Source organism: Odontesthes bonariensis, chromosome 15 (genome assembly GCF_027942865.1).
Source record: "Odontesthes bonariensis isolate fOdoBon6 chromosome 15, fOdoBon6.hap1, whole genome shotgun sequence".
NCBI classification, from domain to species: domain Eukaryota; kingdom Metazoa; phylum Chordata; class Actinopteri; order Atheriniformes; family Atherinopsidae; genus Odontesthes; species Odontesthes bonariensis.
In genome coordinates, this window is record NC_134520.1 from 5,427,591 (window position 1) to 5,497,980 (window position 70,390).

At 41.2% G+C, this 70,390-nt stretch overlaps 5 protein-coding genes and 1 pseudogene across 7 annotated transcripts; 2 read left to right on the plus strand and 4 right to left on the minus strand.

Moving 5' to 3' along the window:
* Positions 1-2,731: 2,731 nt before the first annotated feature.
* LOC142400152 (inosine-uridine preferring nucleoside hydrolase) lies at positions 2,732-6,932 on the minus strand. 2 transcript variants are annotated; one of them, XM_075484822.1, is made up of 6 exons: positions 6,133-6,932; positions 4,200-4,392; positions 3,923-4,105; positions 3,748-3,859; positions 3,537-3,673; positions 2,732-3,461 (listed from the first exon to the last, which is right to left on the minus strand). In XM_075484822.1, the coding sequence occupies exons 2-6, from the start codon at positions 4,380-4,382 to the stop codon at positions 3,096-3,098; spliced, it is 981 nt and encodes a 326-aa protein (XP_075340937.1). In that variant the 5' UTR covers positions 4,383-4,392; positions 6,133-6,932; the 3' UTR covers positions 2,732-3,095. The 2 variants fall into 2 exon arrangements, with proteins under 2 accessions (XP_075340937.1, XP_075340938.1); XM_075484823.1 differs by lacking the exon at positions 6,133-6,932 and adding an exon at positions 5,349-5,389.
* LOC142400151 (basic immunoglobulin-like variable motif-containing protein) lies at positions 5,599-13,163 on the plus strand. The gene is made up of 10 exons (XM_075484821.1): positions 5,599-5,738; positions 6,092-6,731; positions 6,854-6,983; positions 7,621-7,716; positions 9,422-9,526; positions 9,617-9,711; positions 9,788-9,920; positions 10,146-10,229; positions 10,308-10,404; positions 11,231-13,163. The coding sequence occupies exons 2-10, from the start codon at positions 6,257-6,259 to the stop codon at positions 11,531-11,533; spliced, it is 1,518 nt and encodes a 505-aa protein (XP_075340936.1). The 5' UTR covers positions 5,599-5,738; positions 6,092-6,256; the 3' UTR covers positions 11,534-13,163.
* LOC142400153 (betaine-homocysteine S-methyltransferase) lies at positions 12,272-18,509 on the minus strand. The gene is made up of 8 exons (XM_075484824.1): positions 18,241-18,509; positions 17,260-17,327; positions 15,914-16,071; positions 15,715-15,818; positions 15,379-15,540; positions 15,091-15,296; positions 14,317-14,396; positions 12,272-14,231 (listed from the first exon to the last, which is right to left on the minus strand). Exons 1-8 carry the CDS (start codon positions 18,343-18,345, stop codon positions 14,137-14,139), a joined length of 978 nt encoding a protein of 325 aa, XP_075340939.1. The 5' UTR covers positions 18,346-18,509; the 3' UTR covers positions 12,272-14,136.
* An 813-nt stretch (positions 18,510-19,322) lies between these two features.
* On the plus strand, positions 19,323-37,987 carry nme7 (NME/NM23 family member 7). Of its 2 annotated transcripts, none has more exons than XM_075484826.1 (12): positions 19,323-19,477; positions 21,416-21,517; positions 21,703-21,869; positions 23,658-23,768; positions 25,741-25,791; positions 25,961-26,168; positions 26,277-26,382; positions 29,521-29,585; positions 30,117-30,185; positions 30,405-30,506; positions 37,188-37,295; positions 37,851-37,987. In XM_075484826.1, the coding sequence occupies exons 2-12, from the start codon at positions 21,515-21,517 to the stop codon at positions 37,881-37,883; spliced, it is 1,023 nt and encodes a 340-aa protein (XP_075340941.1). In that variant the 5' UTR covers positions 19,323-19,477; positions 21,416-21,514; the 3' UTR covers positions 37,884-37,987. The 2 variants fall into 2 exon arrangements, with proteins under 2 accessions (XP_075340941.1, XP_075340940.1); XM_075484825.1 differs by lacking the exon at positions 19,323-19,477 and adding an exon at positions 19,639-19,758.
* atp1b1a (ATPase Na+/K+ transporting subunit beta 1a) lies at positions 37,925-46,377 on the minus strand. The gene is made up of 6 exons (XM_075484827.1): positions 46,096-46,377; positions 42,284-42,412; positions 40,790-40,945; positions 40,489-40,673; positions 39,411-39,494; positions 37,925-39,318 (listed from the first exon to the last, which is right to left on the minus strand). Exons 1-6 carry the CDS (start codon positions 46,187-46,189, stop codon positions 39,055-39,057), a joined length of 912 nt encoding a protein of 303 aa, XP_075340942.1. The 5' UTR covers positions 46,190-46,377; the 3' UTR covers positions 37,925-39,054.
* Positions 46,378-68,771: 22,394 nt separating this feature from the next.
* Positions 68,772-69,670, minus strand: LOC142400913 (uncharacterized; annotated as a pseudogene).
* Between the last annotated feature and the right edge of the window lie 720 nt (positions 69,671-70,390).

Sequence of the window (70,390 nt, forward strand, 5' to 3'; positions counted from 1 at the left end):
ATTGGCTGAGAAATTCTATTTTGTGATTTGCCGATGGGTTGCTAAATCAAGACAGCTGTACCAGAGCTATAGTTCTGAGCTGTACGAGCGCACAGTAACCTGCCATTGACTCGTTTATAGTATCGGCCATTAGAATATCTGTGCGACGAAGTTGATCATTTCTCAGCGTGAGAAATGGCATGTGTGGCGTGTGAGCGTGTGAACTTGTTGAAATGCGTGTGTCTCACGCTCATTGCGTGAGACTTGAGAGCCCTGTTTTTGATAGTGGCAACATATGATGTATTGCCAACTCCCCAGAACCTAAAACTCTGTGTAAATGGAGACCCGTTATGTTTGTTATGTTCAGGTACTGCAACTCTAAGGCATATTTTTTCAGGTTGTAAGGTTAGTCTGTCACAAGGCCGGTATACATGGTGACATGACCAAGTATTAAGAAGCTTAGCTGCAGGTATTGAAAATAAACGAAGGCAGGGAAACTTAGGAGGGTCTAAGGTGAAGAGAGTGGCAATTTAGTTTGTTCATGAGGGGGAGAAAGTTAAAAAGTCGATAAGGAAGCAAGACAGCTTGGAGGATGCTTGGGATTGGGAGATGCAGGTAGATTTAGGAAATAAGCTTGTTGTTCCCCACAAAATAGCCTCTACAAATCTAAGGCCTGATATAGTCTTGTGGTCTAGGAGTAGAATGAGAGTCTATTTCATAGAGCTGACTTCCTTGGGAGGAATTAGTAGCAGAGAAATATAAAAGGAAAAAGCTTAGGTATGTGGAGTTGGGGGCAGAAGCAGAGCAACGAGGATGGAAGGTTAGGATCTGTCCAGTGGAAGTAGGATGTAGAAGATTTGTTGCAAAGTCTGTTGTCTCATTGTTGAGGGAGCTGGGTGTAAGTGGACAGAGTGTGAGGAAAATAGTGAAGGAAGTGTCAGATGAGGCGGTAAAGTCCAGTCAGTGGATTTGGATAAGAAGAAGCAATAGTAGCTGGGGGGCCAGCAGGGGGAGCACTTAGGGAAAACAGACTTTTTGAAGAAGCAAAGAAGAAATTTCAGGATATTTAAGTGCAGGGTGTGGCCCATGTGAGCCTTTAGGAGTCTTAGGGAGTATAGGGAATTATTCACTGAGTCTGGTCCATTTTTTCTTTAGCAAAAGTTTCTCGTGTTTACCTTAAATAAATTTCATTAACGATGTTCTTCTGTTTGTCACAAAGTCTTGATGGAAAGTGATAACATGTCATCAACAGCATGAGAAGCACCAAATGCAGATGAAGGTGTTGGCCCTGATTAAGCAGGCTAGAATTTTCTTTCTGATTGTTCTGCTGCAGCTTAGAGGAACAAGTAAATGCAGAATGAGATCAGCCGCCTTTAAGCGTCATTGATCCGGTTTTTTTTCTTGGGAATATAGATTTTTTTACTGGTAAATTTCATATTATATTCTTGAGGTTTCAGGCCTTTGCTGTGTTAATATTGTTCCTTTTTTTTGTTTTTGTCTTTTCTAAAGGAGGATGAGCGTATTGCACATGCAGATAGTTTAGAATGGGTTTACAGAATTCCCTCCCCAAAAAACACCAAAAGAGGGATGTGAGAGCAGTTAGCTGAACGACACGCTGAAATACAATGTACGGGTCATTAAAGCTGCAGATTTGGTTTACAAATCTCTGTTGGATCTTCATCTTGAATATATATATATATAAGTAGTTCTATGCTTTTGGGCGGTGTCCTGGGTGTCTTTTTACACACACTCTTCTGTAACTGCCACAAATCTCTGACGAACTGTAATTTTATTTTATTTTAACTTTTTAACTTTTTTAAATTTGAACTGTTTTTACTTTATGTTTTCTTCTGAAAACCCAAATGTCTGCTCTTGTTTCTCCTCCAGACGATGTCATGCCATCTATTGACAGGACATCTATTGTTTGGAGTCTTGAGCTTTTCCATTGATCAAACTGTCTCTGTCTCTGAGTTGCTCCTCTCTTTGAACAAAGCCTGATGTTCTGGTTGCCCCACTTCGCTTTTGAAGTGCATGCACTCTGGAACAGATCCACTGCAGAGATGCAAAGCATCTGGAATGGAGGTGGGCGTCCATTCTTTGATCTCTTATTTAACCTCTGCTTTTTTTTTTTTTTTGTACCTGCTACACTGGTAAGATTCACACAAATTTAGGGTTTTTAGCTTTGGTTTATTCACATGGGATTATACAAAATACCCAGATTTCTGTGCTCCACCAGTGTTGTCAGGACAAAATTCCAGACACGGCTGATTGGCTGATACAAAGATCTTCTTCTTCCATCTTGTCTGAAGGTTTGCTCGTAGAGTCTGTCAGCTCATGATGAACTCTGACTGTGCTGCCTTCATGCTGTAGTTGGTCAGTTGTTTGTACTTTCTAACAGGTGGTATTTGTGTTTCTGGAAAGAAAAAGCCCACTTTACCTCTGCACAAAACTACTGACAATGCTTTGCTCATCGTATCATCAGGACTATGCTGCTCTCTGCTGGACAACATTGAAACACAGAACACTTCTGTCTCTTGACCCGTTTTCTTTCTCATGACTTTACAACTTTGAAGCAAAAATACTATGTTGTATCCATCAGATTGTTTTATCTTTGGTGTTTTTGTAGATGCAACTAAAATAATGGGAACAAATGTCTCTTTGTGACAGGCTTCTAGTAAGACTTTTGCACAGTATTGTAAATCAAAACAGAATGCAGTGATTTGCAAATCCCTTTAACCCTTTGTTTAATTAAAATAGTACACAGACAACATATCAAATGATGACGCTGAGAAATATCACTTTTTGTAAATGATTTACTTGAAAAAATGTTATTTTTCCATTCTTGCTTCATAGGGAACTTCAGATAATCAAAAACATGGGGCCTCCATTGTCTAACTTCTCTATGTCTCTGGTTTCTTTTTTGTGGGCAACAGTTGTGGACTGCAAACCAGAGTCAGGTGATGGTCTTGCTTTAATAAGCAACGCCATCCCTTAAAGAAAAAAGACGTTGCCTGGCAGTAAATGTTGCTCCAAAACCTGTGCATATCATGTCCGCTACTGCACTCAGATCTGCACACTTGCATAACACTGAAGTATATCCATCAAGGCACCAAAATTTACGTATTACAAGGTTGTCTGAGGGACTCCAGTAGAAGCCGACTAAACTTGGCTGCATCACATTTAGTCAGAACAAACACGCTGTGGCTCTTCTTCAGGCGGTTTGTGCGATCCAGCACCATCATGCCACGAGCGATGGAGCCCTCTAGTTCCACACGGACCGGACACTCGATGCTCTCCGTCACCACGCTACCGTCGATGCAAGCCGCCATTGCATAGGCATCGTAAGAGACAAAGCCAGGTCCAAAGTACACGTCTTTCTTACTCATCATGGCCTCTCTGGAGTAGGCCCAGCATTTAGATGTTATCATCTTCATGAAGCGTGCCAGTGGAGCATCCTGATTTATCAGCTCCTCAAAGAACTCCTGCGTGAGCGAAATCAGCGTGACCAATACACATCAAAGCAGGGTTGTGTAGTTCTTCACAGGTGCTTACCTTACCCATGTCAGAGCATTTCTGCACGAGTACTCCCATGATGCGATGTAAGTAGGGCAGAGGAATCCTTCCAGAACAACATAAGCAGACTCTGGATCCATTGCAAAGTTAAACTCTGCACAAAGTGTCACATTCCCTTTTCCTGCAAAAACAAAAGCAAAAGGTTCAAACCTGCTCATCTCAAAGAAAAACAGATGAAATCCCGGGCTGGGTTACCTTCCATGTTGCCACCCATTATGTACAAGTCTCTGAGCTTTTGGGGAAAAGATGGATCCAGTCTGACAGCCAGCGCCAGATTAGTGAGCGGGCCGAGGGCCACCAGGGAGACCTGTTGAGAACACTGTTAGAACACAGGAGAGCAGCCACACGCTGCCACTGGCAAGCGTCTCACCTGCTTCTGGTTTTCAGACGCCATTCTAATCATTGCGTTGACCGCATGCTCTCTCCGGATCTTTTCCTCCCAATGAGGGTCTTTGTCCTCTATCACATCCCCGAGTCCATCACCTCCAAAGTGGTCACTCACTGGATTACTGACTCCAACCAGAGGACCAGCGGAGCCGCGAAACACTGGAATCTGCAGGAAAAAGTGCAGCGTAGTGCAGTTTTTTTAGAATAGATGGTGCTAAATTATTCAACTGCTCATTCGAACACAGCTTCCATAAACGCACCCCCTCACGCTCACAGATGGAGAGCACCCTCAAAACATTCTGACAGACGTCCTCCACTGCTGCGTTCCCAAACACGCAAGTCACGCCCAGGATCTCCACGTCAGGCGCTGCCAAGGCCATCATTATAGCCTGAGCATCGTCTATGCCGCAGTCTGTGTCGATGATCACCAGCTTCTTTGTCATGGTCCTTCCTCTGGAAAATTATAAGATAATAATACACAAATTACAAGTATTCAAAGAATGATCTTTTATAAACTCCATACTAGTTGCGTGTTATCCTCTTTTTCATGCAATAGACGGTCATACTAAAGTATACAGTAAGGTGTTTTTGTCATCACTTCCTGCGCCATATCCAACACTTCCTGCTCTGAATGTCAAATATAACCTGATGGAGGATCGATTCATACTCAGTCCACATCACTGCACTGCTCACTGATCTATATTATAGGGAGTATAGGGAATTATTCATTGAGTCTGGTCCTTTTATTTATTTTTCTTTAGCACAAGTTTCTTGTGTCTACATTGAATGAAGTCCACATCAAGCTTCATTTCCTTCATTTCCATTTGGACATTGGTACCAAATATTTCAGTCAAAGATTGAACTGTTATTTAATGCTTAAACTGACCATTGTAGCCTGTCATTTTTTAATAGGTTACCCGGATGCTTTGGAATGGGGCATCTTCTCTGGCTGAGCGTTTTTTTTTTTTCATCCCATGGAGGTTAGATCCAGACTGAGGTCCAGCTTTTGGGAAAACTAAATATTAACTTTTATTCTGAAGCTCAAACTTTTTCTCTTTACTTTTCCCTTATAAAACCCTGACTAGAGTAAACCAGCTGCCTTTTACTAATAGAAACGCAAACAAATGATACACACTGCCTTAAATTAAGGATGAAATAACTCGGATTAATTATGCGTTGAATTAATTTTTCTCTTAAGATTTTAATGTAAATCTGAAAGAAGAAGTTACACAATATTCCGTTTACTGCGACTAAACACCATTTTCCTATCTTAAGTAATGACCATTTCTTTGTTAAACAGAACACGTAAACAGTCCCTTGCTATTTTAAAGTTGTTCTAAAGAAGTTTAGAAGTTGCTTTGCTTTAAAATGGTAAAAATGGGACAGCCAGTGTATGTGGACTGACTTACCTTCCGTCTGAGAAGTTTAAAGTGCCACAGCAGTCACTCTTGTGATTGGTTTAAAATGGAGGACTGTTTCAGGCTAAAGTCACGAGGGGCAAGCACCAACCAGGTGATATGTAAAATAACACTAAAATTCATATAACGTAAAACACATGTTCACTAAAGTAACTGAATATGAAATGAGCTTATTGTCTACATTTGCTGTTTTATTATCGTATGGTATTAATTATTTTCACGTTTTTGCTTGTGGTCTCCCCCGCTTGTCACTTATAATGGTACAGTCCGGTGAAGCAGCACAGGAAGAAGATACGGGTCAGGAGGACGACGGACCTGGGATTTTATCATCAATATTTGTCTAATGCGGGGTTACTAATTGCCAAGCATTACTTATAAGTAGTAAGTCTGACGTTTTGTCACTCTACGGACCACTCTAGTTCTTGGGCATCGATTGAAAGAGTTGTGAAAAAATAACATGACAGCAGGGCGTGTTTACATCTGCTAACTACAGGGCAGCGCGGGTCTAACGGTTTTCACCTCGCCAGCTGCTGCTTCACAGCTGATATGTAATGTTTAGTTAATGTTCAATAAGCGTTCCAGCTAACTATCGATTAACCAGAGTCAAAGTATGCTGTTTTCGTATTAGGCGACTTATCAAAGGTCGATGGTGATGTTGTATGACGCTGGTTTAATGTACAACAGTGAAACTCAAAGTAATCATTGGAAAAACCGTTGTGCATATATTGTTTCAGATCGGCAGAGTTTTCTCTGTGTGAGGTGTTTGTTGCCTCACCTCCATCTTCCCTCTATCTCCGCGGAGACCGTCCTTTCATCCCAAAAGACAAGAGACAATCACCTCTTCATCGTCACACTCGTCCTCAGCCAGGTCTGTCATCCATCATATAAGCGGCGGTCCGATGCCTAATACTTCGGAAGGGCAAGCAGCAAACCTCCCGGGGCCGACGGAGGCGTCAGGGCAGCAGAGGCCCGCCGACGGAGACGAGGAGCACGGTCTCATCAGCTCCCTCGTCCGGGACGCGGCGAAAGTGAGACGCGCTTCGAGTGCGGAGCTCCACCTGCAGTGGAACTGCCCGGTCACACACTCCCGAGAGAAGTTCTACACGGTCTGCTCAGATTATGCCCTTCTCAACCAGGCTGCTTCCGTGTACTGCCCCTCAAACGCAGCCAGGATCAAGCAGGACGATGGTTCCCCGCTTGTAAAGGCCAAACCCTCGGCTGACTTCAGCTCTGGTCAGAGTGGAGGCGCCCATGTGGGGTCAGACGGGGACTGTGACATGGAGGAAGTGTCCTCTGGCCACTCCAAGCCTATTTTGGCCTGGGAGATTGATACAACGGACTTCAACGCTGTCCTCACCAGAAAAACAAGACCCAGTAAGCCTGTGATTAGAATTAGGACTGAGCGGTTTGCTTCTATTTTCCATCAATCTTTGCTATTATCCGCTCTATTCTTGTTGAACAGTTCTGTCAAAGCTGACTAACACTGTTTATTTCAGGCAATGGTAAGAAATGCAGCACCAAGAAGATGAGGTCATCAGACAGACCTAGCCGGAATCTGCAAGATGTCCCCCCTCATGCCTCTCTGGAGGAGATCAAACAGAGAAAAGTGCTAGACCTCAGAAGATGGTAATGTTATACTGTGTTTGGTAGCTGTTGTCATAGTTAGAAATGTAGTGAAGAGAGCTTCACATCAGACTGTGTTTAACCAGATTGGGATGCAGAGCTGTAGGATTTTCTGACCTGATAAACAACGAGGAAAGCTACCGCCTGAACTACAGCTGGTAGTGGTCATCTTTCAATCGGAATATTGCTAGTTTGACCCACAACTCCCTCAGTTCAAATGTTGAGGTATCCCCTGGCTTGACACTCACTTGTAAGTTGCTACAAATAAAAGCAGTTGCTGAATAAATGTCCTTCCTTGCATCTCTGCGATTGGGATGGAGGTGAAAAGGTTTGCATGGGCCATACACCCACAGTAGAGACATTTATTGGAAATACTTGAATTGGACTTGTGCAGAGTGACCCTTTAAGTCTGCACAGACACAGTATACAAAAACAAAAAGAAGGAACAATCTTAGCTCAGCAATTGACAGCCTGGAATTTCTGAGTTTCTCTTTAATTTCAAATGGGTAGCGACGTCCATTGTGGATCAAAACGTCTCAAGATGCATTTGGAGAAAGGAAGTGAACGACAGAGTACTGAGAGAAGTGACTTAACTACGCTTTACTTGATCTGGGTTTCACTTTGGTGATATCTCCTCTAGGTACTGCATCAGTCGGCCACAGTACAAGACTTCTTGTGGAATCTCCTCTTTGGTGTCTTGCTGGAACTTCTTATACAGCACTCTGGGAGCAGGGAGGTGAGCAGCACGTCTCGTCTTTGTGAAAACGCAACTCATGAGACCCTTGGAGCTGTTTTCCACACATGCACTGCCTGGAAAACAGCCTGGTGGAGCTGAATGTGAGAAACGCAAATATCTCAGTAGAATTGGGCATCAAAGAGACAATATTATGTGCATTCACAAGTTTATCATTTTATTATCTACTACTACTACTTCTTGATTTATAAAGCACTATAAACAACAGTAGCTGCGACAAAGTGCTGTACAGACAAAAATCAATAAACATGCAAAATATGGAAAAGACAACAGAAACAATAAAACACGATAACAGAAAGTAAGAGCAAAAGTCTCAACATGTGTTAAAAGCCAAAGAATAAAAATGTGTCTTAAGATGAGTTTTAAAAGTGGACAATAAAGGGGCACTTCTAATATGTAACGGCAAATCGTTCCATAATTTGGGAGCGGCAACACTAAAAGCTCTGTCTCCTCTAAGCTTTAGTTTAGACCTCGGTACCTCCAGGAGCAGCTGATCAGCTGACCTGAGGCAACGAGCGGGAGAATATGGGTGAAGCAGCTCAGAGAGGTAAGATGGGGCAAGACCATGTAAACTTTTAAAAACAAATTAAAGAATCTTAAAATGAACCCTAAAATGCGGGCAGCCAGTGGAGTGAAGCCAGGATAGGGGTGATGTGCTCCCTCTTCCTGACTCTGGTTAAAAGATGCAGCACCCTCTGTCACCTACTGTGTCTTTAAGGCCGAGTCTGGACCAGCTGGTTTGCCAACCAAGTGAAAATGGAGAAATGTTGGATATGCACAGTAACCCTTATTATGAAAATAGGAGTTCAACCTTGTACATCTGAGACAGAATGAGTAAAATATCTGGAGAGAATCTGGCAGATGTCACCGTTTTGTTCAGCGTACAAAGTATTCATACAGTGGATTTGCTATTTCTGAAATTACTCGCACCCACAACCATTTATTTTTCGTGTCTACCATCTGGAAATGCTAAGAAAACAGCCAGCTTGTATGAATCGGTCTCCAAGTTTCCAGAATTTCTGATTTGATCTGTCTCTCAGCCTTTTATTTTAGCCCCTGGCTGTTGGAATACAGTCAACGCAAACGGTAACGTTAGCCCCGCTGGACACCAAGGATGTTCCTATTTTTGTGGGGCACGTTGCTATTAAAAGATCCGTAATCCACTGCATCTTCGGTTTCTCAGATGGGAACACATGCAGACTCTTGGGTTTCCTTTTTCATCCAACTACAAAACATGTGCTGTGCTTTGCTCATTGGTTAAACATTTCAGAGCTTTGTTCGAGGGCATGCCAAACCGGCCTCTAGGGGAGGTTTAATCTGGCTTTAATGCTGATGAGATGACATCCCTTTGCTCCGCACCTTAAGCTTTGTGACTTTACAAACCTTTTACATGCACAGAAAAACAGTATAAAACACTAAAGGAAAAAAAAGAAAACCAAAAGCCTAATTTGCACTATTTTAACAGACTTTATCCTGCCTGTTTTCCAGTGCATGGTTTGTAACGCCCAGGAGGGTCCATATGTGAATAAAGCAGAATAAAAGGTAGTGGATTTACAGCAAATGAGTGTACTCCCAGACAACAAAGTGTGTTTCCTTTTAGTCAACAGCATCTGATAAAAGCTGTCTCCTGTAAGTGTTACATGCTGCAATGGTTTCCTAACAAGTGAATGTGTACTTGCAATGCCAGTCTTGCACCGATCTCTCAGGAGGAGGCGCTGACTATTCTGGGGTTTCAGCCGCCGTTCGAAGAAATCAAGTTCGGTCCCTTCACGGGCAATGCTACACTGATGCGGTACACAGCCTCCTTCAGTTCTTTAAACAAATCTAATAAAAGGAAATTACTGCAGTGTTGAATCATTATTTTTTATCTTTTTTCTTACAGATGGTTCAGACAAATCAACGACAATTTCCGAGTGCGAGGTTGCTCCTATATTCTGTACAAACCACATGGAAAACACAAGACGGCAGGAGAAACAGGCGAGTTCCTCATCAGTCAGACTCACTTGTTTGTCTCCTTGGAGCGTACGAATAATGACCTTTCCCCGCTCTGCAGCTGAAGGAGCGCTGTTGAAGCTGACACAAGGGCTGAAGGATGAGTCGATGGCCTACATTTACCACTGTCAGAACCACTACTTCTGCCCGGTGGGCTTTGAAGGCACGCCACTCAAAGCAGCAAAGGCTTACAGGTTAGACACATCGCTGCATCTAAGGGGGATCTGCTCCATTCCACTTTGACAGTTCTTTTGTCAATAAGTAGAAGGGGGATAAGAGTCGAGTCATTACAGCTTCGGAAAAGGAGAAAATTCTTTTGCTTTGAAAATAATCTTAGTTTGAGTTTTTTTTCTTTATGGACTGATCCTTTAATGAAGTAACTTTTGATTATTAAGAGCATTTTTCTCTTTTATGTGAAGGGGCCCTCTACCCACAAATGAAATGGAGCATTGGATCCTAATAGGTGAACCTAGTAGAAAACATCCAGCTATCCACTGTAAAAAGTAAGTCACTCTTTGGTTCTTGCTGCATTAGATCATCTGCTGTCGTGGAGCCGTTTAACAGGAACTTCTCTGTTCCAGATGGCTGGATATCGTGACCGACCTCAACACGCAAAATCCAGAATACCTGGACATTCGCCACACAGAGAGGGGGATTCAACGCCGCAAGACCAAAAAGGTTCCCCTTTTCGTGCTTGTTATTTTGAAGGTTGCATGCTTTATGTACTCTATTTACATACTTAAGGTTTCCTCTCCCAAAAAGACCAGGAGAAACTCATCCATGCATTCATCTCCAGTAGACTCGATTACTGTAACGCTCTTTTAACTGGACTTCCCAAAAAGAGCATTAAACATCTGCAGCTCATCCAGAACGCTGCTGCTAGAGTTTTAACCTGGACTAAGAGATCTGAACACATCACACCAGTTTTAAAGTCTTTACACTGGCTTCCAGTCAGTCACAGAATATATTTTAAAAGCCTACTGATGGTTTACAAATCCCAGAACGGTTTAGGCCCAAAATACATCTGTGATATGTTCAGAGAATATAAACCCAGCAGAGCTCTTAGATCCAAGGACTCAGGTCAGCTGGTCCAGTCCAGAGTCCAGACTAAACACGGAGAAGCAGCATTTAGCTGTTATGCTGCAAACAAGTGGAACAAACTGCCAGTGGAGATTAAACTTTCACCAAATGGAGACATTTTTAAATCCAGGTTAAAAACATTTCTTTTCTCATGTGTCTATACATGAAATCTGCACGATATCTTTTAATTTATCTGGACTGTTGCTTGTTTTTTAATTAATTTAAATTATTTAATTTGTTTCTCTTTATATTCTTTTATGTATTTTTAATGCTTCTTACACTCCCTGCTGCAATGCTTTTATTTTATGTAAAGCACTTTGAATTGTTTTGTACATGAAATGTGCTATACAAATAAATTTGATTTGATTTATGTAAATGCTATCCGGTACAGCGCTTTACTAAAAGACTGCCCTGCTGCTCGTAGGTGGGCGGTAACCTGCACTGCATCATGGCGTTCCAGAGGGTGAACTGGCAGAAGCTCGGCCCTTGGGCAATGAATTTAGAGAACCTGCGGCACGACTTTCACCACTCTGGCCCAGAGCGGGCGCACGGAAGCAACGCAGAGGACACAGAGGAGAGGACGTCATCCAAGCGGCTGGCCCACCTTGGACGCTCGTACAGTATGGGAAGTCAGAAAGAGAGCAGCTGGAAGCGCCTGTCCAACAGCACAGAGTACAGACAGAGGAGTTCCCCTGATAGCGACCTCCAGGAAGACATCACAGACTGAAAAGGTTCCCGGGGACATGCAGGGGGAGGACATAACAACAGACGCTACAACACACTGCAGAGGTGGTGCATTTTAAAGGAGAAGTCTGGTGTTTTTGCGTAGGTTATCTGTAGCAAATCCCGCGTAAGCACTAAAACCAACACTTTGTTAGTGAGCAAGCTCTTTTAGAGAATTATCCTCAAATTGGAATAAATAAAGCATTCACTTAGGACTATTTTCAACTATGAATTAATATCTATTCTGTGGTCAAGAGGGTTTTCTCTGGTTGGTTGTTTTATAGGATTTACTGACATTAAGAAGATGACTGAACATCACCAGACTTCTTCCTGAATATTTTGTTTTTAAGAGACTGTCACACGTTGATTCAGCTCATTATTTAGACCATTTTAGTGCTTTTAAACAAATATTTGAATGCTCCGTTAGTTTCAGTAAGTCTCTCTACTGCTCCTTGGCCTCGTCATAGACTGAGTTAGTTTGTCCTCCCACTTTTCCGTCTGTGAATAATTCACCAACGACTTCTTTAAATATTTAACCACGGCAGCTTCATAGGTTCCGTGCCGTCGTGTCAGCACCGTAACAGAACTTTTACCAGCTTGAATGACTCTCATCGCCTTGTTTTTGGTAGTATCCATCCACTGCAGCTCAGTGGAGCGCTTTGTACTCACATGACTGAAGTTTTAAGAGTCATCCTTGAGTTGAGTTGTCAAACTTGGCTGTCTCAAGTTAGCTTTGATCAAACTGTTTTATATGGAGTTTCAGGTTATGTTTTGCACATGCATTTAAGGGACCAGTGTGAAGAGGAGGAAATAACACATCAAGCAAAGCAATCAGCACATGAGCACCGGACAATTTTATTCTTTGTTTATGGGCCGAATTGATTCAGCAGAGGTTAGCAAATCAATGTGGAAACATAGAAACACATAGTCGGATAATGCAACAGTTGGGGGAGGAAAGAAAAACAAGGCGGAGAGAAAGAGCAGGTCGTCAAGCCACAGCCTCAAACACGAGTTGAATCAACACCTATCAGTTTTAAAGACTGACCTGGAACATCAGATTAATTAGAAATGTTTCTGCTGTGTGTAAACACAAAGGAGATGAGCCGACACGATTTTCATTTCCTTCATCTACTAATCACAAACACACGTCTCTGAGTTTCATTACTTCCATCACTTCACCTTAAACTCACTGCAGTGAAACTGAGCACATTATATCCAGCTCGCTCCACATTGACTTTCCCCTCAGTTTGAAGCTGGCGCGCCTCCATAGCGCGTTGTACAGCTACAGTAAGTGGACTTGTTTCGCGTCTGGCGTACAGTGGGTAGTTTAGTGGAAAATGCCGTCCGGGTGAAGTGTTGTGAAAGTTTTGTCGTGCTTCGTGAATCCTCCAGTGACAGTTGTGTAGTTGATCTCGGTTTTTGAAAAGTCTGGAGCTGTACAGACATGACACGTCTCAAACTTTCAAATGCGAACTACAGAAGAGTACACGTCCAGACATAAGCTCCTCTTAACACTTTTACTTGCACCTTTTGTGTCACACACACAGGTGTGGTTGTGCATACCTACTCATGTGGATTAGTTGTAGTTGTTTATTTATTTGTTTTGCAATAAAATCCAATTCTTTTTAAATAAACTTTTCTTTGTAGTGGAGGTTTGTGGTTGCTTTGGTTTTATGGCAATAATTCTCACTGCAGATAACAGCTGGATTGGAACCAAAACAGCTACTTTACACGACATAATCTGGGTGTGCAGAATTGTATTGAATGTAAATGAGCACTTTAAAATAAAATGATGGTTTGCCCATCCTCTTGATCTCGTGAAGGACATCAAAATACTTTTTTTGCTCCTCAAAAACACTTGAGGTGACACAAAGACGAGCCAGATCTAAACTTTCATTTTTGATCGAACTTGAATATTGAGCAGTGCGTGTTAAAGAGGCTGCGACAGGTCGAACATAAAATGGAATTTGATTCATTCACAGGAGAAAATACCTCAAACTACCAACGGCACATTCAACGAAGTGAACAAATGTGCTGCTCCGAACTCATTTGTTCCACCTGCTGTCCGCTCCTCTGCATGTGACTCGTCAAGCGATTAAAAATCCCAGCTGATGCAATTTGCAGCGCATCATGTCACAAATTCATCAGTTCAGCAGATGTACAAGCATGAGACAAAAAGCATGTGGATTCCTGTTAACACGCCCAATCAAAGGGTGGACAGGCCTTTTCTTCCAGAGTGGGAGCAAAAAATCTAATATGCAACAACAAATTTAATGGAACTGTATGTATGGAACTAAATGTTATTGATATCTTATTAGCTGCTGTTTGCAAAGCACCTTTATTAATGAACACATTTTTACCATTACAACCAGAAATAACTCCTTTTTTTTCACTGTTTTATTACTGTTTATAATTTATTGTTCAAACTCTGTTTTTATATTCAGATAATTAGTTACGGGATCGATTTCATGTATTCATGGAAGACATTAAATGTACTCGTCCATTTGTGGGCACTTACAATATGATTTATAAGATATATAACACACACGCGTGCACCTTTATTCATCCAGCAATGGGTCTGGTAAAGAGCTGTGCAATAATCTGGTACTAAGACTGTCCTGCAGGGGATGGAGATGTGGAGGTTCCTTTTAACTGCTGCCTTAACTCTGCAATGTGAGCAGGAGCAACACGGCAGCATCCACCTGGTGGGTAAAAAGACACTGCTCAGAGAAGATACTTTAAAACAGGAGATAAAAGATAAATGGAGGAGAGGGCAGTTGACCATACCTATCAGAGCAGCTCCCTGCTTCAACCATGTGTGACTTAGGTTCGGCATCCATCCTGAGGTTTTCCCTGATGTTAGCCACCTTTGTTTGGAAAAAGAAAACACGAAACGTACACGTACGATGATCTCACACAGAAAAAGTTAGAAGTTACTGAACGGCTTGAGCATTTTCTCACACAGACCAGTGTGTGTGGCCAGTTAATCAATTTTGCTCCTGGGTGTGTATACTAGGACAAGGACGGTGGTCCAATTAAATGGCCCCTGAAGTCCACCTATAACCTTCGCTCGACTCAACTCTAAGCTTCCCTCAAAAGCTCCCAAGTCAAAAAATAGAAATAGTGGCTAAGCTACACTGGTAAACTAGCTAATATTAATAGGAGTTCTGTAGGTCGTTTTCTTTACCCTCCACAGTTAAATTCCGCCACAGCTTCACTTAATTATTTGTAAGAATTAAGTAATTTGTTTATGAATATCCTATTTCTGTTTTTACAGAGAACAGCTGGATTGAAATCAGTCCTAAAATATTAGCTGTAACTAATATTATTCAAAGCTACATCACCAGCTAGCTTTGATTTGATGTCGTCATATTTAGTTGTGTGGTTTTCTGAAATGTAATTTATGTTTTGGTACAGTATGTTTGCGCATATTCATTTTAAATTACACGGTGTTGCGATTCAACAACACTTTTGCACAGTCATGTGTTCAAAGAGCAGCTGACGTGCAGTATTCTCACGAGGAAAAGAAAGCCCAGTTTGCCACCCCGGCTGCAGACTCACCCCTGCTCCGTGTCCCACTCCTCTCCGCTGTTAGGGTACACCACCCAGCTCGTGTCTGGGCCAAGCAGCGACCGAGCAGAGTCCAGCAGCGGCTCCACCATTGATGGAGGACAGCAGTTGACTCCCACAGCGAGCAGCTGCCCACATCTGCTCGCAACCTGCACTGCGTCGCTGAACGGGCTGCCGTCTGAAATATGCTTCCCGTCCTGATGGTGTTTTTGGCAGAAAACATGAGGGACTCATTTGTGACTGCAGGGAAATGAAAAATGAACTGACAGTTGTTTTTACCTTACAGGAGAAGGACAGCCAGGCGTTTGAGTTTGGGAACTCTCTCAGCAGCTCCGCCAAGGCCTCGGCTTCTTTGATACTTGGGATTGTCTCAAAAGCAATGAGATCAGCTCCGGCTGCTGTTAAACAGTCAACCTGTGGCCGATGCCAGGCTTTAAGCTCCTTAAAAAGATTAAAGATACCCGAGATCTGAGTCTCTCAGCATGGAAATATATCATCTGCTCTGCTTACACCCTTACTAACACTGGAGATAATAAACAAGTCAGTTACCATTCTTTGAGAGCTTCTCATAGCATGTATGGCTTCTTAAGCAGTACACAACAAGGAACCACTCACTTCAACGCTCATCTCCTCTGCATAAGCCCCAGAGTACTCTGAGCCGTCATGCAGAAAAGCTCCATACGGTCCAACTGAGCCTGCCACCAAGGGACACATCTGTCCTTTGAGAAAGAAACAGACAGAGTGTCACAGTTCACAGATACAATGTCAGCTGAGCTTGGGTTAAAGAAATATCAAAGAACTTATACTTTGTTACCAGAGTCAAATCTCTTAACCATCTCTTTGGCCAGATGAACTCCAGACATCAGCAGCTCTCTGGCGCGTTCAGAGCTAACATCCAGGTGGCTGATGAATCCCGGGATACTCGCCTGATATGTGGCTGTTGTGATAATATCAGCACCATTGAGGAGAAACCTGTTGATGTACGGTAGCACTCAATTCAATTCAATTCAATTCAATTCAAAATTTATTTATATAGCACATTAAAAACAGCCTCTGCTGACCAAAGTGCTTCACAACAGCAACTGCATCACAAGAGAGTCATCAATAAAAGCAATAAGAATGACTTCATCACAGATAAAAATAAAATTTGAGATAAAATTAGCAATAAAATAACAATAACAATAACAATAAAAGTAGCAAGCCAAGGTGAACTCCATTTCAGCTAGTGGAAGGCCAGGGAAAAGAGATGTGTTTTCAGTCCGGATTTGAACTGGCCTAAAGACTGAGAGGACCTGACAGACAACGGATGCTGTTCCACAGTCTGGGTGCTGCCACAGAGAAGGCTCTATCACCTCTGGTCTTTAGCCTGGATTTGGGAACAGCCAACAGGAGCTGGTCAGCTGACCTTAATGCTCTGAGTGGAGTGTAGGGCTGCAGCAGCTCAATTAAATAAGACGGGCCCATGGAGTTTAAACACTTAAAAACAATCAATAAAACCTTAAATTTCACCCGAAAGCCGACAGGGAGCCAATGAAGGGTGCACAAGACTGGGGTTATGGATTTGCGCCTCTTTGTTCTGGTCAGCAGGCGGGCTGCAGCGTTTTGGACGCCCTGTAGACGCTGCAGAGAACCCTGGTCCAGCCCTATATATAAAGAATTACAGTAATCCAAACGCGTGGATTGCCCTTTCAAAATCAGCCCGAGGAAGATAAGATTTAATCTTTGCAAGAGTCCTCAGCTGGAAGAAGCTGGCCTTGATGACAGCGCTGATGTGCTTATCAAATCTAAACAGAGGGTCAACCATCACACCCAGATTCCTAACAAAAGGACGGCAGTAGGAGGACAGAGGGCCAATCACACTGTCATGTCCATGCAGGGGATTACTTTGTCCGAACTCCAGAATCTCAGTTTTATTTTTATTTAGGTTCAGAAAGTTCAATTTCAACCATGCCTGTACCTCCACAAGACTCATTATGAAGTGTGATCACACCAGAATTCCTTTGCACTGAGGACTAAGTAGTCAACTCAATCGGTTATCCATCAAGACAAAAAAAGAGGCTAAAACTGTTACTTAAGAAACTAAAATCTGAACTTTTATTAAAAAAAATTAAATAAAATTTCAGACTAATCTCCGTAGGCGTATCGTTTTCACAAACTGACCTGTAATGACAGTCTTTTATGGCCTGGGGATCTGTGTGCAAAAGCCTGGCACTCCACAAAGGATCTCCCTGTGTAGACACACACACACACACGCACACACACACACACACACACACACACACACACACACACACACACAAAGAAACACATTTTTACTCTGATAGTGAAATACTGATACTAATTAACATCTCATAAAATCTCAACCTATATGAAATATCCTCTGACATAGATTTTATATGCAAGTTGTGCAACAATACGGTACCACGCAGTTGGGAAACGCCTCAAGCAAGGTGAACATTTATCAACCATTATTTACCAGCTAGTAAACTAATGACTTGGGTGAAACAGCTGAACTGAGGAAGGTAACAGTCTGTCAGCACAGCTCCATCTAGTGGATTCACTTTTAAATCATACAGCAACAACATCAACTACAGAAACATGAATCTTTCCTTTTCCAGTGAGGGAGAGTGGATGGGAGACATCTCGAAAGAGACACTGGCTTAAGGGCTTCAGAGGGATGCAGATGTTTGAGTGACAAAAAAAGATACAAAACAATGAAAAAAAAAACATCACCTAACAAAAACAATATTTTCTCGTCAATACTGCTTTTTTGCATCTGTAGGTATTGATTGTATGTAATAGGGTTGGGAGACCCTGTGCCACAGGCCCACTGTCTCAAAATCTACTGAAAGCATTTAAAGTAAGTACATATACATCTCATTTAATTGTGCTTTGATTGTTTTTATTGTTAGAGGCAGATTATGTTTTACTCCACGCATTGAAATGAACGCAGGGCACAAAACCACCCCAACATAGACTGCGTAACTTCTGCTGTAGCCTTATACATTGTCACATACATACAGTCTATGAGCCGGACCTAACAGTTCTCCACATTAAGCTTCATTTGTGTTATAAAAGAGCATTCAACTGATAAACCAATGGCGTCCGCTAGAGTTTAGAACCAAGTTGAAGTATGTGCACCTGCAGTTTGGCTCCATGCACTTCCAGTTCAGTTGCCAGACCTCCATCCAAGATCAAAGGCCCATTATCACGTATGAGATGTCTCAGAGGAGCAGAAGAACCCATGGAGACCCGCTGTATTTACGAGGTGCTGAGGTCAAGTCTAAATACTTTTGCTCAATTTATGCATAATTTCGTGAGGGTGATGAAACGTATACTACTTTTAGGTAGAATACGCTTTACTTTATTGTTTTTCCGGGTGAGAGAGAGAGGGGTGGGGTGGGGTCAATGGTTGCCTTTAAGACTATCCGATTTTTTAAAACAACAGGCTGATTCCGACCTCCTCAATACGACCAGCCCGCCACTAGATGACGTGTGGCTCTAGCATGGTTGCCGCGTCTGCTCGCGCGAGCGGTGTTGATGACGTCACGAGTTCGTGCCCGCCATAGGACCCTATATAGTGGCGCAAGTCGTTGCGCGCCAGTAGTTGCAATTTTCTCCGTCACAGAGGTGGCGCTGCTACATGAAGGTTACCTCTACTCTACAACCAGGAAAGTGGAGAAGAAAACAATGCCGCTGTCAAGAGCAAGAATACTGTAATTAATGATACTGCTGCAGTTTTCAGATCATTTTAATTTTTTAATTCAGTTAAAAGAGGTGAAGGTTTGAAGCCCCCGGCATCAACAGAGTCTCTGCCCTCTTCTTTGCCTTCACGTATCTGTCCCGTAGCTTCTTCCACACATTCTTACAGAACTCTCCCTCTTTCCCCAAAGTTCTGCCAATCTCTGTGCACCAGTTTGGGGAGTTTACGTGGTCCCTGTGCTGTTTCACTGCAGTTTCGTACAGCTGCCTGTACAAACGCACCTCCTCACTGAGCCTGGTCTCACATCGGTCCATCCGGTTCGTTGTGCTCGGCGCCGCCAAGTTACAAAAATCGACTGGTGCACGACAACGCGCTGCGCCGTCTTTTCAAGGGAAGCGCCAGGCCTGAAACGTCATTTTGACGTCACGGTGCGACACCGCCGTGACAGACGCGGCAACCATGCTACCGCCTTAAAGGCGGTAGCAATGAGTGCGCCGCTTCGCCAGAGCCAGAAGAAATGCAGTGTTATTAAACATTTGCTTTGCTCGTATGTTGAAACCTCGCCTGAATAAGGCTAACAGCATACAATTGTTTAACCCTCTCTGAGATGTAACTATTCTCGTAACAGGCGGCAGCATTCACCTATAAATGTATGTAAAACGGCACATCTGACATGTAAGACTACTATGTATCATGTGATACATTTTCTCTTACCGTTTAAGTTCTAAGTAACATACATTAACCGTAAAACTACTGTGATCATTCAAAGTCTTGCACGTTATTGGTTTACGGTAGAAGTACTGAGCAAAATGTATTCCTGTTACTTCCAATATCAGTGAACGCACCTTAGTTTGCAACGGCAGTTACTATGGAAACGGAGCACAGCCGGGGATTGCTAACGTCTAAAAACAATCTACAACACTCGGTCATGTATAGTTAGTTCATTTGTTTAAATGGTAAGTTGAGGTTCCCCTTTGTAACAGAAATGGTGTGAGAACACTTTATGGTGCAGAACTTTGGTTAGGGCTCGAACAAACCAAACAGGCAATTGTTTGCTAGCCTTAGCTTAGCAACCTCAATATAGCACACTTTTATACCCAGATGCTAATCGAGGCTGAACTACATAGTACGACTTATGTTCATATTGCCAGTTTAGGTGTAGAAATAAAGTCACATTTAGCATTAATCTGATAGCTAATTGTCCTAACCAGCTAATATGCTGAGTTGAACCGCTTGCTAAAGCTAACAGCTCAGTGCTCGCTAAATTAATGTGTCACGTGTTAGTAAAACTGGCATTAAGGGGAATATTTCATTGTTTTATACTAATCCGATCGGGACAGTTGTATCCATGTCTTGTATCTGTGTTTAAGCATTCTGGGTATTGATTCTAGGTATTCAGGGTTTTGTTGAGTTGAGTTTGAGTTTCTGCTTAGCTGGGCAACATTTTATGTTAAGTAGAAATGTGAAAAGAAATCCTGGTCATATGAACAGTATTGTCTAATAATAATACAAAAAAATAAAGGGCTAAAGTTAGACATTGTGTAAATTGATAGTTCAATCAACTTTACTAGTTTTAGCATTTAGCCTTCTTCCCCAAATTGCTAGTTTTGACTGTTTTTTATTCATTTAATTGTATTTATTTGGTCAAATAAGGATCATCTAGTCTTACTTGTATGTATTTATACTGAGAATGAAAGGTAAACATTTTTAGAAAGTGCCGTCTTTCGCAAAGGTTTTTCTTTCACACTGCATCATTAGCATCCCACATGATGAACACAAACACTCCACCTGTATGTGTGTTTATGTAATCCACTGGAAAACGATACTATTCACAAAAATGTCCACGTGATTTCAAGTAGAGCTCCCATGGTGACCATTGACAGATATTTGCCAAACAGCCCATGTTTCTATGTGGCAACCGTGCAGAGCAGAATCTGCTGCTGTTACTTGCTTTTGGTTGACAGGGTAAACCGGATATGGTATGTTATTGTTCAAGTGTTGATTTAAGATATTTTAACTCACTCCTAATCAGTAGTTATAATCACAGCAAACATGCCAAGGTCACTTTGTTTCTTGCTTACTACAACAATACCATAATATGCTTGCTAATTTATATTTACTGTTCTCTTTTACTGTCTTATTTTACTATTGGAGTATTGGGTATATGTTGCTGTAGTGCTGCTGGAGCCTTAATTTCCCAGTGGGAACCTCCCGAGGGATCAATTAATTTCTTGTCTATCTATCTATCTATCTTCTATCAAGCTTCAGTAGGAGTTATGTCCCATAAACCTGTAACTTTCAGTTTGTACGAGGAAACCAGACTAAATAAATATTGAAATCTCCTTTCCATCTTCTGCCATGGGATTAAATTCTACACTGGTGTTTCTGAATGAATGTTATCACTTAAAAACTTGCTTGAGTTATTTGATCGAACACAGGTTTATTTTACGTTTCTACATCTTTACCTGAAAATATTAGTCTGAAAGGAGTCAGGTCTTAATGTAACAAGTGACTTGTGAGCAACATTATGATACCCTGATGTCATTTTTAAAGCTCAGTATTATTTTATTTAATTGCATTTATGTGACTTCATCTTTTCCTTGACTTTCTCAGGAGGATCGCTACGCTTTTCTTGCTGAGTGGTACGACCCCACTGCAGCTCTCCTTCGGCGCTACCAGCTATTCTTCTACCCTAAGGATGGCTCGGTGGAGATGGTACCCATTTCCTTCTGCACTTACATTTCATGTTTACATCAGCTTATTTGGGCACTGCTGCTTCATTTGAATTGATCAAACAGTTTTGACCTAGAATCAGAATATTTAAGATTTTTAGGGGATTGTTAAACATCTGATGTTTTTGATAAACCGCCAACATGTTTTTAAATATTTTTTATTTTCAGTTTGACGTGAAGAATCAGCGGATATTTTTGAGAAGGACCAAATATGATGACATCCATCAAGAGGACTTGTTTGTGGGGAATCGGGTGAATGTGTTCTCACGGCAGCTAAATCTGATAGATTATGGAGATCAGTTCACGGCAAACAAATTGGGCAGTAAAAAAGAAAGGTATGAATGGTTGGGCTGTGCAGTAAGTCGTTCTTATCCTCTCTACTTCACATACCTCACAGCTTTGAGCATTATATGCAAGATTAATGACCTTGTAAACAATCCACTTAACTGGAACTTGCTCACAGTCATACACTTCTTCATATTATACTTGGTCTTCGGTATTGTAAAGATTGTTAGAAAAGTGTTACTTGATTTTGATATGTTGGTCATTGTGACTGTGTAATCATTTAAAGAGGATTTATAAATATTGTAGGTTATTGTTTTTAAGCAGCACGATTTGTCAACAGCGGTCGACTTTGATACATTATATTTTTTGCCTTCTATCAATATGGCTGTTTTTCAGAATTGCCATCATTTTTTACTTTTGAAACTCCATCCATCCATTTTCTATACCCACTTAATCCATTGGTCGGGTCTGGAGCCTATCCCACCAGTCATCGAGCGAGAGGTTGGGTACACCCTGGACAGGTCGCCAGTCCATCAGAAGGCCACACAGAGACAAACAAGACGAACAACCACACACACGCTCCTAGGGATAATTTTAGAGACACCAGTTAAAGCTGCGGTCGGCAACTTTTTTTAGTCATATTAGCTTGAACTGTCATGGGATTCTGGAAGTAGAATATTAAATAGGCTGTTTAGGAAAAATAACGAAATCTGTAGCTCCCTCTGAAGCCTGTAATCATGCTTGCAAAAACCGAGCGCTCCCGGCTGTTTTTAACCAATCAAGTTAGGGTAGAGGAATCCTACCTGTCAATCACAGCTTGTGCACACACTGCTGAGCGTGAGTCTGCCCCAGCTTGTGTGCGCTCACACTGGTGTGAACTCACGTGCACAACCTCGTCCACAGAGGGGGAGGGGTTTGGGGGGCGATTCGGAGCTTGTTAGAGGTTGGGGGAGGGACCTGAAAGTTGTATCAGTTCGAATTTTCCGACTTTAGACTCGTAATTTTGAAAACCTGCCGACTTCAGCTTTAACCTAACATGCATGTTTTTGGACCTTCGGAGGAAGCCGGAGTACCCGGAGAGAAGCCACGCATACACGGGGAGAATTTGCTATTTATTATTTTAAAAAATTGGCCAAGTCTCCAGCTTCATTACTCTAAATAAAGTATTCAAACCCTTTCCAATTTTAAACACTTACAAAAGCTGTTGATGTGAATATGAAGCAGTGAAGTGGGATTTCCCCAATCAATCTAACCAAGATGCTAGACTATGAGCATCTCAGCAGTGCGCTGTCAAGCAGGCGCTCACAGTGCAGCAGCTGGAAAGAAGCCAGGCCTTCAAAAAGGCTTGGCAGCCAATGAGGAGTTTATAAAATGGCTTTTAAAGGACTCTGATTGTATATAAAAAAAAAGACTGGGGGGGTGACCTTTTTTTATGAAGAACACCAGATGTTACTCATCAGTGGCCCGTACCATCCGTATGATGAAAGTTGGTGGTGGCAGCGTCATTGTAGGGCAGAATGGCCATTTAGCAGTAAGAACAGGGAGAGTGGTCAGAGTTCAGGGAAGACAGGAAAACAGAGGTCTTTAAGGAAAAAGCAGCTCTCGAACAGAGTGAGCTGAGACTGGGGTGACAGTTCTTTCAGCACCATGGCGCTCTGAAGATAACAGCAAACACAATCCTGGAATGGCCTCAGTAGAAGTCTTAGATCGAGTGGCCCAGCCAAGACTTGCATCATAAAATTAAGACCAAATCCACGTGTACAAACTTTGTAGATACTTACCCAACACCGCTTGATCTTACGTTGACCATTCACTTCTTTTTCCTCCTGTTTTTCCAGAACTCTTGCTTTGATAAAGCCAGATGTGGTTACCAAGATCGGAGATGTCTTTGAATTGATATACTCCTCCAACCTGATTGTGACCAAAGCAAAAATGACAAAGCTTACATGGTAAGGTGGGCCTTCAGTAGAGTGTCTCATGATAATTCTACAATGATACTGAATTAATGTATCAAACTCTTGTCAAAGAGGGAGACGTGGCCTGATTGTTGCCAATATCCTCATTAGAACAGATGGACAGCTCTGCTCTCTCACACATTGGGAACATATGGCATGCAAAGGGACAGACGGAGTTGGCATTTAATTAACTGTTTTATCAGGTGCTTAGTCATGGTGCAATCTAATAATAATATTATTAAACCGCTTGTTTCCTCAGGTAGAACAATGAGTGCAGCTTTAATTTAACACCTGCTGGCACCAAGCTGAGTGAACTTTGAATCCAGGACGTTTACTTGTTTAACTGTTTTTACACCATAAAAATATTCCTCGGGTAATCAACTTAAATCAGCTAGATACGTAATAGAGATATCGTGCAATACAAAAGTATTCACAGCCCTTGGTCTTTTTTACTCTTGTTGTCTTATGCCTGGCATTAGAATGGATATTTGCTTCGTTTGATGACTACAACATACCTGTTTGGGGTAAAAGTTTGATTGGGAAACAAAACATATGACACAAAAATGGAAAAGAGGATGCTAAATATCAGCACGTGTAAGTATTCACCCTCTCTCCGATGCTGGGTAGTCCCTTATATGTCTCATATATATGTCTCAAAGTTTGACTCATCTAGCTGGTGTACAAAAATCTTTTAAGTCATACAACAGATTGTACAGTTAACCTGAGGTCTGGGCTTGGATAAGGGTAAAGTTGTTGTCATGCTGAAAACTGAACCTCCTTCCCAGTCTCAATTATCTTGACTGAAACAGATTTCCCAAAGAATCCGCCTGTATTTACCTCCATCAATCATTCCTTTTATTCTGACTAATTTCCCAGCCCCTTCTGATGAAAACGTCCCCACTGCATGATGCTTCCACCACCATGCTTACTTGTGGGGATGAATTTCTGAAAGGCAAAGAGAGGTCTTGGATGTGTTTGTGCTACACACTTTGTTTCCCTTAAAGGCCAGAAAGAGAATAACTAAAGATTATAACTTATTCTGGGAGTCTAGTCTCTCAGATGCCTTTGGGCAAAAAAAGAATCATTTGTTTTTATTGAAGCAAATGCTCTTTTCTTCTTGTTTTGGCCACTGTAACATAAAGCCCAGCTTTGTGGAGTGCACAACTTGAAGTGCTTCTATAGACTCAACGGTGGAGCTTCACAGCCTCTTCAGGTTGACCTTTGGCCTCTCGGATTTCTCTCTGCTTAATGTCCTTCTTGCCCACTCGAGGAGTTCTTGCCCTTTTTTCTCATTTGCCCTTTTTTGGTAGGTGGGTTTGTTGTGGTCTTTACATGTTCTACTTATGGTTTTATTTGTGCTCCAGGGGAATATTGAGACTATTTTATATTTTTCATGACCCAGCCGTAATCCGTACTTCTCCTGAACGTTGTCTCTGACCTGTTTGCAACTCGCTTAGTGGTCAAGCACATTCGGGCCTTTCCTAACAAGTGTAATTATACTGAGATCACGTCACACTTAGATTGCACCCAAAGTGTCTTAGTTGAGTTACTTATGTCCTCTCAGGGTAATTAACTGCTCAAGAAAGGAGAAAAATACTTGTGCTCACACTACATGTCTGCTCATTAGGGAAAATCCAAAAACAAATCCATTTAAATTTCAGTTGTGATGCAACAAAATGGAAAAAAAGTCAAATTATGCTAAAATAGAAGTACAGAATTTCTGGTTGGAAAACACACAATTTACCCTCAGAGGCGTGAAGATCTGAAATTAGTGGCCTTGTTGGCAATAGTATAATGTTGTTTGGTTTAACTTCTGCCTAAAATGATTGTATTTCTCAAACAGTTTAGAACACAAAATTATCACTGACTGCTCTTAATGTCACTAATCTGGAACATAGAGTTCTTTGGAGGCATAAAATCATTTAGTCACTGATTAACTTTGGTTTATGGTTTTGTTACATTACAGGAGCCAAGCGGCAGACTTTTATGTGGAACATCAGTCAAAGCCTTTCTTCAAGTGAGTGCCTGTGTAAATGATTTGCCAGATCTCAGCTGAGAAGGTTTCTGATAGCCAGTAACCATGATTACAGAAGCTGTGATAATGATTCCAGTGACATTTAAGCACATTCGGTGCTGTTTTTTCCATTCAAATCAGTGGGTTACTCTGGTGTTGCTCCATTTTGCAGTAACCTGGTGCAGTTTTTGTCCTCGGGTCCAGTGGTTGCCATGGAGCTCATGGGTGACGAGGCCATGTCGATCTGGAGGAGGCTCCTGGGACCCGCCGACTCCGCTGTGGCACGGAAGGAGGCACCCCAGAGTGTACGCGCCCAGTTCGGAACAGATGGCATCAAAAATGTTGGCCATGGCTCTGACTCACTCGCAGCAGCAGCAAAAGTGAGGATGTTGAGCTAAAACTCTTAACTTTATGCGAAGCATTGGCTTTTGCAGCCAATGCTTCGCATTTCCAGAATTGATTATGCCCACTCTTGTTTGTTTTGTTAGGAGCTTGAATTCTTTTTTCCTTCCACAATTGGCCATGGTCCCTCCAACACAGCCATCTATACAGACTGTACATGTTGCATCATCAAACCTCATGCCATATCAGAAGGTAAGGAGGACATGTGTTCATGTTTGCTGATTAATCTATATTGTCATCATGCAGCTGCACTGACTTGTGTGACCCATTCCATGTATGGCTGCTTACATCCTTGTGGCACACAAAGGCACTACATGGTTGCGAAATCGCTCGTTGGATTTTTCCAAATCCCTGCCTTGATCCCTGTTCATAGAGCATGCCGCAGGAGCTCTGACCTGTGAAATGTGAAATTATCCGAGCAGAGCTGAAGTAAGCACACAGAAAGTTGTTGACCGAGGACAGGCCCAGGGCCACATGCATAAACGATGCGTACACACATGATGAAACAGGAGTCGTCTGCCTTCTGCCGCAGCTGTGATGTGATGTATGAGCTGATGCACGTTGAGATCGCTGGTTTATATTCCAATCATTTCCATTTTACCTCTGCGGGGTCCTTTGCTTTGAGCTTGCAGTTTGAGTTGCTCTCTTCTTACTTTTTTTCATTGTGCAGTTTTTGTTCAGTTAGTGATTACAGAACTCAGATCACCAAATAAAACAGACATCCTTTTTCTCTGATTCTCCTTTTTCTACTCTGTGTAAAACTGAGCATCTTTGTCACTGTTGCTTTCATGCCTATTTAGTTGGGTTGAAAACAATGTTGTTATTTGTGAATCCCAGATCAGGGGAGTGCGGCCATTCATTGGTAAAAATGGGAGTGGAAATCGGGTTCATGCACGTGCATATATTCTCTCGATTGATGATTGAGATTTACAAAAGAGAATCATACGTACACACAGCATTATAAGTTTAGTGAAAAGTTTGCGTATGCAGCCTTTATGTCATGAATCATCACATAGTTTATGTCCTGGCTTTTTGTTCTGGTTCCAGAACAGGACCTAAGTAATTGTTTTATGATTCTTATTTGATCTTGACTGCTCATCCTCATTGATCATTTGTTTGTTATCTGACACGGACTAGGCTCTGTTTGGGCCACTATTTGGGCAAAATTCCAGTTTCCCCAGTACTTCCATTGATGATCAAATACTTTCAAAACTATTGACATTCCCATCAGCTGGGTTCGAGCTGATTGCATACTCATACCAAGCTAAACCAAGGTGAATGTTGTCATTAAAACTTAATCTTTTCATTCTGTTCAGGGTTATTTTGTTTTTTGCTCTCACGGGAGGGCCATTTTAAGCTATGGCGGTAATAAAGCCTGCATTGTATGTATCGGTGTGCCAGCACCACGGTTCTGTGCATGCTGCTCTCTGGCATGACATTCTTACCACACCCAAATGGACTAGAGCCATCTCTGATCTTATTTCTGTGGTCACAGTTGTGATTTTCCTGCTCTGACACGTCAAAATATTTGCATTTTTTTATTTGTAAAGGCAACGTTGAGAAACTGTTTAGCAGTGAGCTACAGTGATAATGACCTCAGTCATGTTGCACACATTTGTATGCCTGCTGCAGTGAATACTGTTCCGGACAGGACACAGTGATAGTGTTGTAATTAAAAGCTGCGCTACTGTGCGAGGTTTGTCAAAAGTATGTCACTGTAAACAACAATAGAAGACAGAGGGCTACATTCAGTTCCCTTTGGTTTAAGCACGTGTATTCAGCGCTGAAATCCAATGCAATATATAAAACTTGCCTTTAAGTTATGTGTTGATCTGGCTTTCCTTTTGCTTTAGTCTGAGTATTCTGTTAGTTCTACAGTTTTTATCTGAAAGGAGTTTGAGTTTACACAATCTGACACAGTTAAAAAAAACAGATTTCTGTTTGTCCACTGAGGTCTGGCTGCTCAGCAGGTATTTGCTGACATAATTACAAGTAAGCTGTGGCGTTTACAGTGGAAGTGGCAGCTCTTTTGCTCACTAAGCCGAGTCTTTTGTACTCTTATATTGAGGTTGTGAGGAAATGGCAGCCGTTCAGAGTGCTCAGTGTGCTTGATCAAATCTCTTTATATGTATCTCCATAGTTTGTTGACTGCTGGACATTTTTCAGTCAGTTTTAATCAGAATAACTTTCTAGCAGAAAGTTTTGCTGGCCTACAGGTGGAATAGCAATAGTGAAAACCTGCTAAAAGATTGCCCTTTCACAGTTTTAATGCGACCACGCCATGTTTACCTTTCAGACTTGTGGTGGTATATTTGGTTTGAGCCAGGAATAGTAACCCAGGCTGAATGGTTTGTCCAGCAGAGGACAAATAGTACCAAAGCGCCGGCTCTGATTTCCCTCAAGGATCACTTAAGTAGCTAATTTACGCGACAGCTACGTCTGCAGGACACAGCCTATCACAGTGGTGATAAAGGAAGTTGCCACTGAAAATTCACTCAGACATGACCAGAATAGAGAAGCTTCTGTTGCCAGGCACCCAGAATAGGATCTCCTAGCAACAGCACCAGCTGCTTTGGGGAGTTGCATTGAGTGTGATCCTAGGCAGGCTGCTGGCTGCCGCCTGGAGAGGGCACAGAGGACTCGGGAGGTGGTGTATTACCTAATACACATAACTGGACTGTGACGGAACCGTGGAGAAATTCGTCGACACTCACGGCCCTCACCTGGTCCAAACAGAGAGTCACGACTGCACACTGCAGCGTTTAGAATTCATGGCAATATCTCCTGTCTAAGGAGTACATGGCTACTTTTTATCAGGATGTCAGACTGAGATTATGAGACTGGCGCCTTCATTCAATTATGTGTCTGACCTTCAAAGTCACCGGAGCTCATTTGTCATTGCAGTTGCACTATTTTTCTTTTTTTTTTTTATAATAATGCACATCCACAGTGACATGTCGTACATCTCAGTGTCTCACTTTCTCAAAGGTTGACTGGACCAAAATAAAGTCACTTTTATACACGGGACATTGGTGAGACAATCTCACTCTGTCCAAAGAAGACACTGAGGTCACCGCAGTAAAACATAATGGTGCTGTCTGAATAGGAGCACATTCAGTTTTTATCTCATAACTACAGTCCATTCACAGCTATGAGAATGTATTTGCTTTCTTTCAGTTAAATCTAATGTAATGATGCTCCAGAGCTTTATTGGATCTGGACCACACTCAGCAGTTTATTGCAGCATTAAAATACTTTACTCGTAAATCTGTGTAAACTTTGAGAAAAGATCGTAAAAGCTTGACATGAACATTTCTGATGTGTTTACAGGCTCGACGGGGAAGATTCTCAACTCCATATCTGCAGCTGGATTTGAAGTTTCAGCTCTTCAGATGGTAAAAGTTTTCCAAATAATCCCCCTTTTCTTCCTCTTGTGCAAAGACAAGCCTCACATGTCCATATATCTTGGCCGTACACGTGTTTTCATGTAATACATGCGCTGTATTGGCTTCCTCTGATCCGCCTCAAACCACTTAATTGAACTTTGAGCGTCAGTGATGCAAATAGTGACCCTTCACACTCCATTCATTGTGCCCCATCAGACGTGAGGCTGTAGGGCAAAATAAATCCATCAGCTCCATCAATGTGGCAGCACTGTGGTGCATTAGTAGCAATAAAAAAAAAATAAAAATGCATGTTTGTAATTTAGTTTGTTTCATTTATGCTCTTGATTATACCTTTTTTTTTAATAGTATTTTTAAAAGATTTGGGTAAACTGAGTTGTTCATTGTGTGAGGTACTTCTGGCGTGCTCATTTCTATCATTTTGTGCGCTTTTTTTTTAAGGAATATACACTTCCTGCAGTCTCTTCATTCCATTTGACATTTTAATGCTTGTTTTTCATGAGCGATATCACCTTCTGACAGTTCAACGTGGACCGAGCAAACGCAGAAGAATTCTTTGAGGTTTACAAAGGCGTTGTCGTAGAGTACCCTGTGAGTATAAACACCACGCTGTTGTGCCATCACAGCTAATCCCTGCTTCACAGTTCCGTCACTTGCTACTTTTTGATGATCCATACACAAAGTTGACAAGATCTTGCCAATTAACAAAAGGTATAGCAGAAAAACAGCTGTTCATTATCTGTAAAATGTACCCGTGAGTTTTTAGGGGGGGAAAATGGTAGTCATTATCACTCATTGGGAATTTTACAGAATATGGTGACTGAGCTGTGCTCTGGACCCTGTATGGCCCTAGAGATCCATGGCACAGACACACCCAAGACCTTCAGGGAATTCTGTGGGCCTGCTGAACCAGTGAGTATTTCTTATTTCCTCATTATATTTTACCCCAGCGGCCTGCTCAAGATGTAGAATGTCAAAAGTCAGATTTGATGCTGTGAAATTCAATCTTTTGTATCCAGTGCAAATAGTAATCTGTCCATCAGCCTCCTCTTGAAGAGTTTGCCCACACACACCTATTCCTCCACAAATGCTGGTATTTATAAAGGAAGACTGCGCGCACCTCGAGCATTCATCAAACCGTCTGTTTAGCGACGCAGCTCTGATATGAGGTGGAAACCGAAGAAGAGGGGACATGATACACCATAAAACAAAAACAGACAATTTCAAGGAGCTTGCTCAGTGAGACATCGATTCTTCTCCTTTCTTCTTGTGGGCGCTGTGCAAGCTTTGTCATCCTTTGCAGATAAAATGGGAGTTGTCTGTCTTCTGCCACAGCCGATGAGATGTGAGAGCTGATTATAGTTTATATTCCGACCTTTTTTTTTTTTTTACCTCTGCAGAGTCCTTTGCTCTGAACCTACAGAGCTGATCTATTGTTACTTCCTTCATTGAGCAGTTTTTGTTCTGTCAGTGACTACAGAGCTGAGATCACCAACTAAAACAGAGGTCCTTTTTCTCTATGTCACTGATAGTTGTCTCGCTCTTATTTTTGGTTAAACTGAAGTTGTTGAGCAAATTGTGCACCACAACTTCAAGATATGCATATCAGGATAAGCAAATGACACAGCTGACACGCCCCTAATGTTTCATTTGCTTATCCTGATATGCATATCTTGAAGTTGTGGCTAAAAATGGGAGTGGAAATCAGGTTAATTTGTGTGCGTATGGATGATTGATATTTCTACAAATGGCTTTATTAATCTGTAGAAGACAAATGTGCGTTATGCACATAGTTTAGTCATGAAACACACAGTTTTACTGATCTGGTCCTTCATAGTAACTTCATAGAAGCACACACACACACTCTTGGCTTTAAGTATGCAACAGTCTGGTGTTGTTTAGCAGTACTTTTACACTGTCAAGTCTTTATAATATTTACTTTTAAGGTTGAGATAATTCTGCTCCTACTAAGGATTGCTTGTCTTTACTACACCAACAGCAGTGTTAAGTTTTTATCGTCCTTATCAGAGCCATTCGAGCCAGTTATGTGGCGCTTCTTTTGTGCTGTAGCCCTGCATACTTGTACGCCGGGCTAAATCCTCGAAGCAAAGCTTTTATTCTAAAATCTGGGACACATCTGCTTAAAAGCGGTTCAAGCTGGAAGCCAGGCCAGTGGGCGAAGGAAAGGCTCCGTGTTTGTCATTTGAAATGAGCTCATTACCTGCTTTCACGCTTTTTGAGGTTCAAAGCTGAGCATAAGAAAATTGAAAAACAGCTAAATCATAAATCAGACTACGGCAAACTTCTGAGGAGTTGCATTTTAGTCATATATCCTGCATAGTGGGTTGTGGAAATTATGGTTTAAACAGACAAAAGACAAAGACAGAAGGGAAATAATGGTGTGTGTATGTGTGTGTGTGTGTGTGTGTGTGTGTGTGTGTGTGTGTGTGTGTGTGTGTGTGTGTGTGTGTGTGTGTGTGTGTGTGTGTGTGTGTGTGTGTGTGTGTGCGTGCGTGAAGGAACATTTGTGCACATTTGTATGTTCCTGTGAAGAGTGGAACCGGAGCTGCGGGGCTGTGCGTGATGTGAAACCTAATGATAGGACGCCGTGCTTGGGTACCTTAAAAGTGAGAGACTTCATACCTGCGCAGTTTCTCTCCCTGACACAGCAGCTGCCTATGACTCAGCCGCGAAGGATGTTAAAAATATCAAATGGTTCAGCTTGTTTTTGTCATGTAATTTTCATTGTTGCTATTTTTTCTGTTAATTTATGCATAAACAGTCGGCATTTTACCATCAGTCCTCCTGATGTAGCCACAAAGCAGGAAGATCCTTTGATTAGCTGATGATTACCAAGTCACATCACGATACTACACTGCTCATCGATTCCAGAGTTGTGGCCTTTCTGTTTCTGTTTCTGTTTTTCCTCAGTTACTATATCTACATCTGCATTCAGTCTTACTTGTAGCACACTAAAGAGGCCGTGTGAGTGAATTGCATGATCTTTCAGATCCTCTTTGTAGCATTCTTCTTTTTTTGTAGAAGAATTAAGAAGTGGGTTAAAGCCAGTGTCTTATTTCCTGCATGAAGCTTTAGCTCTTCCTCAGAAGATAAAAAAAATATATATAATTAATCCTCCAACAAGGGGGACCAAAGTTGGAAATGTTCAGTTTTCATCTAAATTTGTTGCTCAGATATTGCATTTATTTGCTGGAAAAGTTACACTTGTCCACAACCTATAGTTAAAGACATTACAGTTTACATAGAAAATAAAGAAGCAGAAAGTTGTAATTGGCTCAGCTACTGTATGAACAAGTCATTTTGGTAGGTTTTGGGGTGACATGTGCTGTAGGTCTCTATTGGATTACTTAATATATGTTCAGACAACTCTAAGTAGACAAATTCTTCAGCAGCTATTATTTCTTGTCAGCATTCTTACCCCACTCGGGACTCTGTCACCTCTTTTGATTACTTCAGACTTTACTCACCAACTGGGAGGTTAAACAGTTGCATCACTCCATGACCTCAGACTCACCCCAAAAAAAATATTTGTACTCCTACTCCTCAGTAAAATTCAGTCGTCTGTTACTCAGTAGTAGCAGAAAGACACAGCAGTACTGGGATCTCAGAGGGCAAGATGCAAACAGATCAGATGGCCAGCAGGGAGTGTGTGGCTTTGTGTTTTTCAGTTTGGGCAGGTACCAAAGTACAGTGCATTTTCTTGTGGAATGCAGTGTATGTGTGCAAAAGTATTCCAAATGTCGTTATCAGGCTGACGGATAGAAACACATTAACTCCACAAACCCCAGAGAGTATTAAATGGTTAGACCGTCTACTAACAGTTAAGGTTCAGCTGTTTTTGGTAAGAACAGACTATTGATTCAACCAAGCTGGCATTTCTATAAACAGTACAGGTCTAATGTGAATGAGCACAGCTGTAGGGCTGAATTGATGGGCTGACTGACCTCAAACTCCATTTTGACATGGGAGTGCTGAGGGTCGATCAATTAAACCGAGTGTTTCTTTACTGGAGAGAGAAAAGACATTAATATATACAGAGCTTGGGCGAATAACGCCTTTAACCAGGCGTCACATATCTTGAAATAAAGGACCTGCATGCATTCACACCTCCACACCCTCAGCTGCCTTTCCCTGCACTCACTCAGTCATGAGATTGCGCTCTGTCTCGTGATGTGTCCTGATATCAGAGTGGACAGACACAGCGCTCCTCTGTTAGCCAGGCCAGAGCCCGCCTGCACTCCCTTCCACACAGCTTCACTTTCTAAAACGAAGCGCTCCCCCCTTCAAATGAGGCACGGCTGCCCTCTGCTACATATAACAAGTACAGGGTACTCACCACCATCAAATAGGCATAAAGTCCCTGCTACAAGAGGACAAGATTTTATTATATTGATGAAAACTCTGCTTTTGCTATTGATCTTTCTACCCATAATGGTTTTGTGTGGGGGGGATTAGCTATTTCTGGTGGCCGCCGTGCTAAATTTACTGCAGTGTTGTACCATTAAAGAGATGAGCATTGTTACTGCATGTTGGCATAGTTCACTGTCAATCTCTTATCATTTGTATTGTAGCCCTCGAAGTTTTATGTTATAATATTATACTATAGACTGTATACTTTTTTTTCTAAAGGCCTGAAAGCTCTGAGTGGTGCTGTACTGGACATCTGTCACCGACTAGAAAAGAACACAGAACACAAAGAACTTCATGGGTTCGGCTCGTGCTCACCTCAGCAGGGTGGGACACTCAGCAGCGCGTGAAGGATCAGACATTTCTGGGCGGTCATGTGACCATCAGGTCACTCTGCTCTGGCCATTACTGTCCACAAAAGCCAACAGTCATTAGAGGAACATGGGTCCTTAATGCTGTGAGACTCATTAAAATCAAATTAAACGCTGACAGCAAGTCGCTCATGCGTTGCTAATGCTATTACAGAGGGCGCTGCCATGTTAAGAATTCTCTTATTTCTAGCAAATTTCTAATTCCTTCTTCTTTGAGACTCATTAAAATGGGGGCTGCTTGGACAGGTCTGAAGACGATGTGTGTAACGTGCAGATATTTTATTATCCTGACAGTAAACTGTCATATTTTGGGTTCTAATATCCTCTAACTAGCTGTTCAGCTTTTTTTTTCCCATGAATAATTTCTCGTATATACTTCTGATTGAACCAGCTAGTTAGATAATGGCTCTTGAATAGCCACAGTTAGTTTTAAGTAAAAAATGCCTTATTTTGAGTTTTGTCAAATCTTTTTTTTCTGCTCAGCTCCTTAAAAAAGCATCAAAGCATCAAAGTCCTTCCACTCATAATGGCACAGAATGCCTTTGAAAGTGGAGAAGAGAACAGGAGCGCTCATTTTCTGCCTGAGTGTGAGATAGGCACAGAGCCAAGATTGGGGCTGTATACCTTAGGCTGTTGCTTCTCTGTAGACTCCAGAAATGTAAAAAAATATCATGGTGAAGTAGACCACAGCAGCTCTCTTTGCTTAATTTGTTACCGTGTTTAAAAGGCATACTGTTTTGATTTGTTTATATAAAGCCCCTGTGGAAGAATTATTTTTTAAATGCCATAAGCTTTAATTGTATCTTAGTTCTACAGTCAAGGTCATGCTAGCAGCTTTGGAAGGCTGTACTACACAACAGCAGTGCTTTTAGCTAAATGCTAGTAGGTGTGCTAATAAGCTTATACTCACAATGCTAACTCTTGCACTATGCATTATTATGTTGACCTTGATTCACATCTTAGCTTTATGTTAAAATTTGCAAATTTTTGCAAAGTTCTCTTAATTCAAAGAATCAAAAGCTTCCCCGACAGGTGAGCTGAAGCTAATAGCACAGAGACCACCACAGAAGACAGAAAAGCACATTTTCTGCGATCTAAAACAGCTCAAGCCTCAAATATTTCATTAAGGTATGAACGCTATGGTGTAGATATTTACACCATGTCACTTCTGCATCAGATAGTTATATGATGTGGATCCAGGGATCGCATCTTATTCGCAACCATTTGCAATGGTGTTGCAACCAAGACTGTTGGGAACACATGGCGACAGTGTTGCTACACACACGTTCTGGGCTGGGGGAAGTGTTTGACCCAGAATTGACGCAATGTAAATATCCACAAAATAGCTCTTGTTTGAATTCTATGAAATTTTTCAGGTTTGAGTTTGTTTGAAAGGGTGAAAAATGTACTCTCCTGTTCTGAGTAGCGTTTAGCTTCGGCTTGACTGTCACAAAAGCTTCTGAATCCTTAGATTAAGAGCGCTGTGACTGCTGCAAGTAAAACACTGACAGCTCTAAACATCTCTAAATTTTTTTATTTCATAGACATTTGTCCTCAAAGCTGTGTGCTTTTGTCCAATCAGCTTCATAGTGTCTCTCCAGCTCCACCTCGTCGTCTAAATGTGGTAAATGTGGCTCCAAAAACCCAAGGTTGTGATGGCCAAAAGCTGAACTTGAAGTTGCTAAATGGGTCATGCTAATAGGTAATACCAAGGCAGCTCAGTCCATTTATTTACAGTCTATGACTGAGCTGAGCTTGATGGCAATGTGATTTGTTGAAAAGGTATTTGGTCTTGATCCAACTCACATTAAAGATTTTAAACTATAACAATCACATACTTCATATTGCTTTACTTTTTCTTTATTTCAGTGTTGTGAACCCCAATGTTGTTTTTTTTCTTTTTAGGAGAGGGCTGGTTCATCTGTGACCTTGAGCCTTGTTCCTGCCTTTTGTGTGCGCTCGTGTGTACCACCAGAGTACAGGAAATGTTCCCCTGCCACAAGACGTAGATTCTTAATGTGACATAATCCTACATGTTACCCGTGCGTTTCTGTCACAGCCGCATGATTCACTTCCTCCGGTTTGACCATGTTTCCCAGTATTTCAGCGGCTTTAGTGTAAACAGTCCTCTTGGTGAATTGATTATTCACATTCGGCCCCTCCCCTGATGGCATACCCTGTGGGAGGGTTGCATTTCCTGGAGGCTTACAGGGCAATAGAGCCCAGCTTTGACCTTGGGAGTGTCTGATGCTGAAAGGAAATAGTTGCTCAAGATAAATGGACAGAAGTGCCTGCTGTTTGAGAGCAACAGAAAAGGCCAAACACAAGAGCTGAATAAATAAACTGTTGAGTAAAATCTTTCTGTTCATGCTTAGTAAAGTGGAGTAATAAGCCCACTTTTAAAGCTACGGAAATTCCATTTCATTTTCTTAATTATTTTTTTAAAACATGTATCCACTGTTTTATCTTTAAATGAAATCAGGGAAATACAAGTCTGAAGTAATAAGAATCTGACTCCCCTTTATACCATTATTGGAAAGCCTGCTGGGTGTGAGTGGTTTTTTTTCACTTCTTCTACAGGATCACATGTTCAGTTGCTGAGTAATCACTGTTTTAGTAACACGAAAGAACAGGATGTTCAAACCATCGCTGTATCATCCACACAACAGAAAGTGTGTCATCTCGTTGCCTTTAGCTACCTGCTGTTAAATGTTGGGTCTGAATGCCAATAAAATGATTTGCCCTGGTTTTTAATCAGCAAAGATATCACAATCGAGATGTTTTCATTCAACAGGAAATCGCACAGCATCTTCGTCCAAACACACTGCGTGCCCTTTATGGTAAAGACAAAGTGAGAAACGCAGTCCACTGCACGGACCTCCCTGAAGACGGTGTTCTGGAGGTGGGTGACACACTGTCCTCTCCAAGCACTCTAGACTACACTCACGTTGTTTCATCAGCGTGGCTCCTCTCACACTACAAATAAGTTTCCTCTTTGTCCTATGGTCCATGCATAAACAACTACCTTGCATTTAGCCAAGAACAAAACTCTGTGAAGCCATGTCTTTAGACGAGTCTCATGACTCCGCTCTGTGGGCCGGGGCAAGCTCAGATCACACTGGTTTTGAGGAGAACAAGAATGGCAGAGGAATTTGAAACAAAACCATTGTTTTACAGGGAGTGGGTCTGACCCATCGAACGTCATTGTTCAGGAAAACTCCTGATCTGTAGCCGGGACAAATGCCCCCTTGTTATAAATTAGCCTCCGACTAACTGAGCTGCCATTTTTCCCCCAAGACTGGAACATACAGTAATGATCAAGAAAGAGCACGTGCTGCGGGGAGTTTATGCTGGTATTTTACAGCGTCACTCCTTCTAATATCAGGGAGCAGTTGACACATGATACAAACTACTTTAGTAGATGCCGTGACGAATTTCCTTTAAATTCTTTTTCCAGGTGCAGTATTTCTTCAAGATCTTGGATGGATGAAAGCAAAGGAGGAAACGAGTCCCCATTTAAAGACATCACCATTGTCTCATTTATCTGTTTATTGTTTCAGCCTTATGCAGATTAAATAAAGTGACAAGAGCAGACTCCTGACGTGTTTTGATCTTCAACATTGAATTGAGTATTTTCACACCAACTAAACATCTTATTACACGGGATACTGCATTGCCTCTGATATTCTCTAATGTTTTGACCAGCGACTTTGGTTTTGGATTCATACATTACACTTTGAAAAAAGAAAAAAAAAAAAAAAGAAAAAAAATGTACAACTGCATAAATATAAAATTCTTCCACCATGAAAATGGCTAAAACATTCAATAGTAAGTTGCATCACGTAACGTGACGTCTCCAGCAAAAACAGATTTCAAAGCACTGAGTTGCCACTGTTTCCATGGAGGTGACAGTCTTCTAGGCTGGACCCACAAAGCTCTACACTATGACTTAAGAATGAACAGATGTAAGAGTATCAAACAGAAATGTCAAACCTTATCTAACAGCTAAGATGAACAAAATGTGTACAAATGTGTTCTTCCGGAGCCGACTTGAACAAAGAACACACACACACACAAAAAAAAAAAAAAAAAGAACCCAACAACAACAAACAAAATAAAAAGATTCCATGGAGCGCAGTCATTTACTCACACATGGGCCTTAAAGGTTCAGAGTACCATGCTAGTATTTCAGTTAGTCAGAGCACATTGACAAACACTCCACGCATTCACATAAACTGGAGCGCGCACGCGCACACACCTTGGACCACTAAAGCTGACATAAGACAAAGGAGATTACAACAGGACTACAGCTATGAACACTCCAGAAATATATAGAAACCACGTGATGAAGAAATACCTTGGGGACAGAAATACAACTCGCTACACATCAGTAGTGGAATTGCTGCTTTACAGTAATAGATGAACATCCCATGGCTCAAGGAATATTTTCATTTACAGTAGAATAAATATTTGCTATTGCTACTCTTGTATCTTACATTCTAACTCTTGACAAAAAACACAGAAAAGCTAGTGTAAAGCACACAGATTAAGTGTAGGTCCTGTATATTATGAATGTTCAAAGACTAGTGGTGTTTATCTGAACTCTTGAATTCTTTCTACGCTTAGTTTGTTTTCAAATAGAGTGCTCATCGTGGCTGAGGTCACGAGTTTATGTTGAATTTAATGTCGAAGCGTCCCTGATAACGGTCTTTCTCACTGTAGTCGATGTTAGCCCCAAATACTTTGCACTCGATACGGAGATCCAGGCCCAAGGTGATGTTGACAAACTGAATGGCCACCAGAGGCTGCAGGTACTGGGGCTGCAGCCGTTTGCCATAGTAAGGGTAGTACTGCAGTGGAAAGCCTCCGAGTCCACCAACACCAAAGTACTTGATCTCTCCGATATTCCCTTCATCTTCCTCTCTCTGCAAACACATAAGTGTGACATGCAATCAAACCATTTTTTTCTCAAGTCAAACAGTTACTTTGTGGCCAGATGGTGCTGGATGACACCTACCTTAATTTTGCAGGAAATGGGGATGAAGTTGTCATATGATTTGCCTTGCAGAATTTCTGGGAGTGACTGATTGTTGGAGGGAGCCTGCAGACAAAGAAATTTGTTGATGAACAAAATCGGGATCCAAACCACATTAAAACAGCCGAACAACTTCTGTTTCCCCCCACAAACAAAACTGCATGTGCATCAGGAACCGGAAAGATTTATCTTTAGGCTTGAGGTTTGATAAGGAATTAGGGTGTGTTACGCTTGTTGTGGCAAATTGTAGGATGACGACCGCCTACAGACGTCTAGTCAATGCTGATTATTTTGTAAATCTTGAGACAACTCATTCAGCTCGCGGGCAGTTAACGTATGAAGCCACTCTATTTTTAGAAATGGCCGCGATTCCCACAGGTTTCAGTCTAAAAAACATCACATCGGTTTCTCTTTACATTCTTTGCGGCATTCAGCTCGCATCACAAATGGTTGACTTTTCCAGTAATGCATTTAGGCTGCTTGTTTATTCTATTGTTTATAGTAGCTCCTCTCATTCAATTTCTTTTATGATTTGGGAGTGACTATAAAGAGCCAATAAAACGCTCATACAGATTCATAATGTTATTTTGGGAGGGTCTACTTGGATAGGTTAACATGGTCCTTCTGTACAAGGCGAAGCAACCCTTCTACCCTGTACCTAAAGCCAAATATGTTCAAACCCATCTCTAATTTAGACCTTAGTGCAGGGAGACGAGTTTATCTACACAGATCAGTGTTTATGTCCTCAGTTCCACAGGAGCCATGTAAGAACACTCTTGCAGTTAATATTAGGTGTGTTTAGCTTGTAGCTAAGGAGGCTCTAGCATGGAGCTCATGGCAGAACAAGGCAGCTGTTCATTCTTACAAGCTGTGCCTAAACCAGCTGCTAAAGCGGCTTCAAGGCATTGTGTTACATCGTGATGTAGACCAGTACCAGGAAGGAAATCTACACTTTAGGTAGCTCAGTGTTTTCTGTGGAAAAGAGTAACTGTGTGTGGTATAATTTTATTTTTAAATTGTTTAATCTCTTGTGCATTCTTAGCACGTGCAGGAAACTCACCCTTGGTCTGAAGTTGACAATCCTGTTGAGCTTGACGATGATACACGGCTTCCCGTTTGCGAAGCCGTAATCTTTGTCAATCAAACCGGAGCAGCTTTCGAGCCAGGTTCTGCTGAAACGGCAAGCGTTCTTCTGTCCCTGCGTCCCGTCCAGGCTGCCGCGGTCCTTGTACGGGAGGGGGGACTCTGCAAATGGAAGCACAAAACAACACATTTGACCTGAACATGAAAGTGGAGACTATATACACAAAATCCCATCCTCATTTGTTTTGTTTGTGACAGTTTTGACAGATTCTACTTGCCTCCACAGTCTTCATATTTCATGTCATTACCCTGACGCTCGTCGTCATATTTCGTAAGCAGAGTGTCCATGCTGTCGATGTACTTCTGAAATGATTTCCGATCACTCAATGTGAAAGAAATTTCAGATTTCACTGAATAGGGGGTATGTGACAGGCCTGAATAAGAAAATAAAAAAAAAGTTAAAAAAAAGAGAGAGGGGGGGGGGGGCTCATCAGAAATGTGAGGATTAAATGCAACAAGTTAAACACACACACTAAACAGATTTAGTTTTTTCTTTATTTGTAGAAAACAAAATAAAAATCCTCACAGAAACAACACTACATGTCACAAGAGCCATTGTGAGTCTCTCGTCTATTATCTTAGGACAATGTAGGATCTTGGGGATTTCCTCAGATGGTCTCTGCCAGCTCTTCGGTGGTAATTTTCCACAGCCCGTGTGCAAAAGGCTTCAGCCAGGCGCGGCATGGGGAGAATCAGATGGGTTTTAAGAGCAATGAAAGGAAGCGTGACATTTGTGAACCCTTAACCATTCTACTGTTGGATTTATTTATTTGTTTTCATATATTTGAGCAAGTTTGTAACTGTTGTGGCAACAGAGGCTGAGAAGTAACATTTAAATTACCCTGAAGGCTTGTGAAAGTTCACCAATCCCCTGCCCCCACCCATCCACTCTCACGTGTGTCTCTCTCACAATGGAAACTTTTAGCCCCAGAGTGGGAGGCGGGCTTGTGCTCTGAAAATGAAGAGAAAAAAAAACTACTCTGCTTCCTTGATCGTGCCTCTGCTGGGAAGTTGCTTCTGCTCAAAGCTCCCCACACTTTCAGTGCAACATCGCTAAGCTCCGATTGTCAACAGTCGTGGACGGAGCGGCAGGCACATGAAGCCAGTCATCTACAATGGCTGCTAAAAATACTGCCAAGGCTGGAGCATGTGCTGCGTAAACAAGTAATGGCACTGTGTGACGAGGACTGGCGCTTCAGAATCTGCCTCAGAGCTCGCAGGGAATTTTCAAACGCTCGTAAAGTGACTGCAGCGCGGTTTCATGATGTTGAGTGTGTTCTCACAAGATAACAGATTAGACTTTTTGGGAGGGGTGGGGGACAAAGAAAGAAAAAAAAAGCAGCTATGTGGCCTCCCGGCTGTGAAAAACTCATTTTGTTTCTAAAGTCAATCGTTTTATTCCAAACCACGCACACCAAACTCTGGCCACACATGCACATGTAAACATGTCAGCTGTGACTCACAGCACACATGAATTGTTTTAGTTCCCCTGCAGCCTGAGGGGGGAACCATTGACTGGCTGAGAGGAGTGAAGGACAAAATGGCTGAACCTATTTGAGGTCAGAAAGACTCCTGATCGAGTAGCTGCTTAAAGGCACACCCCAACTGTCATTTTCAGCTCCATAAACAGATATTTCTGATCGGTTTGAGAAGGAGCTGAGCTCATACAGCCAGGAGGGTGAGGGAGAGGAGAGGAGGAGTCATTTACTTACCTGGGGGAGCGACTCTGTCCTGATAGGTGGGTTTGTAGTCGCTTAACGTGACCAGCATCGCCTGAATGGTCCCGATGAAAATTCCAGCCAAGCATCCGTAGAAGATCACGTAGAACGAGGTGATTTTAACTGAAGGGGAGAAAAGTCAGTTCCACTCATCAAGTAAAATGACAGAACTGCAAAAATAAATAAATAATAGACTGATTTCTAAGCTACTGTTTAGTGATCAGAGACAAAAAGAATAAAATAGAAAAATTGACCATATAAATATATTTTTAGTTTAGGAAAAGTTCCCTAGACATTTAAATGTTTAAAAACATTACCTCAGACTTTGGAAATAAAGATGAACAGTTTCATCTTAATCAAAAAAACCTGAACTTTATAAAGAAATGTGTCACATGATGTGAAAACTGTTGAGCAAAACCTCTCTACAGGCCATTTAAGTTTGCTCTCTCAAAAGCTCCTGACCAAAATCGTGGGGCGGAGGACAAGATGCTCTACGAACTCTGGGTGATGCCTTCTTTCTCTCATTGTGGAAACTGTTTCAATTAAACTATGTTGCCCCCCCACACACGCACACATTCAACATTTACCCCAATTACGCAACAACTCGAGGGTTGCGCTTCTAGTGCCACAGGATGAGTCACTCCTTTTCAGACGCCAAAGCCACCTCTCATGCAGACACCCCTCCTTTCCACTGTGTATTTTCCAACAGGTTTAAAAATGCTGTCCTTGTATAATGAAACAAACAGCTCCTTATTCACTGCTTATTCCTTATTCACACTGGACTCTTATTCTTTGCTTGCCCAGTTTCATTTAAGGTCACTGTAGAAGACATACCTCAGAGTTTCAGCATGTACTCACTCTGAGATGCATGTGAGACGAAAGAAATTGAGTTTTCATTTAATTTAATTTGCAATCCAATCTACTTGAGATGCTTGAGATACGTGTGGAAATGTCTTGGAGTTGATGTCATACATTAAGAGCATTTCCTGAAAGGGACAGCTGCTGAAGGAGAAAAAAAACAAATAAAAGAGAGGAGCTTTGTGGTTTTCATGAAAGCTATGAGAAAGAAATGAGATCCGACCACATCCATTAAAAGGCAGAACCAGAAACGTTACTCTTTTCTTTTTATTTTAATAGTTTTATCTAATTTTCTAAGCTCCTCTTGGACTAATATGAATATTTTATGTCTTGATCCAAGACTGATTCCAAGATCAAGACCAAGGTCTATTTGAAAAACAAAAAACAAACACTAAAATGCTGAAAACTTGGGCTCATCACTCTTAAAAATCTCTTCCACTACAATTTGTTTTTATCACCAACAAACAATTACAGTGTTGGAATCTGTTTGGCAACAAATCGTTTCTAATTATGCAATCTCAGCTAGATCAGTGCCCCCCCCCCTTCCCCACGTGGTTGCTGTTGTTTTGGCGCCTTCCTAAAATGTCTTTCCACTCGCAGGTTCATGTCCAGATCAGCCTTTTTAAAACCAGTTTGGCGAGTTGACGCACTCCCCCAGTCTTATTTCATGTATGCAGGCCGCAGCCAGAGGTCTGCCTGAGATTCAGCTGTGGCACTGGCCCTCGCCTGCCCGTGCTCTCCGTGAGACCAATATCGTTTTACTGTTAAACAACACTGAAACTTGTACGCGGTGATTCCAAAAGATGCAAGCAAAAGTAAGAAGGTGGTGAGCCATTTTCCATCGATCACGTCAGCGTGGCTCTGTGCTGCACCTGTCAGAACAAAACTATGGACTGACTCTACAGACTGACACTTGTGGGATTAGAATAACGCGGTTTCCTTACAGTGTGCCAGCTAAGAAATGGAAATGTTGCAGTCATAATTAGTAACGTGACATTCAGGCAAACATGCATGTCACTCTTAGGAGAAGTCATATCTTCCTTTCCTTGATTCAGCAATCATGTGACTATTAGTTTTACTTTTACTAACACTGCTAAGCATATCAAAATCAGACTGGGGCCTCTGAGGGCATTATAGCACGACTTTAGCAACAGCCAATCACCTGGACATCACTTTTCTGTTCGGTCATGTGACTTATTTGAGTATCGAGCCAACTGGCCAGAGGTGTAAACAGCAAAGAGAATGGCTTGGTGGTGGTGGTGACAGGCAGTTTGAATGGAGAGCACCTCCCCCACCAGACCGCTGCAGCATGTTGTGAAGGGACCTTCCCCATATCTTTAGGTTTAACCAACGTGTTTGTGGGAGCAAGCTAAAAGCTGGAAGAGTTCTAGAGTCTCCCTAAAATAGTCGAAAAACACGTCGAAGACATTGAATTAGCGCCCTGTCACTCGGCAGCTATTTCTCGACGCTGACATGTTGAAAACTACAGTAGGGTTCATTTGAAACGCAGTACAGTCTGATACATACAAAGCAATGAACCGGTTTTTTTATGTTGCTGCGTAGACGAGCCCTGGCAGTTTAAGCTACTCAAGGACACAGACATACCTGTTGCTTTCAGAGCTTACTTTTACTTAGTGCGACATGACTCTCCCTCACAACAAAGGACAACAGGGCGACTGTAATAGATGCTCACTAAGTATAACTACAGGCTTAGTAACATTATAGCCATTTTGACATGTGGTGATTAAAATTCTCCACCGGAAAGTAGCTGCCGTAAGTTCGCCATTAGGCACCACGCGCCAGCAGTAACGGCGATCCTGCTTCTTCATAGCTGTGATTTTTTTTTTTCGTCATGGAATTAGCTTTTGTCGGAAATTCGCAGTTTATATGAAGGTTTCTTTGAGCTTTGATGTATGAGTGTATTAAACTGGAGAAGACACGCAAATATCTCCCGTCTTTGAAGGGTATATGGAGAAGAAAGAAAAAAAAAGAAAGAAAGTGGGAGACATAGAGAGGGGGTGGCCCATGAGACATGTGAGTCGTGATCCGCTCCAGCACAACACCGTGTTCCCAGGCGGTGTCTGAACGACGCCGAGTTTGGTTCACACCGTAGTTGGGAGGGGAGGAGGAGGAGGAGGGGGGGGGGGGGGGCTTTCTAATTGGTAAAACGGTTTAGCGAGCTTAATTGGCACCGTGTAACGGCTGGTGGTTATCCTATCAAATCAACACCCATTGCTTACCGTATTAGGCGAGCATCTCCCCTCCGTTTAAAGTATAGCAAACAGTAGTAAAACGATTAGAACGACTGGAAGGCTAAAATAAAAAAAGGTGAGCGATGGATACAACAATCTAGCCCAACTTTCACCATCTGATTCAGTTAAGTCCTGGCCTAAAACAGGCTGTCCTTCAAGATGACCTTTTCATAAAGGCCAATAATTAATGACTGGCACGATATGGGCAACGCCTTCATCACTGGCTATTACAATGCATATCAACTGCACCTATTTGAATCTGGTCAAAATCATCTAGGCTAATGTTAAAGAGTGAAAGCAAGCATAAAATGGCACCGTGTCATTCATTTGCAGCGCGAGTTGATTGGGGTATTAATCTTATCAATTAGCTTTTTTTTGGTCTACATTCGACCTGTGGCGTTTCTTCCTGGCCAACTTTGTGCGTGAAGCTCGTTTCGAGTTTCACAGTTGAGGTTATTCTGATTTAGCAGACCAACTTTTACATACAGTCTCCATTGAAAACCGAAGTCACGACTCAGCATGTCAAAGCCACTGAGCTCTAACAGGTGCTGTCTCTGTGTGTACTATCAGGAAATGGAGAGAAAAAAATGGTTTCCACTATCCTCCAGCTAGACGTACTGTATCACACTGTTCCGTTAACTGGAGACAAGGACTAGCTTGTTAGTTCAGTCTAATTAAGGAAATGGGAGTACTTACGCCAACTGCCCCCAGTTCGTCCAAGAAACTCTCTCTTCTCTGAATTCCACACAAATTTCCTCCATCCGCCGTCACTGTCTTTATTTCCCGACATATTAACTCCACGGTAATGACACCCCCGTTTCGGTTGGTATGGCTAACGGTTTGGTTGGGGTTTTTAAAAAGCTGAGAATGTTGACGGTCCCTTACAGGAAACGCAAAAGGACAGTCTCGTACCCGACTCCGTCAATTGTACCACTCACAATTTATCTCACAGAGAGAGCAGCTCCGCCTGCGAACTCCTGCAATAAGTTACCACCGAAAAGGGAGGGCTGAACCCAGCGAATCACAATCATCCGCTGCTTTTTGCGTAACAGGCCAAACGGGAGGAGGGGGGACTCGTTTCAGGCAGACACACTTGTCAACGTACAGAGGTGTTTCAGAGGTCGCGAGGTCTGCGTGAAATGCACAACGGTTGCTTCAGCCGTTTTAAACGACGTTTGCGTCTTGACGACCAGCGTGGTCTACGTCAAGACAGCGAACGTGTTTTTTTAAGAAAGCTTAAACATGTTCCTCATATACCTGTGTGGGTAATATCTGAATCTACCACTTTCAATTAAAATAAGTGTAAAACTTAATGTAAGGAATGCTCACACACACAGTAACAACTGCTGTTTATTGTGCTGGACATTTGGACCCACCCGAAGAGGACATCCAGTACCTAAGCTCAGAACTTACTGTAACAACTTCTTCAAGGGGTGACAGTGTTGCTAGTTTGAATGTCAGTTACTTTTTATTTTATTTTAGCTAAAAACAGACTGGAATACAAACTACACAATGAGGAACAACCACTCACATGTTGAAAACCAGCAAACAAGGATTTGAAAGACTCCACTTTAAAGCTAAACTCTGCCCACAATTTTTATCACTTTGACTTGATTTTGGAATCCCTTTGACATGATATTTTAGTTTATGCATGTTAGAGTGGTGAATTGTGGAATAAGAGGTTATGCCTGTATTAATGTGGATATCAGTTACTTTATAAGCACTCCGTAGCACTGTGATGTTACACTTGCTGAGAATATAGGAGCTAAATGCTCACACACAAATTACTATTTCTGAGGTCAAATTAAAAGGTGCTCAGATAATACCCATTTACAAAGTATGTACACTTTGGCTAAATATAAGAAGAGGTTTGTATACAAAGAGATAAAAAAACACACAAAAAAAACACTTGGTTTTAGTGGGTGACTCTAGCCTGGCTGACGCGACCACAATCTCGATGAGATGGTGGTCTGGGAACTAGGTGTGCGTTTTCTCGTATTTGAGGCGTGGTTTACGAATGCCTAGAGCCGTTTATTGGGCGCTACGAATGTCTATCAAATGACGTCAGGTTCTTCCCATGCTGCTTTGCGCGCGATTCATAGCCAATTGTATCACTTATACCAGATGACGACAGAAATTTGACGAGGAAGAAGAAAAAAATGGAAAATAAAAGTAAACTTGCGCTCTAAGCTACTTAAATTGACAACAAAGTAGGCCTATATGCTATATTCTACATGAATTTTTATGTTGTAGAGTTGTGAATTTATTTTAATAATGGAGAAATTGAGCAGCCTTGCTTTGTTGTCTACAGTAGTAGATCAACCCTCATCTTACTTTGAAGCTCCAAGCTCCCAGAAGTGACGTCGACGCAGCTTTAGCAGCAGAAAAGCTATCAGGCTTGTGTTGATGATAATAATAAACTCCTGGACTATGTACAAACTTCAAAATGCATCGTTTTGTGGGTACAGACCATATTTGTACTACTGTAGAAGTTTGGTGTCATGACATGTGATTTTAGTGGGGTAATTTTGGAGATACTGCCAGGGTCCGTTAGCGCTTGTACTAAGCTATTCGGGATAACTCAGTAACTCAGCTGATGTTCAGCCAATATCGGAAAAACTTCGGGTGGGCTACTTGGCTGGATGTCACGGTTCAAATGACCCTAGGGTGAATCTACTCCGAAACACTTTCTAAGGCTGCATTGAACGGTAACGTTGTGCCCGCTGTCATGTTGGATTAACACTCTACAAGCTTCGGTGTAGCGCATAGACGTCGTCATCGTCTTAATGCTGCTGCCCCCCCCCCCCCCCCCCCCCCCCCGTTCTGTGATTGGTTCCCAAACTCTGGCAAAAATAAGGGCGGTGGTTTCCAGGCTGACTTTGCAGTGAGAATGAAATCGAGCGCAAAGCAGCATGGGAATTCCCAGGCTAGGGTGACTCCAAAATCATCAGCACTGTTAGCTCAGAATCACTTGGTCATGAGTCACAAAATGATGACACTGTGCTGGGAAGTCAGACAGTTACTTCATGACTGCACACACAAGAGAATCTGCATTTTTGCACAAGACAAAGGCATTCCACCAAGAACTGAATAGCAATAAATGATAGGCCTACTAATTTCCTCTGGAGCTGTTTAATCTTTAAGGTCAGATTTATTGGTCATGCATACATGCATACACATGAAATTTGTCCTCCGCTTTTAACCCATCCATTTCTTTATGATCAGAAATAAGCTGATGAGTTGAGGTGTTTAATTCATAGAGCAGGAATAATATCCTGTCATTTTATTCACTGTGAATAAGTGAAGATATATATTTTTAAATGTAATGTACGCCACACAATACATACAGTCAGGTGAAAAACAAAGTATACCCTCTCAATTCTATGATTTCACATATCAGGTCATAATAGAAAATCACCTGGTATATATCTGGTTTATGACAGGCCTTAAAATGAGATAAATACAACCTTAGATGAACATCAACACATGAAGGAGGAATTCATACATCTGTACCTTTCATATAGGTTTGCAGGCATCTGTTTATGCATAGCTTGTTTATGACAGTACATACCAAGTTTATGACAGTACAATGAAAATGATGAAATGATTAGTAAGAATGTCAACAATTCTCAAACTCTGTTTGCTATGGTTGAAAAACTCACAAATCCTCCTAAACAGTCAAACCCAGACCTCCTCTCTACAGAGAAATGCAACGAATTTGCCAACTTTTTTGGCCAAAAAATCAAAACAATTAGACAAAACATTTACGCAACACAGACAAACAAGAAAACTAATCTGTGTCTAAAACCTAGAAATAACTCTGACGTTATGTCACAATTTAATATTGTTGATTTAAAAATCCCAGAGGAAACAGTTCGGTATCTGAAATCAACAACTTGCACTCTGGACATAATACCATCTGACTTTTTAAAAACTGTTTTTACCTCAGTAGAAAGTGATCTCCTACAAATAGTTAACAGCTCCCTGGCATCAGGCATTTTTCCAAAGCTGCCATTAAGGCCCCATCCACACGTAGCCGGGTATCTGCTAAAACTAATATATTTTTCTACGTTTGGACCTGTCATCCACATGAAAACGCATCGTAAACGAATGTTTTTAAAAACTCCGGGCAAAGTGAAGATTTTTGAAAATTCCGTTTATGCAGCTGTGTGTAGACAGAGATAACCGGAGTTTTGCGTTTTTCGAACGTCACAATATGCGCCAAAACAACAACAAATCTGCTTTAAAGTCTAAAGTGCGACCTTTGTTTACTGAAGAAGCATGGATGCCTTGAGAACTGTGGTGGTTATTATTGTGCAGGCCTTGATTTTACACGCCCAAGTCGTACTCCCAGAGGAATGGCGTGACAATTTCGCATGTCCCGGTCCTCACTCCTGTCGCTGTCGGAATTATTACGTCCTCATATCGAGGGGCAGTCCACTGTCATGCGATCACCTGTCAGTGTGCTCAAAAAAGTTACGTGCACACTTTATTATTTAGCTGACGAGGGCAGATTGCGCAAAACAGCAAATGCATTTGGGTTGTCAAGACAGGTGAAAACGCAGATGTTCGGTTATGTGTGGAAGGTGTTTTTTTCGAAAACGAGGTAATGTGGATACAAATTATTTTAAAAACGGAGGGGGGGAAATATTCGGTTTTAAAAATACCCGGCTACGTGTGTACATAGCCTAAGCCACTCCTAAAGAAGAGAACTCTAGACGCCTCTATGATGAACAACTACAGACCTGTCTCTAACCTCTCTTTTATATCCAAGATTATTGAGAAAGTTGTATTTAACCAGCACAACGACTTTCTGAATGAAAGTGGAAGTCTTGATAACTTTCAATCAGGCTTCCATCGTCATCACAGCACTGAAACAGCTCTGGTCAAAGTGTTAAACGACATCAGGTTGAATACTGATTCTGGTAATGTTTCAGTCCTGGTTCTGTTGGACCTCAGCGCTGCGTTTGATACTGTAGATCACAGAATCCTGTTGCACAGGCTGGAAAACTGGGTTGGACTTTCTGGAGTGGTCCTTAACTGGTTCAGGTCCTACTTAGAAGGCTGGAGTTATTTTGTTACAAATGGCAGCTATGAATCTGAGTGGCCATGACTTGTGGAGTCCCCCAGGGGTCAATTCTTGGACCTCTTCTGTTTAACATGTATATGCTCCCTTTGCGTCAGATATTGCAGAACTTTAACATCAATTATCACAGTTATGCAGACGATACTCAACTTTATGTGTCTCTGTCACCAGACGACTGCAGCCCAGCAGACGTACTGTGTCAGTGTCTGGAGGAAGTAAACACCTGGATGAGAGAGAATTTTCTACAATTAAATGAAGACAAAACTGAGATCATTCTGTTTGGTAGCAAAGAGAAGAGGGTCAGCGTTGGTAAATATCTTGAGACTCGGGCCCTTACAATCACTGACCAAGTTCGTAACCTTGGAGTGTTGATAGACTCAGATCTGACTTTCAGCAGCCACATCAAAGCTGTCACCAAGGCAGCTTTTTACCATCTCAGAAACATCAACAGAATTAAAGGTTTTCTCTCCCAAAAAGACCAGGAGAAACTCATCCATGCATTCATCTCCAGTAGACTCGATTACTGTAATGCTCTTTTAACTGGACTTCCCAAAAAGAACATTAAACATCTGCAGCTCATCCAGAACACTGCTGCTAGAGTTTTAACCCGGATAAAGAGATCTGAATCAAATCAAATCAAATCAAATTTATTTATATAGCACATTTCATGTACAAACAATTCAAAGTGCTTTACAGAAAATAAAAGCATTGCAGCAGGGAGTGGAAGAAGCATTAAAATACATAAAAGAATATAAAGAGAAACAATAAAAATCACACCAGTACACCAGAACACATCACCAGAGTTTTAAAATCTTTACACTGGCTTCCAGTCAGTCACAGAATAGATTTTAAAAGCCTACTGATGGTTTACAAATCCCAGAACGGTTTAGGCCCAAAATACATCAGCGATATGTTCAGAAAATATAAACCTGGCAGAGCTCTTAGATCCAAGGACTCAGGTCAGCTGGTCCAGTCCAGAGTCCAGACTAAACATGGAGAACCAGCATTTAGCTGTCATGCTGCAAACAAGTGGAACAAACTGACAGTGGAGATTAAACTTTCACCAAATGTAGACATTTTTAAATCCAGGTTAAAAACATTTCTGTTCTCATGTGTCTATACATGAAATCTGCACGGTATCTTTGAACTTATCTAGACTGTTGCTTGTTTTTAAATTCATTTGAACTATTTTATTTGTTTCTCTTTATATTCTTTTATGTATTTTTAATACTTCTTACACTCCCTGCTGCAATGCTTTTATCTTATGTGGCACACTTTGAATTGTTTTATGCATGAAATGTGCTATACAAATAAATTTGACTTTGACTTTGACAATTAGAAAAAGGAGAAAGCATCTTCTCTCTAAAAAGAAGATGGCAGGGCAGCTTAGGTTTGCAAAGTTACATTTGAACAAAGCACAAGACATCTGGAGCAACATTCTCCAGAAAGACACGACCAAAGTGGAGATGTTTTGGTCATAATGCACAGCAGCACGTTTGGAGAAAACCAAACACAGCATATCAGCACAAACACCTCATACCAACGGTCAAGCACGGTGGTGGAGGGCTGATGATCTGGGCTTGCTTTGCAGCCACAGGACCTGGACAACTAGCAGTCATTGAATATACCATGAAGTCCTTTGTATACGAAAGTATTCAAGAGTCGAACGTGAGGCCATCTGTCTGACAGCTGAAAGCCTCACTGACAGCCTCGGGTCATGCAACAATGAATACATAGATGAGCAATGACCTGAAGCGACATTATAAAGAAGAGATGTGATCAATCATCTATCATCAAGAGCTGGCAAGGAAGTAAGTTTTGATATCTAAAACTTTAGACTTAACAGAGTGTGTACTCTGTTTTTTACACGATTGTACTTCTGTATATAGATACAAAGTTACTTTACCTCCAAATGGTTTGTCTGTGTGCTTCCGAAACAACGGCAGCAGACCATGAGCACCCACAAATTCTGTGAGACTGCACTTACAAAAATATATCCAGCGGTACAAAAGTCAAAAAAGAAGTGTGACAACGCTGATAAGATTCATTTTTAGAAGCAGATTGCAAAGGACCAGAGAAGTGTCAGACTTCAGAATCATTTTTAGTACCTGATAGAAAAGAATGTTTTACTAAAAAAACAAGCAGTTTCCAAAAATATGCCTGAGAAATGAGCACATTTACAAAGTAAAAGTCACGTGGATAATTCAACTGAGAAGAGAGAGGACACTTTTAGATACTGAAATACTTGTTTACTGCAAACGAGCAATCAGTAATTCTGTTTGGAAAGACGAAACAGCGAGTGCAATATGCCTTTCTGTTTTTTACACCGTCAACGGTAAACAATGTAATACACTCCTTTGTGGGACCATCAATACTGCAGTGATAACATAGCAGCCCACTGTTTACTTAGATCAAGGGTTTGCCAAGATTGCCAGGAGGTGCAGCATTCTGAGACAGGTTGTGGATGGAATCTGGTATGCAGCCCATGAGCTGGACTTGAGCTCATCAACAATAGCGTGTCTATGCAGCTGGCTGGAGGACCGATGGCCTCCTGGACTGACTCTTTGACAGCCCAGTGGAGACGAAAGGACGAAGCAAAAACACCTCAGTTCAAAACAGTCAAGGACACAGACCTTGTCTCAATAAGTCTGATGCCAGAAAAATTGCGTATTTGTTGTTTGACCTCACTAATAAATGATTTTGAACATGGCAGGTTAGTTTATTCGTATTCAGTGCTAAATACATTATCCTAAATACTCGAATGAGCATTACACGTTTACTCATTTGCAGCTGAAATGCCTTGTTTAATAATAGTAGAATAACATTTGCTAGAAACTACAGTGTCAAGCTGGTATAGGAAATTATCTTCCCTTTAAAGTAAAACTACAGACATTTGGGAACCTTAAAAATATGTGCTTCTGACTTTTATTTAACAATGGTGACATTTTCTATGTACATTCCTGGGCCTGAAACTGCCTTCGATCACCGAGATACCAGAGTTCCCAACTTTGGTTTCCAGCCCTGCACCATACCATTTTTGCTTTGTTTCACTTGACGTTTTTGTTGGGTTTTGATGGCATCTTTGTGGCCTCTTCAATATGACAACAAATTCATGTGTATGGCTGTACATGCACAGCTCACACAAGATTTGTTTTTATGACAATGGTGTTAAGGTGTGAAGTGAAGCTTATTGGTGTATTCCAGTTAGACATTTTTCTTTTATGGAAAACAAAACAACATTTACTACAACCCAACATCTGAGTTTGACTATCTTCTTGTATCACACCAACAAAGCAAAAAAAAAAAAAAAAAGGCTATTTAGAGGAACATTTACATATTTTTTTCTCTTTCTTTTTATGTGAGTGTTATTTTTCTACGTTGGAGACAAACTTTACAGTTTACTGTTCAAAGCAGGTCCTGAGAATGTTGTCAGGGCAGTAAGCGTATGTTCTCAGCCTTTAATTGGTTGTGTATTCCACTTATTTTGCAACTTGCTTTACGTTTCTACTTTGGTGATCACAGTTGAAACAGCTCTCACTTTAAAGTGAACTAAACACTTATTAGGAATTCTTGAGCTATCAGTGCTATAACCAAAAATACATTTAGCAACATCTTTTTACCCCATTATGATTATTACCAATTATCCTGCTGAAAAATATCTTCAGATTCAGTCAGTAACAGTCTCACAACTGTAAGGCCAAACTGAACAGCCTAGAGCAAGTCTTTTCATCCTTATCACCAGACCAGAGTGAGATTTGGGCGGAAAAAAATAGTATAATTTATGGACATTTTAACTTCCACTTAATCAAAAGTGTTAATCAGAAAGAAAACAACATCGTCATTATTACAATGAGTCAGTGTTACTGATGTTGTTGAACTTGTTCTAAAAAATCTTCATTGTAAATCTACCACATTTATATAAACAGAAATTAAAACACAAACAATTCTACATCTATTTCAGTTGCAGTAGTATTGAGCAACACCTCCAGTCGTAATGCGCCACGTTTGGACATGCTTTAAAGTCTGCATTGTTTTTTTTCTTTAGAAGTAATACAGCAAGACCCAGTGCAAGGGGCTCCAGGGAGGGAAGAGGTCAAATCTATGGCACATTACGGTTTGGAACCTTCAGATTTCGCACCACATGGTTCTGTTATTGTCTAGAGGAGCTGACATGATTTTATCTTTTTAAGGATTGTTCCCGGAAGAGCCTGTCCTGCATATTATTTTCTTCTTTACTTCCGAAACAACAAGTACGTCCTTTTGGGGCACACATGGTTGACCTTTATTGTAGGAAGCCGCTCCCTGTGTGCTAACCTCTCTTTTATTTTGTCTCACAGGTGAATAAGTAGGCCTTAGCACGCGATCACAGTGTGTGCTAAGTGATCAACAAGACACCAAACTTACCATAACAACCTGAGGCTGATTCGACAGAGAAACCTGCCACAGCTGCACATTTGCAGCACAGCTGCTTACTTAAATAGGATACATGTTCAGTCTTTTGATACTGCGCGAGATCTTAGAAAAGCATCACATAATGTCAGCAATGATGACAATAAAGTTTTTACGAACTAAATTTATGATATGGACCCCGACAAACCTTCCTTCTGCACATGATCATATATTAGTGTGCATGTGCGTGTGTGAGCATTAAGAGTGGAATGGCTGGTGATGCATGTGTGTCTACTTGTGAGAGAATGCGGTGCATTACTATCTTAGAAAAAAATCACAAAACAAATAAGTCAATGGGTAGTCACCTGTATTTGGGCTGCTATTGATATACCACGGTGAAACACCCCTGTTGTATGCTGTTCATGTTTTTTCTGCATTCACAAGGAGTAGTATTGCAGAGTTTTTATAAGAATGAATGTATAATGTGTACCTAATGATGTAAGCAAGTTATGTTGGCCCTACTTATGCATGGCAAAAGAAACTTGGACACCAAATGGCAGAAGCAGTCTAATGGGACCAATTAAGTCATCTAAAAATGCCATTGCTAAATTAGCTTGAAGTCACAGGAGAGCTGGAAACCAACAAATAATCTATGCAGTATTATGCAGTAATGAGATGAATGTGTACCCCTGTCTTACAAAGAATAGGGTAGTAGACTAATAGGTGCGTTTGTCCACATGTTCAAAACGCAGGAGAGCCACAATCTAGGGTTGAAGATTGTGACATCACAACACATGTGTAGGCTGTTTGTGCAGGGGGTTGTCCACATGACATGAATATTATGGAGATCCATGAATAATAAAAGCTCTAACGCTTTCTTTGTTTTTAGGTTCTCGAGTAATGAAACAATTCAATCATAAATCATTATTTTATAGTTTATTGTTTTAATATAGACCATATTTCTGAATTATTTCACCTGATTTTCTTTTATGTTGCTTGTGTTTCTGCACTTCTTATTTGACAAATATCAGCAGCATGGTATTAACATCAATTATTGTCCCATTTAACAGACATGACACCTACTACAGAAGACACCTCAAACCACTCATTGTCAGGAACAGTGTTAGGATGTCAATTTCTCAGCATACTTGATTCAAGATTTCTTTATTTTCACCATACAAGATACAACTCAATTTTAAATCAGTCCTTGATGACAAATTTATCGATATAAACAATGCAGGCCGAGCTAACAATGTAATCAGTTCCAGCCACTGTCCAACACTCAGCTGGCTGTCATATTTCTAACTGAGTAATTGCATGATCCAACACATAATTGAGAATTGAGAGTGTTTATAAAGGAAAATCTGGATGCAGGCGAATCATTGGATAAATCTGTTTATTCTGTGTAGATTTAAGAGAAGTGTTTTATGACTGGGGATCTGAGTTTTGCATTTTGAAACACAAAGTGAGTATTGCAAAAACTTTGCCGCCTTTGGGACATCAGTCAGATCTTTTACTCTTCTAAATCTATGTTCTTCTTCCGCTCTTGACAAAAGGCCACGATCCTCTTAGAACACTGAACAGTTTCCATCGTCTTTCTAGGAGATTGGTAAAGTTTGCTGCCTTGTTATCTCTGTTTCGGAGCTCGACTTCGCAAAATAAACTGGGCTGAGCAGTGCTATTGGCCCCCTAGTTGCACACAAACCTCTTCATTGATGTTGCACAGAAACTTTTATATAAACCCCTTTACGAGTCCTCCAACTGATATAATCATTTTGGTTGAACCCCATAATGGCATCCTGTAAAGTACCGCCCCTACATGCAGAAGGAGGGAAATACGATTCATATGAGCATTTCCACACAAGAGCAGAGGTCATTTTCAAACTTGAGGGTTTGGACAATAACATTAGTTGGTATGGGTTAGAAAAAGATCATGGTTCAGGCTTGAATACCTTCTTTTTACAATGCAACATGTCAACACGAAACTTCCTGATTGGGTTAAGCCAATATCTTAGATAACTTCACTTGGTTATGGTTAGAAAATGATCATGATTAGAACTAAAGGCAATGTTTTTACAATCCAACCTTATGTCCATGGACGCCATTCTTACAGTTAACCCGCAGGTACTCTCATTAGCACTAGAGAGTAGATATTCTTCAAACTAAAGCATGGATCAGCATGAGTAAATGCCCCATGATGACGTATTTTGGTGGAGGTCTCACCTGTAACAACTGCTGCAAAAACACGAACATCTACTCAAAGCACATTATATTAGAACATTTCCATCAACCTTATTTGCAACGGCACAGCCACTGCTCAGCTTTAAATTCACAGCCAGCGCTGTGCAGCCTGGCAGCATGAGCCTGTGAGCCTGAGCTCAGTGCAAACAAAACCCTTCTTCAAACACATTTACAGACCTATGACATATTTAGCAAACATTAAGTGTTAGAAGGCAGCCAGTCAGGAGTTCCAGGTTATGAATTGTCTGTATTTACTGCTGTCAGAGCAAAGCATCATTTTTGTAGATGAACACTGGGGCTTGTGTAACATATCAGCATTGATTATAACCGTGATAATAAAAGAATAAAATATTGATATGGTGTTGATATTACACATTTGATAATATCTTGATTTTATGGCAGCTGATAGAATCAAATACTACTGGATGCAAAATTTGTAACAATTTTCAGTTCCTCTCCATTTATTTGCCAAAAAAGTGAAGATGATCTTTTTTGGCATCCACAGGAATTATTGTCACATTGCAAGAAGAATGTTTCTTAGCTCTAACCATATATATAGTTTTCTAACCTTATCCAAACACTTTTGGTTCCCAACCAAGTGATGTTACCTCATAAAGCCAACCAGAAAGTGACAAAAGGTGGTAAAGTGAAGTTTCACGTTTTCTATTGTTATTTTAATAATGTCATAATCACAAAGGCTTTTGGCCATTGCAATTGTATGGCAGAATTAGATTTATTTACATTTTCAGATGCACTCACAAAGCCAAATAAACATTCAGATTTGTCTTTATACTACATTTAATACTTTGTTTAAACACTGGGACTAGTGATGTTATAGTACCAGAAATTTGGTAGTCAGAGAAAAACTGATTTAAATGTTTCAATTCTCAAATCAGTACCAAAAGAATACATTTAATATATTTATTTTAACATGAACTCCTCTATTTAGAATGAACTACTGTAAACACACACATGCACTCCCCTGTATCCTGACACACTGAATGGTTAATCAACCATACTACTGATGATTAGATGATACTGATGATTAGAGCTGCACTCTCCTCACATTACTCGTATTTTCAGCACTGATGCTTTGCTGCAACAGTAACCTTTCAGGACTTGAAGAGTTCCAGGAAATGTTAAAGTAGAAACATCCGAAACTCACAATTCAGTGTACAGATCTCCCTGTCTGTCTCAGATAAGTTAGGAGTCTTTTCTACTTTTTTTTTTTGGCTCTCTAACATCATTTGCATGCTGGAATTTGGTTACTGTGACTCCCTGATCAGCTGAGACAAATGCAAAATATCTCAGCACGTGACTCTCAATATTTTTTTTGTTTTATTTAAAAAAAAACCTTGTCAGAGTCATATTTTCAGAATTCTGGCATCAAATCTGCACTCAAGGTGCAGATTTCTGGTGACATTTTGACTCAACTATTATTTATCAGGGTTAAATTTGATGAGCGGGATTTTGCGTGCTACAGAGGATCTCGCTGTGTAATAAGAGATAGACTGAGGCACAATAGGAAGTAGGTGATTGTTTGCTGCTGAGCGTACCAATGGAGGGCATGCCCTGCAGGCAGGGCTGTCTGGGTTACACGGCAAAAATCAATAAACTGCACGTCACATTATTTTCCATAGAGTGACCATAGCAGGAGATGATCCTCTCCACTCAATTGCATGGTCTGGTGTTATCAAGCACATTAGCAAGAGAGTTATTTTTTGCCACCCCGAACAATCCAGTTCTATCATACACATATTTACTACAGAGTATTAGCAATAATTAAAATATTTGTGTAGTTGGAGTACTTGTTGGATCATTCAAATGTCTCTAACTCATGGAAGCTGTTGTTGCTTTCTGTGTGCATTCAGCCTTGTAAACAGCTGCTACTCTGAATTATATGATCATAGTGGTGCATTTAGATTTACTAAGTAGATATTTTTCCAGAGCTTAATAGCCAAGGATATTGATTTTGATATTGATTTTACTCTCCCTTTGGATCAGCACACTAACAAAACCACAAACCTACAACTTTATTTTTGTCCTTTTTCATGTCTATCTTTTCTTCGCTTTCTTCATCCCCAGCCTTAGAAGGAAGTAGAAGGTTGCAGAGCCTTTTACTCTGTAATATCTTTGCAACTAACTCAGACAGTTGGTCTCCGCTGAAGACTTTAGATCTAAATTACATTACTATTACTCCAACTGAATCTGTTACAGTAGTATTACACCGATTTTTTCTGTCTTAGAGCACTGACTGTCCTGGGAACTTTCTTTTTTCTCTGGCTGCCAGTGCCTCAGTAGTTTTAGATCTTCAGGAGAGTCAGATTCTCCTCTTTCCCCTCTCCCCTTGCGCAGACATTATCCTCGTCTTTCTTCCCCATTTTTTCTGTCCTCTTTGTATGGCTTCAGCAAACGGACAATGATTTATCATTGCTTCCATTTTTGTTGCCTTTTTGATCATTTTAGCTGATTTGCTGACTTCAGTTTACCTTGCAAAGTTAGCTTGATACGTGTCACAGAGACTTACAGGCTGAAGTTAAAGAATAGTTCAATGGTTTTTTTACATTTCACTTTAGACAAACAAGAAATGTTACATTTACATTAGTTAAAGCTTACTACCGCAGTATTGTAATTATAGTGTGGGGCATTATAGATCCGAAAAAGATGCTTATAGGTCTAAAGAATATATCTTGCATATTTCTTTAAGCTGTCTGATTGCAAGAATCTGGCTGTAAACCAGTTTCTTGACTCAAGTGTGTCTGATACCACAACACAGTGAAACTTGTGAGTAAATGTTCAAGACGGTGGTTGGCTTGGCTGTATTAATATACACTTACACGGACTTACTGAAAATGGCAAAAAAAAAAAATATTTAACTCTGGTTATATATCTGCCGGAGTGATTCAAACCACAACCAAATATGTTTAAAACTCATTTATTTATATTAAATTTTTCAGTCAGAGTACCACAGTGATAGAGTGTTTACATGTATTCAATAGTCTGATTTTGGTCAGACAAACACTATAATTATTTTTTCTTGTATCATGTAAACATGCTTAATGTTCATAGCAACAAAGCTCCATAAGCAAAACTTTACAGGCGACTTTAAAATCAAGGTCACTTTAGAAGATGGATGATGTGTTGATCTGATCCATGGTTACTGACTAAAGGGCATTAAAGAAAGGGGAGGCCAATGGCCTCTCATTTCTTGGACATAGTACAGTTTTAAGTAAATAAAAGCTGGGTATGTTGTCATATGTCCCTGTTTAAACTACTTAACCATTTCATATGCACTTGGTAACATATCTGTTGGGACAAATAAAAAATGTCTATTGTGCAATATAAAAATCACCTTCACTAGTAGAGCTTCAGTTTCTTTCAGCAATCCCTGACCTACTTCTTGAAAAGCAAGAAAAGTGCAGCCTGTGTGTGTGATTTGGAAATTGAAAATCTGTGTGATCTGGAGTGTGATGTGAATCAGTGAATGTTTTGTCATGGGCAGGAATTGATCGCATAAGCTAAGAGAAAATTGTTTTAATGGCGACATTACACAGCACACCAGATTTTGTCTCCTGCATATTGCATGCAGAGTGTTATCCTTGAATAAATAACATACGCAAAGTGTGACCTTGGTTCACCATTGAAGCTAACATCACCTAGTTTTGATTTGAATTTTAAATATGCCACAAATCTAGACTCTAGCTGGAAGGGAGAGAATAAACAGACTGCATATTGAGATAGCTTCTGTGCTATAATTTCCCCCAGTCTTTTGAATTACATTAGAGGGTGAAAAACATCGACGCATGAGCAGAGTCAGTGTCACTTTTCACATCTATGACCGCAACTAGCCCACTTATGTTGCAGATTAGCTTGCAGATGACCTGATTGTGGAGATATTACATAAAATTACCTTAAAACAAGAGTTTTTTGCCTGTCAGAGGCACTTTCATCACATGTTGATAATAAATTTAAAAAACTGGTATAAACTTCGGCTTTTACACTTATCTTTATGAAAGGCCTTGTGATGCAAATTTCAAAGCTTTCTAAGTAATCTGACTCATCAAACCGTATCCCAACATTTCACAGAAGTTATCTCCTGCAGTAAAGGTAGCTGCTGGAAAAAGCTGAAGATGGAAAAAGGAAAGCCTCCACAACAAGATGATGATCCCAAGTACACCTAAAAATATTGTCTCAAAGGTGCAAGGAACAAATATTCTACAGTCATGTGCCGGAGGAAGTACACGCTCTTTCAGCTCCAAGGCTCTACATTTCTGTCAGGTTGTGGTGTGGAGGGAGGACACGGATGCGGACTTTCAAAAAAAAAAGGTTGATTTATTAACAACAAAAACAAACAAAGTTCAAACTAAAGCCGCGGCAAAGCCGGATTCAAAAAACGTTGCTATAAACAAAACAAAAAAGAACATGGCATGGAATAAATACTTAGCTTGACAAAAACGTGGAAATCATGGGAAGCGGGAATCGTGGCATGGGTTACAAACTGACATCAAACAAGGAACCAACAAACAGACAGGGGAGACCGGAAACTAAATAGGGAGTGAGAGTGATTGGGGAGTGAGTGCAGCTGAGGGAAAAAACACAGGTGAAGTGAGTGAACTAATAAACAGAGTGCAGGGAAACTAAGGCATGACAAAAACTAAAGATGGACTGAAAACAAAAGCATAACCTAAACATGAAAACTAAAAACGTGAGTCCATGGGTGTGACAATTTCAGGACATTTAGTGACATTATCAGCCTCACACATTGTTGTGAAGGAATTTGAGCCCACTCTACAACACTCAGTACGAATACAAATGCAGCTGAGTCGAGAACAGAGTTCGACCTGGCCATTTAAATGGACCACAGTCCTTGTCCTAGCATACATACACATAGAGGGAATCGAGACACACGCGTCTAGTGGGATGACGTTATCGCCGCGCGTCACGCCATGAGACACGTGTGTAGAAAGCCCCCGATAGCCCCCAATAACAACAACACGGCAGCTCTGAACTAAAGTAGAAAAAGCATTGGTGAAATAAAGACAGATAATGCTTCATTTAGAGGCTGCATTGTCAATGCCCTGTTCACTCGCGTTATATGGATATACGCAGATCTCGAGTGATCTAAATATCGTCCGAAGGGCACCGACTTTCACCAAACTGTTATTGGTGAGTAGATGAACGTATTTTATGACAGAAATAAGGTCCAGGTTTATAAAAAAAACAAAAAACTTCCCCTTTAATGAGCTGATTGTCAGTTGCAATTCCTGAACTGTTAGCTGTCTTACAAAAGAAACAAACAAAAAAAATGTAAATAAGCAGCACTGTTGGGAATTCGACTGTATTCATTTACACTTACACTTCACTGTTTTTATAAAAAGATGCAAAAAAGTGGAACTTTCGAGAATGTGAGGACTGCGTAGGCCCATTTGAGTTTAGTTGAGCTGCATTATCTGGGTGTGTTGATCCTGATTCTTTTCATTTTCAGTCATTCTGTTGTAGATTTGCTGCTGTGTTTGGGATCATTGTTCTATTGCATGACTATATTCCTGCCAAGCTTTGCTATCAGACAGATGGCCTCACATTTGATTTTGGTATTCAGTGGAGTTCATGGTTGACTTAGTGACTGCAAGGTGCCCAGGTCCTATGGCTGCAAAATGAACCCAAATCACCACCCCTCCACCACCGTGTTTGACAGGTAGTATGAAGTTTATGTGCTGATATGCTGAGTTTGGTTTTCTCCAAACATGATGCATTAAGCTTTATGACCTAACATGTCCACTTTGGACAATTTTGAGGTTTGTTCAGATGCTATTTTAAAAACCTAAGTCGTGCGGCTATATTATTTTTAGAGAGAAAAGGCTTTCTACTGCAACCCCTCCACACGAGCAAAACTTGTTCATTCTTTTTCTAACTGTACTGTCATTACCTTAAACATTTAATGTGATAACTAGGGTCTGTAGAGTCTTAGATGTAACTCTTGTTTTTTTTTTTTCAATTTCTCTCAGTTTGTACCGTCTGACTTTTGGCTGAACTTGCTGGGACATCCACTCCTGGGAAGAGTGTCAACTGTCTAGAATGTTTTTAACTTAAGATTAAGAATAATCTTTATCCCTGGAAAATGATGGACTCCAAATTGTTTGAAAATGGCCTCATAACCCTTCCAAGATTGATGGTGGCAATATTCTCTAAGATCATTGCTTATGTCTTTCCTCATTGTCATCGTGTTAACACACTCCAGACCAGCAAACTGCCAAAACATCTGCATTTATAGAGATGCTCACACTTGATGGTGATCAGTTAATCGAGTACATTTGTGTAGCAGCATATGGCTACTACTTACTCTCTTAATTCCTATGGAAACAGTAAAGATGTGCTTAGTTTTTTTAAAATGAAGAATGACAAAGTATAATACGTCATGTACTGTTGTATTAACCTCATTCTAAGACCTGGCAAGGACCATATGAGTTTTTTGTTATGTCCTGATGGGTGAAACATTAGAACTGAAAGAGGAAAAATGTTATGTGTGATATAAAAGGCTATGATCTACTGGCTTTTACATATTAATTGAAGACTTTTATCAAAAAAAGGCAAAGAAAAGACTTAAAGGCTTGGCAGCTCTCTCCTAAAACTCTTTTATTGTCTTTCTTTAAATCAGAAAATAAGCACAAGATCACTATCCTCCTTTCTCACGCAAAAAATTTGGAAGTTTAAAGTTTCTGTTCAACTTCAAAAATTGGTACTGAGTTCACTGCAGTGGCACTGAGTCAATGGAAATGAGTTTCCTCTCGTTCTGGTAGTCCCACTTTCCAGGATATGTCAGAGGAGTTGAGTATCTGAACTGTGCAGCATTTCCAAGCTGAACTAATATGTTTCCTCAGTTTGTAAGCAACAGTGTCAAAATATGAAACATAAATACGGGCAGCAAAAAACATCACAGGCAAATTTAAATAAGAATAGGATAGTATTTGGCGTTTGTGTGACATTTATTGAGAAAAAGAATATTTAAATGTCTTGCTGTAGTCCCTTTTACAATCAGTTTAGCATTTTGCTCTTCACATATCATCTCCCAGATAACCTTGAAGCCTGAGGGGAACGCTGTGGCATCAGTGTACCCAAATAAATAAGAAGAGGGTGCCTGAAATACTTTGGGCATGATTATATTCTGGACAATCATCCCGCCTCTCCCATTATCACTACTGTCAGTGAAGCTTATCTCAGGCTGCCTGTCTTTCCAGGGGACACATCCTCCAAGCAGTCACAATGCATTGTTCTAATGAAGTTACAGCCTAAAGCAAAGTGATTTGTTTTGTAGACGTTATTATGGTGGCCTTTTGGTTGGCCCCTTAATTTCATCAGTGAAGCACTATTAAATGGCAAAGGTTGTATAGGAAAATGGACCATGCTGAGCGACCCTCTGACATCCTCACAGTGGCAGTTGTGTAACCCTGCATACCAGAGATAGTTGTGTTTTTAGAGCTGAAGTATAACACGATTCGTTCATAGTCATAGTTTGAGATTAAATTAGTTTTGATAGTTTGTTGTGTGTTTTTTTGAAAAAGGCTCTTGATTATCTCTTGAGTCAAAGATAATTATGTTGACAATTGTTCATGCTTTGAAGAGTAATACAAGTATGTATGAGGATTGCAGTCAACAATGAAGCAAGCCACTCGCAACAATGTTATTATGATCAACCTGCGCTTTAACCTTCGTCTTGTGTTAGTTCCCTGTTACCATCTCTTATATTAACGGGTCGGTTTTGACCCGTGTTTTAATTTAGTTGTAAAATACACTAAAAACAATCATCTATCATCCAATTTGTTTTCTCATCTCTTGGTTACCTTGTTAGGCTTCCTTATTCATAAAAATATTGGTTTTAATATTTTTGGTGTGGGCCCCTGGGCCTTGTTTTTGTCAGTATACCCCTCAATTTCAATAAAAACAAAAATGTAAAATGAACCTCAAGAGAATCAATAAATAAAAGGTTGTTATGTCATCTGACTATTACTGAGGGGATTTAGAACACATCTCTTAAATAAATTAGTTTTATTTATTTTTTCATTTTAATATTATTAACTATAGTAACATCTATGGTGTTACGGGTCAGTTTCGACCCATTTACTTCAAGAAAAAGGCAAAAAAGTCTCTTTTTTTCAGCAATAGAACTTTAGTACAAACACAAAATGAAAAGCAGTGTGTTGGCTGACAGTGAACTTGTGATGTCAGTTTTGGCTCTAATTATTGCTTTAAAATCTTATTTTTATAACTGGGTCGAAACCGACCCTAACAACACAAAGGTCTTAATTTCAACTAGAGCATTTTATAATTTAGTGAAAACAATTTTTTTTTGTTTTATTTTGTTGAAATAGAGGTTCCTGACAAAGTCATAAAGCCTTGATGCAATAAACAAATTTATATGGTTATTTTATGCATTTAAAACCTAAAAACGGGTCGGTGCCAACCCTAACACAAGATGAAGGTTAATGGCAGGTTTATACATAGCAGCCTATGAATAATTAATGAAAAATATTCCAGCTCATAAAGTGTTAACTAATGGAATTTATGTTAAACTGTCCTCATTAATTAATTACCGCTCCACATATAACGATCAAATCCATGTTCATGGTGTTTGTAGCGAGGTGGTTGGTGTTTGCATGACCTTTCCATATATGCATCCAGTACTGACTCAACAAGTTTGATGCCTTGCTTATTAAAGCTGCGGTCGGCAACGTTTTTTTAGTCATACTAGCTTGAACTGTCATGGGATTCTGGAAGTAGAATATTAAATAGGCTGTTTAGGAAAAATAACGAAATCTGTAGCTCCCTCTGAAGCCTGTAATCATGCTTGCAAAAATCGAGCGCTCCCGGCTGTTTTTAACCAATCAAGTTAAGGCTGATTCATACTCGGCGCAACCTCGCTCATACTAGCTGGTCGCAAATGGCGCAAACGGTCACGTGTCCCAAAATTCCGCCACGCCCCCCTTCGCAAGCTAGAAAATCCTCGCGCGGCGCAAGGGCGCGCACACAACTTTTTTTCTGACTTCGCGCGCGCTCCACCGGAAACAGCTGACCAAGAAAAAGAAAAAATGAACACTGCAGAGACCGCGGTGACCGAGAGGATGCGCCTCTACAAACATCTGTACGACACGTCTATGAAGTTACACTGGGACAACGTTTCACAAAGTTCGTCTTGTTGCAAAGGACGAACATTCCACCTTCTCTTCTGTTTTTGCCGCAGCCGCTTAGCTCTGAGATACATATACAGTTCTACACCCAGAGTAAATTCATTCCGCATCAGATGTGCCAGCCTCTGCTGACGTGACACCACAGGTGGCATTGTGTATGCTTTCTTCGTATGCTTTTCAGCTTGTTTCCTCAACAGTGACGCCCGCTGGTCTGGAGAGAACTGCAAATGTGACGCATACTCGGCGCAAACTGCGCTTATGAGCTGAAGGAACTGTGAAGGGGCTGGCGCTTTCGATGACGTCATTAATGGTTCTCGAGCCAGAACAGTTGCGCGTTTGCGCCGAGTATGAATCAGCCTTTAGGGTGGAGGAATCCTACCTGTCAATCACAGCTTGTGCACACGCTGCTGAGCGTGAGTCTGCCCCAGCTTGTGTGCGCTCACACTGGTGTGAACTCACGTGCACAACCTCGTCCACAGAGGGGGAGGGGTTTGGGGGGCGATTCGGAGCTTGTTAGAGGTTGGGGGAGGGACCTGAAAGTTTTATCAGTTCGAATTTTCCGACTTTAGACTTGTAATTTTGAAAACCTGCCGACTGCAGCTTTAACAAACTTCACTGACATTTAACATATTTGACTTTCTTAATATGATTTACCAGCAGTTTAGCTCAGTGCCACCTTAAGACTGCAGGATGTAAATAGTGGTCAAAATTAAGCGGCAGAGACTAATAATCCAATGTTTAGTTTGCTGTGGATAAAGCTCCAAGCATCCTACACTTCCCATAAGGCAGGTATGGGTATTTTACGATGGCCGACACGTCCAAACGCGCTGCAAACGCCGAAACAAATCCAACAGTAAAATGCTGCAAGAGAAAAATGCGGCAATAACAAAAACGACCGGAGCACACGCGCTGCAAACTTCAAAACACATGCCAGAAAAAAACGCGCTGCAAACTTCAAAACACAACGGAAGTTCGCCAAGTGTTTAAAAAAGACATAAATGACAACGTACCTTTTAACTTTCTTCTCTTTCGTTCATATGGTCGATCTCCCATAGTCGATCCCCTATCCCACAGGTCGAGACTGCCTAGTGGCCTGGCGAACTTCCGTTGTGTTTTGGGGTTTGCAGTGCGTGTGCTGCGGTCGTTTTTGTGATTGCCGCATTTTTCTCTTGCAGTGTTTTACTGTTGGATTTGTTTCGGCGTTTGCAGCGCATTTGCACGTGTCGGCCACCGTAGTATTTGTATGCCTTAATCAAAAACTGAAAGTAACAAGATTACAGAAACTGAGAGAGGAGAGAGATGGAGAGCAACGTTCCGTGGGAAAGAAACCACAACAGACAGAAAGCTGAATGTTTTGATGTACGGTCTGACTGATCAAAGTCACCCACTACAAAGACTTTATCTGTACTCAGCACCAACTGGGATAAAAACTGAGAATTCAGACATAAACAGTATAAGGGCCAGGTGGATGATTCACACCAACAAGTTGCCATCTAGGTTTAGGAGGTTTAAGAGGTTTTAGTGATTTCCACTTGGGGTGGGAAAAACTGAGAATCAGAAATTTAAAAGAGCTAAAACTAGTCTTGGGTCTAGGACTGATTAGTAACCTTGATCTGAAGATAAGCTTAATTTCTACCTCTTTTAACTGCCCTTGCGCTTGCGTTTATGGCTCGAGCCGTTTATGCTTCATTTTGCTTTGTCGGCGGTTGCGTGTGCTGCGTGGCGATTCACCACCAGGACAGTAGGTGGAGCAGCGGGTTTTTTCAATGACGACCTTAGAGAAGCCTACTACGATGAAAGGAAATTCACCGCCAGGACAGACAGGACTTGCTCTTCGGCAAGTCTCTCTTCGAGTGGATTCATGCTTTTTCTTCTTCTTCTTCTTCTTCGCTTTCTACCTTGGCGTTTGAAAACAGCGGTCTTTTATTAGGGGATGAAACCGGAAGATGAACACGCCGCCGGATGTGATGTAGATAGTAGCTTGCACTCGCGTCTTGCGTCTTGCATCTTGCGTCTTGCGTGAAGTTTAGAAAATTGAGGTGACACACGCAAGCACGCAAGGGGGGGCTTGCAACCACTTAAGGGCTTGCGTTGCGTCTTGCGTCACCGACCATAAATTGACCTATAGCTGCCACTCCTCCTCCTCTGCCTGTGGTTCACAGAATGCGAACATTTAGATAGTCAGAGGCAGTTGATTCATTAATGCTAACATGATCCCCCTGCTGCAGCCAGGGGTCTGTAGGACAAAATATATTGAATATATAATACAATGATCACCAATGAAGTCATTCACTAACAGAGACTTGGAAAGGAGAGATCTAATATTCAGCAAACCATATTTAATAGTTTTATACTTCTGGTCAGTTAAATTTTTTGGGTAAATTTTTTGGGGAGTTTTCTGGATTTGCTCCTCTTGTGTTTATTGATTTATTTAATTTGAGTGGTTTTGGAGCAGACACAGTCATACTGGGTTGTCATGTTTTTGGATGACTAATAAAAACATCCATATTTCTAAAACTGAGAACAGCCACTTCCAAAGTGGGATGGATGCCGTCTCTCCGAATCAGACCAGGTTTTCTCCATAAAGATTGGCAATTACCTATGTAGCCCACGTTGTTTGCTGGACACCACCTAGACAACCAGAGGTTGAAGTAAGACATCTGGCTAAACATGTCATCACGGTTCAGATTTGGCAGGGGTCCAGAGAAAACTACGGAGTCCGACATTGTTTTGGCAAAATTACACACCGATGCGACATTCATTCTAGTGACCTCCGATTGGCGTAACCAGGTGTCATTACCATCGCAATGAACAACTATTTTACTGTATTTGCGCTTATCCTTAGCCAGCAGTTTCAAATAAGATTCTTCGTCACCCACTCTGGCCCCTGGAATACATTCCACTAGGGTCGTTGGTGTCTCTAATGCCAAGTTTCTGACTATATAGCTGCCAATTACCAGGGTTTTATCCTCGGTGGGTATGTCGCTGAGTGGGGAAAATCTGTTTGAAACGTGGAGAGGTTAATGTGGTTAATGATGAACTTGACTTTAGGGCTGTTCCTCCCTTTCCTGACCGCCACCCAGCCAGTCTGGGGTCCTGGCTGCTCAGGTTTTGCTAAGGGGTGACCAATGGGGTTAGCTACGCTAGCTATACTAGGTGGCTCCGCACTGACTAAAGCGACCTGGCTAGCAATCGGGTGTTTTTTAACGGCGCAAAGTCGAGCATCCAATTCAGATAACCCCGCCTCCAAAACTACAAAAAGGCTACATTTGTTACATGTACCATTATCGCTAAAGGAGGCAGAGGAGTAACTAAACATCTGACATATGAAGCAAGTGAAAGCAGGAGATGGAGGGAGAGAACTGGTGGCCATGCTAAACTAGAGAGCCAAGCACACCACTAAAAAGTGAAAATAAACACCAAAGATCTGTAGGAATGAGTGTAAGAATAGAACAAGTATGCGATAGAGCAAAATGTGCGACTTATAAGAAGAAATTGAGTGATTTTTAAAAGTCCAAGAGGAGCAAGAAATTCCTCAGAACACAATCAAGATAACAGGAAGTGATGCAATACGTCTTATCATAAAGCATCAGCCTAAAATAATATACACAATTTGTGTGAAACAGGGCTCTCAAGTCTCACGCAATGAGCGTGAGACACACGCATTTCAACAAGTTCACACGCTCACACGCCACACATGCTATTTCTCACGCTGAGAAATGATCAACTTCGTCGCACAGATATTCTAATGGCCTATACTATAAACGAGTCAATGGCAGGTTACTCTGCACTTGTACAGCTCAGAACTATAGCTCTGGTACAGCTGTCTTGATTTAGCAACCCATCGGCAAATCACAAAATAGAATTTCTCAGCCAATCAGAAAACAGAATTTCTTGTTGCCGGGTAAGGTCTGAAATAGCTTTCAGCTGCAAGCACGCGTTCCATGAATGCACAGCGGACATAACCTATTATGCTCTTAATGCGTGCAGAAGTTGTAGAGGAGCTGGAGGTGGAAGAGAACCGTCAGGATCATCAGCAGGTCATATCTTCATTTATTTGAATCTTTTATTAGTTACTATAGTTTTCCTACTC

Excerpts from the sequence above, each read along its gene's own strand:
- LOC142400151 (XM_075484821.1), top strand. The coding sequence starts at position 6,257 with ATGCCTAATACTTCGGAAGGGCAAGCAGCAAACCTCCCGGGGCCGACG. Across the intron at positions 6,732-6,853 it reads CACCAGAAAAACAAGACCCA|GCAATGGTAAGAAATGCAGC; the intron begins GTAAGCCTGTGA and ends TGTTTATTTCAG. Across the intron at positions 10,405-11,230 it reads AACGCCGCAAGACCAAAAAG|GTGGGCGGTAACCTGCACTG; the intron begins GTTCCCCTTTTC and ends TGCTGCTCGTAG.
- nme7 (XM_075484825.1), top strand. Across the intron at positions 30,186-30,404 it reads GCGTTGTCGTAGAGTACCCT|AATATGGTGACTGAGCTGTG; the intron begins GTGAGTATAAAC and ends GGAATTTTACAG. Across the intron at positions 37,296-37,850 it reads CTGAAGACGGTGTTCTGGAG|GTGCAGTATTTCTTCAAGAT; the intron begins GTGGGTGACACA and ends TTCTTTTTCCAG.
- LOC142400152 (XM_075484822.1), bottom strand. The coding sequence starts at position 4,382 with ATGACAAAGAAGCTGGTGATCATCGACACAGACTGCGGCATAGACGAT. Across the intron at positions 4,106-4,199 it reads CCATCTGTGAGCGTGAGGGG|ATTCCAGTGTTTCGCGGCTC; the intron begins GTGCGTTTATGG and ends TTTTTCCTGCAG. Across the intron at positions 3,674-3,747 it reads AATGGGTGGCAACATGGAAG|GAAAAGGGAATGTGACACTT; the intron begins GTAACCCAGCCC and ends TTGTTTTTGCAG.
- LOC142400153 (XM_075484824.1), bottom strand. The coding sequence starts at position 18,345 with ATGGGTTCTTCTGCTCCTCTGAGACATCTCATACGTGATAATGGGCCT. Across the intron at positions 17,328-18,240 it reads TGCATGGAGCCAAACTGCAG|GGAGATCCTTTGTGGAGTGC; the intron begins GTGCACATACTT and ends GTGTCTACACAG. Across the intron at positions 14,232-14,316 it reads GCAGGGAGCTGCTCTGATAG|GTGGATGCTGCCGTGTTGCT; the intron begins GTATGGTCAACT and ends TTTACCCACCAG.
- atp1b1a (XM_075484827.1), bottom strand. The coding sequence starts at position 46,189 with ATGTCGGGAAATAAAGACAGTGACGGCGGATGGAGGAAATTTGTGTGG. Across the intron at positions 40,946-42,283 it reads GGACAGAGTCGCTCCCCCAG|GCCTGTCACATACCCCCTAT; the intron begins GTAAGTAAATGA and ends TTTCTTATTCAG. Across the intron at positions 40,674-40,789 it reads GAAATATGAAGACTGTGGAG|AGTCCCCCCTCCCGTACAAG; the intron begins GCAAGTAGAATC and ends TTCCATTTGCAG.